The following is a 56,648-nucleotide window of genomic DNA, read 5'->3' as shown; positions in this document are numbered from 1 at the left end:
TTGTTCATAATTGATCGTGAATATAAGTCGTGATTCTTGATGAACAATAATGTATAAAAAATAATGTCTCCTTAAATGTAGTGTTTGGCACGTTAACCGTGGTAGTTTAATACCTTGCCCTCTAAATCAATTTAACACAAATTTCAACTCTTGATTTCAGAATTCACGTGAGAATGAGAGAGAACCAATTGGAAAATTCAAAGGAAAAACCAACAATAAAACGGAAATAACAAAGTCATTAGTCAACAACTTGTGCTAATTATAATATTTATTATTAATTTTTTAATCAATAATTATTATTATATTTTTTTTTTAGAGTGGAATCTCTTTTAGATGAGTTAAATTTGAAATGATTTTATAGGGTATATTTAGATAAACTTTTTTTATAAATATTTAAAATAAAAATAAAAATAAAAATAAAACAATATTCATAAATTAAAACTAGTGTATACATAAATTAAAAAGTTTTTTTTTAAAGTTAATGTAAAATAATTTCTATAAATTAATTTCAGTTTATAAGAAGTTTGTTTTATTTATTTATTTATTTTTTACTTGAAGTATTTATATGAACTTATAAATTAAGAAACTGAAAAAATTATCTCTCATAAAAAAAACTTTTTAAAATATTTAACAAAGAAGATTTGAATATAAAGCAAGCATATGCGTGAGATAAGAGAAACAAGAAATCATACAAGAAATTTTTGTTGGTTTGTTTTGCCTTGAAAAACTTCTTCTTGTACTTGATATATCAATTATTGTTTTATTATAATTTATAAAAAAGTTATAAATATTTTTTGAAATCTAAATAATATTTCATTTACCTCTCTAAGTAATTAATCACTCCAAATACTCTTTTAAACAAAAAATTTTCAAGCTTCCTACTAAAATCACACAAAAATTTGATTAAGAACATAATTTATTGAATTTTACCGTCTTGTGAACGTACACAAAAATTTTAGATTTAATTATAGAGATTTACAATATGTACAAGTTTGGTAATTAAGGATTAAAACTTAAGGAACTTAAAAGAGCAAATTGAAATTGTTAAGTTGCAACACTTCTCTTCTCTCTCTCCGTGTATATATATATATATATTGTACATGTATTTCTAGAATTTACAAGCTTCAAAGATAGTTGTTGAGATTTAAGGAGGTTTCTTTCCTGTTTCTTTCATGGTAGAAAGAAGATGTTTCTTGGGATATTAAATCATTAGATATTTTTACTAACTAATTAATCACTTTCATCAAATGTTGACTTTTAGGAAAATGATACATTTATTATTTATTTAATTTGTATTTTCGTGAAATAAAAGGAATATGTATTTTTTTTGAAAATATTTATTTTTCTTATCATTAAGTTATAAAAAAATTTTAAATATTAAAATTTTATTTATTTATAGTTATAATATTTCTAAAAAAAATAATATTATGCTTTATAATAAATGCTTTTAATATTGTGTTTTACACACACATATATATATATATATAAAGATTTAGTTATTCCAGTAAAAAAATTTATTTAAATTTAATTTACTCAATAATTTATATTTTATATCAATAATTAGATTATTGAAATCTAATGTAAAATATGTGTTATTAAATGGATAAATTTATGTAGACTTATCCTTATTCCATGGATCCTATAATTAATATATATATATATATATATATATATATATATATATAATTAAATTAACTAATTAATCCATCATTTTGCATGTTATTTAGGATATTTCGGATAGTGGAGTAGCCTTTAGTGGGATAGTTTTCTTTCCTTTCTTGTGAATATCAATTATGTTTAAAATACTGTTAAAAATATTTTCTAATAAAAAAATTGAATTTTAGTACATTTTTTTTTTGTTGACATAGGCATATCTTATATCACAGGGTGGAGTAGGATAGAATATTAGAATATGGACAAAAGTCAGAAACCGAATCGAACACGTTAAGATTGACGTGTAATCGTATATATATATATATATATATATATATATATAAAATAAAACTAGAAGGCTCCATTGTTCACAGAGCAGATACGCATAAAATAACTCATAAAACAATTTTATAATAATATTCTTTTATATGTTTTTTTCTTTATCACTAATAAATATAATAAATAATATAACAAAGAAATAAATACAAAAATTGATGTTATATAAAATATTGTACATAAAAAAAAAAGTTTGATTTAGTTATATTGTATTAGTTAATATTAGTTTGCAGTTAATGTTCATATAACTAATTAAAATTTTAGTGCAGTCAAAAAAATTTAAATTTTCGCTGCAAATCATTTTTAAAGTGATTATTCAAAAAAAAAAAAATCATATCATATATATCAATTTATAATTGGATGAAAAAGTAAAGTATAGTATGGTTACATTACACTACAAATACACCATAATTAAATTCATCAACTTACACTCGATCTAGTTAAGTAAGAAGAACAAACAAATTTAGTTGCAAAGGATTAACTTTAATTTGTTACCTTCTTGCATGTCAGCCACGTGGAAGACCAAGTACTCGAAACCTGTTGGTACTTTATGTACTAATCTTTGCTACTCCACCTCTTTACCACACTTTAATTCATCAATAGGTGTTTTCCTTTGGGACTCAAAATCACCATGGGCGCATTCAAACTTGGTCTCCTTCTTGCACTTGTCTTTGCTTTCATATTATTTTCAAATCCAGTGCTGAGTAATGGTACTTTCTTTCACATCTCCTTCTCTCATTTGCTTCATTATTATTTTCATATTCTGCACCTCTTCAAATAAAATTGTTTCAGTTACTTGAACTATCTTAATTAGTTATGCATGAAAAATTTAATCAAACTGCATTATACCTTAGGGTCCTGATTAGTGATTACCATAAATTAATTATGTTTTTCTTTGTTATAATCCTGTCATACTGTATAAACTTGTGACTTGCTTAATGAAACTCTTCGATCATGAATCTCATTACATAATGTATATAGTCCCATGACTTTGTTGTTTGATTGTATCACAGGTGCAATTAATTGTTTTGGGCTTTTGTACTAGTTTTCTGTTAATTATCAGTAGGGTTAATGATGTTATTTGTTCTTGTAAAACTGTCATAGTTTTTGCATCTAACTTTTAAAACTTGTACTTTTCATCCTTCATTTTCTAAATACCAAGACTTTCCTCTTTCATTCTAGTTTTGTTAAGTTTACTGTTCAATTATTTGGTGATTCTGTCTAACCGGCATTCTAGTCATGCATGCAACACACCAATTTTGCTTGTCTTGTTAGATAGACGCATCATTGACAAAAGTTTAGGTATTTCGATGAGAAAATTGTTATTTGTACGACAAAAAAAAAAAAAAAAAAGAAGAGAAGTTTGTAATAGGGTTGTTCATAGTTTAGATTTTTGAAAAATCCAAACTAAATCCACCCATTTAATGGATTACTTAACTGAACCATTTTTTAATATAGTGAATTGGTTTGGTTTATCAAAAAATCGATTGAAACCTATTCACTATGTAAAATGTTTTTGCAAAGTGGGTACAACAGATTAGATTTTATAATTTGGATGAATTGGTTTTGGGTCCAAATTTGGATGAATTGATTTTGGGTTGATTAGGATGAGTTTGGATTTTTTTCCCACACCCCTAGTTTGAGATGTAATAAATGTTATGATGAGAGGAGATAGGAAAAATTATTAGGTGGGCCACAACTACACGAGTTGGTTAATTTCTATACAACATGTATTTAATAGAAAATTATGTTCTATAAATTGTTATATGAATAGCACATCTCTTTGGATAAAGGAGGGAATAAAGGTAAAATAAATTTATTTATTTTTTGTCAATTTTACAAGCACCATCATCCCTTATTAATATAATGTAAGTATCACAATGTACATGGTTTGGTTTGATTAGATAAGGAGGACAGTGTATTTAAGGGAATCAATAGCTACAGACAGACAAAGAACCTGCCACCCCTGAATCGAGTTCCCAAGGCAACTTGTTTGGCTGATGAAGTTGCAGATGAAATAGAGGACATGCCCTGTCAAAATGTTAATCAATTCTACCCTTCATCTGTTCCTGGTGGGAACCTCAAGATCCCAAACTTGCAGAAGCATATAGACAAATGTGACATCAACATTAACACCACCACTGATGGGGTCATTCTCCCCGTTTGTGTCTCCAAATTGGAACCAACCATTGTGCTTTCAAATTACACTCACTCTGATCAATATGCACAGTTTCTCAACAACTCAAAGTACACTGGGGCAGGGCTTGGTTCTGAGGATGATTGGATGGTTCTTGTTCTCACCACCAACACTACCACGGGAAGTTTCACTGCTTCAACTTCTGTGCATGCTACTGTTGCTTCTGTGAAGCTTTTGTTCTTGGCTTTCATGCTTGTGCTCATCAACTACTATTGAGCACTTTGGTCTTTCTTCTATGCTTCATTGTGTGAACACTTTTATTTTGTACCTCCTTTTGTGTAAATGTAGTGTGAACTTCATTAGCAGTTAATTTGTGTGTTGTTATTTATCTAGTTTTTCTCTAGTTCCAGTAATTTCCCACATGATAATCAGCTTGTATCAATGGTTTAAGAAAATGATCGGTGAACATTTCATTTTTCTCTAGACAAGACTCCAATCGAAGACTTTGCCAAAGAAAAAACAAACATGTTCTTTGAACTAAGTACCAGTTGGCTAATCAATTAATTTTCATCCCTTCCCCTGCTTCCTCTTCTTTCCCTAATAGTAAATAATCCTGACTCCTGAGAAACATGCATGATACTTTAATGAAAAAATTCTTATAAAGTTTGCAAGAAGTCCCTTTAATTGGCTTATTACGTGTAACCCATTAGTGTATAAGCATTTTTTTTCCTCCTTGTTTCAATGCATGGATGTGTATGGTGATTTTATTCAATCCGTGAAGATGTCGTTCCCTGTGGCTTTAATGAATAGATAGTAGACAAATTTCTGAGTCGAAGAGATTCCTGAAATGAGTTTTTGTTTCTCTAAACAAAATCTTTTCTTTTGAGTTGAAGAGATTACTGAAATGTTTTTGGTTTTTCTAAATCTAGCCTTCCTTAATATGATCCATTCCGAGTTGTACTTGTCTCTATCTTTATAAAAGAATAAAAAAGTTAAAATGAGTTTTTCTTTTAAAAAACAAATAAAGTCATCTTATTCACAAGTTTAAATTAACTTTTAAAAAGTTAAATAAAAAAAACTTCTATAGAAACTAAAGTGCATTATATTATTATGAAAATTTTTATCTAAATAGATTTATATTAACTTCGATTACCGATTTTTGTAAGAATTTTTTATGCACTCTAGAATATTAGGAGTACAATTTTGCATTAAAAAAATGAGTTAATATATTACTTAACATCCATTATAATAATAAAATTATTTTTTGGCAACATTTGAAATGTTGCCTAATTTTATATATATATATATATATATATATATATATATATATATATATATATATATATATATGCGTGCGTATTAAGTTTTAATTAATTTTATAAAATAATAATTTGATTTAATATAAATATTGTTATTATTTATATTTTATAATTTTTAATCTTTTAAAGTTGAAGACATCATTAATTAGTCACTAGTTGAGTATCACATTATAATTATATATATTATTTATGTGATATTTATTTATTCAATATGAAACTTTAATTTTGATAAACAATTAGAGATTAAAAAATATATTTTTTATATGACATTTTTTTTTATTCATGTGAGACTTTAATTTTGAAAATAATAATATTAAAAAATAATGTTATAAAAAAATATTAACTAAATCTATAATAATATTTTAACAATTTTTAAGGTTAAATGTAATAGTCATCGTTGGTGAGTCTTAATTTAATTGGGTTGATCAAGCTCGTGGGTTTTTTTCTTCTTTTCCTTCGATCTGCATGTTTCTGATTCATGAAAGCTCATGATATATACACCTCTTTTATTTTTTTTAAAAAAGAAATTCTTAAAATATTCATAGTTTTTTAATTTTTTAATTTTACACCTCTAACTTTTAATTTTTTTTTTTTTTTTCACACTCCTCCTTCCTTCTCTCTTTTAATTTTCACATGCACCATTTTGTCATCTTTCAATTCCTCACTTATTTTATTGAGTAGTTTTAATTCTCTCGATTTTTATATTATTTTCTTATTTTCTCATCTCGTTCACTTTTTTACATGCACTCAGCTTGAAGAACTGGTACTCAATAACATTGTAGGTACATGCAGCTTCCTTGACAAATTTTACCGAATTAGACACATTTTTTTCTTCTAACATTTCATTTCCTTTCACCCCTCCAAAAACCTTAACATTAAGTTTAGTATTATGAAAAAGACATTTTCACTATTCTGAAGTACTATGTGAGATAGTGAAATTAATGTTTTGAAAAGAACATTTTGAAGAAGTGTTTTTCACATAATTATGAAAAGTGCCTTTCGAAATAGTAAATTTGGTGTTTTGAAAACTACTTTTCAGAAGTGTGTTATTTTACATACTTCCAAAAAATATTTTCCGAAATACTAAAGTTAATGTTCCAGAAAACATTTTTCATAATAGTAAAGTTAATGTTCTGGAAAGTACTTTCTAGAAGTATGTTATTTTACATAATTTGAAAAATACTTTTTGAAACACTAAATTTACTATTCCATAAAGTACTTTTCAAAAGTGTGTTATTTTATATAATTTCGAGGTACTTTCTAAAATAGTAAATTCAATGTTACAGAAAATACCTTCTGGAAGTATGTTAAAAACTCAATTTTGAAACTTTCTTTTGGTAAAATTATTATTCCAAAAAGTACTTTCTAAAACATTAAAATTATTTGATGTTGTGTTTTAGACATGTAAATAAGAGAAAAACTGGAAGAAAAAAATGTATATTTGACTCGATATTTTTGACAATGTCGAGAAAGTTACACTTGCCTATAATGTTGTTGAAAACTAGTTCTACATTTTAGGTGTATGTGAAAACTAAAAGGGAGGAAGTAGAAGATAATAGTGAAAAAATTGAAAGAGAAAGAAGAAGAGAGTAATGTAAAACTAAAAAAATTTAAAACTACCTATCAAAATAGGTGAGGGTGGAAGAAAGGTAAGGAGATGCGTGTGAAAACAAGGGAAAGTGTGTGGAAAAAAAAGTGTGAAATTAAATGTTGAGGTGAAAAATTAAAAAATTAAGAATATTTAAAAAAAAAATTTAAAAGAAGGAGGTGTAGCTATAAAAAAAAAGATGCATATATCATCGATCTGTATTATCTTTTCATTTAAGCTTCGTTTTATTCACTACATATTTAACGTCAACACTAGCAAAGACATAATTTGTTGTACTGGCGTCACTGATATTTTGGGCAATTCAAATTTTTAATCACTTCGATCGAGTGACTGCACTTTCATTTCATAAGAAAATTTCTTTCTTTTCTCGGCTGAACATTGTCTAAATACTGTGTGATACAAACTTGTAAATTCGTATGCTAGAATGTTTTAGAAAAGAATTGTTAAAGCCTGCAAACTATATCACACTCCTTGCTATCAAAGGAGTAAATTCTCACATATGTTCAGTAACAAAGTTAAATTGTTGTGTTTCTAGCTATACATAGCTTATGCTTTAAAACACACCCTTTACCATTGATTGCAAGTGGCTTCCGATGAAAATTAAGTCCATTACTATTAGAGCTGGGAAGTCATTAACTCCTATCCTTTAGTTTGTCAAGAATTAATGATTGCATCACTCTTGCTTAAAAAAATGCAAATCATCATCATTTCATCATTTATATATAACTATGTGTCTATTTAAATAATCATCTCCCTAAACACTTCTAAAAGAGTAAAATAAAAAATAAATAAAATTATAAGCTAAAATTAGTTTATGCATAAGTTATTTTTAGTGAAGTCTTTACTTCTTAACTTTTATAAAATTTTATTTTTAACTTATGCATAAATCAAATAGAAAAATTTATTTTAATTTTTCTTCTTATTTATCTCTCTTCTAAAAAATTTTATCGAAACATGCACATATTTTTACTGCATAAAGGATATGGTTCTTTTAACACTTGACAATAGAAACTAAAAGAATACAATTATTTAAGAGTGGTTGATTATTGAAAAAATATTAACGACAAGCAGATTATTTATGTAAGCTGTAACACTTGAAATAATACACAATGAGTACAATAGTTATATCTCAAAAAGCAAAATTGTTACTCATCCACCTACCTATTGTGCAAGGGGTCAGGAGAGGAAGGCACTACTCTATTAACTGCAGCATAAGACCCTCCATTTGTTTCATTTGTAAAGCTTTCCCTCCATGTTGAAGAAGACTTCTTGAGAACATGTTCCACTTCTTCTTTTACCAACCTAGCACCCAACACATGATGATTCAAAACTGAAATACTTAGTAGTATCAACAAGAAACACCCCATTTGAGACCTTGGAATTGACATCACTTCACTACAATTGTCAACCATCATGACCTAACAAACCCCTTATGGCTTCTATATTAAGGAAATTAAAACGAAAGATATTATTCAAGAATAGGTGTGTGGAAAGGGAAGAGAAGGGAGTGTCCTCAATACTAGTGAGAAGGGGAAGGGTTTATGAAACAAAAGTGTAATAGACACATGAAGGTTATGAGTTATGACTTGTGCCTTATTTAGTATGGTGAAGTTTGAAATGGAGGGTAGGTGTTTCCCCACCTTCGTGTGTAAAGCATAGCATTATTATTCATAGTAAAGAAAGGGACCAGGGACTGTAGAGAACAAATGGTCAAGCTCGTGCTTCAGTTGATGAGTAATATAAGTTCCAATATCGATCAAGTCAGAGTTAATAATGTTTGACCATCTTTTCATGTACATATTCAGTGTCCATGTAATTAAACCAGACCCGACATATAATATAAGGACGTTTCAGAAATCAGAACTTCCTGAGTTTGTGCATTGATGGTGAAATATGTACACTAACACTATGTCTATTGCATACCAACCAACCATTCCTTTATCAATTATTAAACATTTATGGCCAAGGATAATCGTTTAAGCAAATTAAAACCATTTGTAGATAAACTTCTTTTGTAAGTATTTCTATAAAAAAAATTATATATAAACTAATTTATAAAAGTTTTTTATATTAATTTTTCAAGAACTTATTTTTAATTTATGCATAAATGAATTATAGTATAGGTTTTTTTTTTCTCCAAAAGTGTTTATAGAGAAATTTATCAAAATATATCCTTAAAAAAATATTCATACTTCCGAATCATCTTGACTTAGTCAATCATAGAACCCTAAATTCAGGATGAGGACTTGACTCTTCGTTTAGTTTATTTTGTTATTTTTAACCTTTAAAGTCCAAAATGCGCTCAATGTCTTCATGCAAAATGCTTTTTTCTAAGACTAGTACATATGACTTTTTGCGACTTTTTCCTATGCATTTTTATTTTTTCACAGTACAAATGTCTCACAAAACTGAATTATCTGCTTGTTGAGGGAGCAAGGGATTCCAGTAAACTGTAAAAGGCATCTTTTAGCTCATGTTTTGTTTGGCTTAATGTTTCTAGAGTAATGTATTTTAATAGGTTTTGTTTCTTTCTTTGGACTAGTTTGTGGCAGCTTTTACATTCTGTTTATATAACTTTTGTGATTCGTCTTGTTTCAACCTTAACACTTGTTGTGTCAGATATTTGTCACTTTTTTAAGTTGATCAAGTGTGACTAGTAAGTCATGAACACGAGCTTCATTCAAATTAATTTATCACTTCAAAACCTGTGTCTCTTCCTTTTAGTCGGCATAATTCGCAATATCAAAGCATTGTTTATCGTCTCTAACTTTAGTTGGCACCGCCCGAAAATAAAATCAGGTCACATAGATAATTGCCAAAGTTTGGTGTAAACACTAAGTATGATGAAAGACTTCTGCAAGATTGTGTTGACTTTTTGCTATTGATTGCTATTGGGGTAAAACCTAACGGTCGCCTTAGTGCTATTGGGGTCAAATTCTGGAGGGAAAGTTATCGTGTTAATTTGATAAGCTAATGACAAATGTGATTATTGCCTCTGAAAATTATTGAAGTGAACAAGTAAAGTCATCGAGCACTTCCGTTGGCTATTTTCAGTCTAATATCTGATTCTCTGTATTTTGACTATTTTACGAGCGAAATCATGTGCCTAGCAGTGCCAAATTTGACAATGAACAAGCATAATTATATAGCCTAAATTTAATATACTTTCGTTAAATTTTTTACACCATTACTAATGCGTTGGTAGATTCCGTCTAATCTCTGTAGTTTGACTTTTTTTCAGGGCATGTCATATCCAAGCTGTGCTTAAGTTGAAAATTTGTTAATAATAATTACATGGTTCAAATTTAATCCACTTTCATATTAACTTTCTTACACTAACGTAATGTGTCGGTGGGATTCATATATTTGGTAAAAATATAAAAATTTGACCTGATTCGAGAAAACCTACACTGAAAAAAAAGTCACATAAGGGTCTTCAAATAGGATCAGAAAAATATTTTTCAATGTTTAAATAATTACATCTGTTAAAATTCTACAAAGAGCGTGAATCCTTCACAAAAAGGAAAAAATTATTGACTAAATTTTTTAATGCTCTGTAGAGATATAAACATTTTTAGCCACAATGTGAAGAGAGTTTATTTGGACAACATTTTGCAAGCCAAACAAGGCTTTAAATGAAATTTCAACGTTAGCAATGAACCATAGATAGTCCGAACTTCGACTAGTAAAACCACAATCATAGAAGCTTTAATTTACAAGCGTAACAAAAACACGTGTTATAACTTGCATTAACAACGACAAAGACAAGTGTTTGCAATTATGATAATCACAAGTTATTCACCTCTATATTGCCACAAAAGAATGAATACACCACGGTTTAATCTTTGAGTTTATATTTCAACTACAAATTGAATCCATGAAAACCTAAAATGCCAAAAAGCTATACCTTCATTTTATATATTTCATCCATGCTGTCAAGTTTTCTCTTAAACAGATACTGTGAAGAGGTAAACCTTTAGTACAACAGCTAGAGCCAGCTGCAACAGAAAAATGCCAGCAACAATCAAGAACCACCTTTCACCTGCTGACTTGATATGTGCCCGCAGGTTCAGTGCCACAAATGTTGCTGACATGAACCCTGCCACACCTGCAATCACCCATCTAAATATCTCCAGTGGCACAATGGACATACACTGCACCAAACGAAGGGTTGGATTTTTGAGGATACAACACAAAGCGAATGTCCAATTTCACACTTCTTTAAAATAAAAGGTAGAAAAATGAACAGCTATAACTTACCAGAGCCGGAATAAAGACAAACAGGGAATACCCATATAGACAGAATAGTTGCACAAGGCCCGCCGGTGCGGAGAAGTATTTAAGGATTACATAAAGGCAAAGAGGAACGATGGTAACATAGCCGTAAAACAAACCAGCAGACCAAGTCACCAGATTTATGTCATAATCCCATTCCTTGCTCTTCAGCTTGTGTGCTATGTAAGTCACAAAGGTGCCAATAGATGCCGCTACAAAGATTAAGGTAGTGCAAATCCAGAATGGACCATACCTGCATATATTTATATGAACTCAAAAAATCATGCACAAAATTCATTCCTTTTTGTGGCAAAATTATTGAAGTATCTGTTCTCCAAGAATAAAAATTGGTGAATATAGTCTTCTCCAGACACCAGTATTTAAGTAGAGAAGATATTTCCATAAACTTGCATAAGAAATGAAATAAAACAGATTAACAAACAGATAATTAAATTGAACATAATCTAGTAAAAATAAATAACACTGATCACAGAATTATGTATAAGCAAATGGTTTATTTTATTGTAATTATCATAGTGATTAATTGGGCTGTTTTACAACATATATTGTCTGTTATCAATATTACTTCAAGAATTTCCCTTTGTTAAATGTATCTATCAAGTGGATTCTAACTTCTAAGTTATCTACTGGAACAAAAAAAATGAAATTTCCTTATTCCTTTCATTCATCTATCCTGCATTAATTGGTATTAGATCCCTGTTTGTCCACCGCTGATGTGGATGGACCACTCTTTCCAACCTGACAAAGTTATGCAGAGGTTAGTCCAGCTGGGTGTGAAATATTTAATTCCCATTTAAAATAGTAGCTCTCTGCTGTCAATAGTCAAGCTTTTATGAGTCGGTTTTCTACATCACAAATAAATATTACTGACTAATTGTTAACCATTGAAATTATGTTCGATTCACCAGTTAATAGGGGATCAACTAGACAAGCCTACAGTTATTGGGAAAACATACTAGGCCATCTCCTTCGGATACAAAACATAACTAACATTCATATGTTATTGGGAAAAGAATCATAGTTTAATAAGCTTGTTTCAGATTTATTTCAAAAGTTAGTATACACGATGAGAAAATGATGCACAGAAGAAGAAAAAAAAATTTCACCCCCTCCCTCCCCCAAAATGTTGGAAACACAAACCTGAAACAAGTAAACCACTAGAATATTATAGTAGCTCTTCATTTATGTCTTATACATGACTTTAGCTCACAAGATATTAGCATATTAAAACTGGCTACAACAATTTAGATACACCTTTTCTTCATAAAAATGATATTTAACAATATACATGTCATCATTATCATAATTTGATAATGTCAGAACTCAAAAGTCAGAACCGAAAATTGGTAGTCTGCTCAGTCAATGAAACAAGAAAAAGACGAAGTCTACTCACAAATCAGGGTTGGTAGCAGTCTTTTCATTAAAAGATCCTCTAAATGGAAATAGTGAGTCCCTAATCCTCTCTACAACATCTGAAGTGTCAACATCAAAGTACGGTTTGTAAGCAGCAATTGTAAAAGTCCGAAGCCAACCACCCTGCTGGGATTCATCAGAACCAGATCCAGGTTTTGAAAATGAATCTGCATAAAATAAAATGAATGACACAATTCACAACACAGACATGTCAAACAGATATCCAAGAAAAATAATTAAACACAATAACTCCAATCATAAATTTGCCAGAAGTATAACAGAAGGCAATGTCATAAGTAATGTAATAAGCATCAATCATCCCCTAGAGTAAAAGAAATAAATGCAAGATTCAAATTAAAAGGATATGAAGGGAAAAATACTATCATTTTATGAACTAGTTTTGACTCTAAGTAAGCAGTAAAAGTCATCTTTTGCAACACAATTGTAGAAAGTATGTTAATAGGTGTCACATCAGATCCATCCAAGTTGCCTGCAAAGTTTCCTCCGTAGTTATCAATCTCAAACAGAGAAACATTGCATCCAATCCCAGATAACATAAAGCAAGGTGACTTCTATTTTGAAACTTTTTAATTATATACATTGCATAATTTATACCATATACATATAACACAAAAATTGGTTTCATTCCCTACATTAAAAAATCCTACATTTTGGTCCCTTGTATGAAAACCATTTGCAAATTAGTCTGCCATTTATCAAAGTTATAATGATATTAAATTTGGTCTCGATACTTGGCTTTTTTTGCTTAAATATTTATACAAAAATAAATAAATTTTATTTAGCTCCATCCATGTAATAAAATTACATTTGCTTAGTTACACATGATATATCATTTTTTATTTTGGTCCTTACATGGAAAATACTTTAATGCCATCATAAATTTAATAAATGATTGAGAACAATTTGTAATATTCTTTTATGAGAGATTAAAATTTATTTTATTTTTCATGTGGGTACTAAAACAAAAAATGAGACAAGAGTAAGGAACAAAATTATAATTTAACCATAAAAAAATATCAATCTCGGATTATTGGGAAGCAGAATGACCTCTATTTTAAATATTATAATATAAACTAAATAATTTATACTACACATATAAGCACTCAAAAAAAAACTCATAATAAATAATACTACTTCAGTTCTTATACATAAGAAACAAATACCTAATTCATTAAGACCAATGAAAGTAGTTAGTTTTAATTAATAATGTCATAATTTGAAATTTTATTCCAAAAATACACAGAATTAAATGTGATAGTTATATTTAATGACACTGCTCATATGCCAAGGAATAATTTTTTTAACCAATAAGCATGATTTATAGTGTTAGTAGCCCAATAAATGCATCAACTTTTATAGAAAAAGAGTAGATGACTCATCGAGAGACTCATAATAAATAGAAGGTATAAAAAAAAATTACCAATTAATACATTTAAAAGTAAACTTATGTTTCTTATAATTAGGACCAAAATAATACTTTCATTTGTTTCTTATAAATAGGAATGAAAGTAGTAACATTTTTCACACAACACAATCACTGCCAATCTAGAAGCAACCAAAACATAGTAATCAAATCAGAAAAATGAAAGATGATAGTGAAATTAATAGAAAATGAACATAAGAAATTAGATAAAAAATTATTAAAAAAAAATTGGGAGTTGGGACATTTAAAGGAATAAGAAAGAATAGAACACGGGGAAGAAAAAATAGTTCTGTAAAGTGTAAAGGCCAAAACACATTTTTTGTGGAATAGTCAAGGAAGAAATCACAATTTTACCATAAAATATGGCCCTAAATAACATTGTTTTAGGAGTAAATTTTTTTTTTGAAGCCTGTATATTATGGTAGAACCACTATGGCACGTGCAAAGCCACAATCCAAAACCACTCCACTGTCCGAATCCCATAGTGCTACAATAGTGCCCTATTGACTACTAGTCAAAATCCATGTCATGATCAAAGTTTACAATAAAACAACCATAGGTCTTAAAATAAAAGATACAAGTAAATAACAACAAAATTGAAGAAAAACGGAATTTGGTTAAGAGGCAATAAAAGAAAATAGACCAGAATTCAGACTAGAGAAAATATAAATCTAAAAGATACACATCACACTCTTCTATCATTGATATTTTTCAAGTTACTCCATTGCCATACAGTGTCAATGTCTTCACCCATAGGCTTCACCAGCACACAAGAGGAGGCTGAGGAAGCAGCATGCTTTGAAGGTCCCTGAGACAATGGTATGGCCTTTACATGGAGAAAAGAACAGAAGTCGATGAGGGCATGCATCGGAGTTCAGAACAGAGAAAGGAATTTTTGGGGGGAGGGGTGATGAAAATCTCAAGTCTCAACTTTACCCACCAGTGCCATGGCCTTTCAATGATGCATTTTAGTGCCCCCTATATGTAGAACATGTTTGGATACAAGCACAGAAAGACTTTTAAGAGCTTCTCTACTGAAAAATATTATTTATTTCTAGCAGAGAAATTTTCGAAAAGTATTTTTATACTATATCCAAACAAGCTCATAGTGTTGTGACAGGCCACTCTTTAGCCATGAATCCACGATTGCAGCCATGACAGCCACCGTGATGCAAGTTCGGTAGTTGCCCAAGGCTGTTACACTGCCATTGCGTGCTAATCGATAACTATGGTTCCGTCTCCCAAGCACATTCCCATTAGACAATGATATGTTATTTAGTATGATGTATATTACGCCCATATCAGATAAATATGCTAAAAATTATAATATAAGGATAAACAATATGAAGAAATTGTAAGCTGGATCAGGGGAATATTAGTAGAGCAAGATTTTACAACCTGCAAAATATTATCATTGCCTGTATACCCCAAGTTTGTACGGAGTCATCTACTTTATTAAGTTGTTATCTTAATCATTCAACTAAAGTCTGGCCAAATGCATCAAGGATCGAAGCAACATAAAATAAATAAAAAAATATAAATAAAAAGGAATATCGCCTATTTTAATTTAATTTAGCACATGGCAATAAAAGAGCAATCACTGGGAAGCGTTTAACCTATACATAAGAAGATATTAAAAAAAAAATGGAGCGATATTGAGATTGAGATGTGTACCATCAGCATCGCGCGGAGGGCCGGAAGCAGCGGAAATCTTGCCCTGCGTTCCAGATGGAGGAAATGTCTGAAGATTCGAATCTAAAAAGGAAAAAAAAAATGTACGAATAGATGAGTGGCTAATAACAAGAGAGTGGAATTGAGAATTGAGAATTGAGAATTGAGAATTGAGAATGCTTTAATTGGACCTGCGAAATTGACGGTGGCGGGTCCTTGATCTGGAACGGCCTGAAAGGAAGGAAAGAAGGAGAGTGAGATGCGGAAGAGTTAAGAACGATAGATTTGGATTGCGGAGAGAGAAGAAGAAGACTCACAGGAACAGATCCTTGAAGTTGCTGCGCGTCAATCGACGTGTATTTTCCGGACATCATCTTGACCAGACTCAATCTACTCTGCCTCTCCCAGATGAGATCTCTCTTCTCTTCTGTTTAGTAGTGTCTCTCACCGCAAACCTTGCCGTCTTCACCTTCTCTATTAATTTTTACCTTTTCATTATTAAATATACATTTATTTAATAAGTACCATTTTTTAAATTATTTTTTTAGTTTTTAAAAGCTTTAGTTGATATTGATGTAATGATGTGTTTATATATGATAGTTTTTTTTTATAAATATATTTTAAATTTTTTGAATTTTAGATAAATTTATTTTTAATTGTTTAATTTTTTTTAATTCCCCATGACTCTGATTTCGAATTTATTTTATTGTTAATATGATATGAATTTTTATATTAATGATGAGAGAATTTAGGATATTGAATTCTATAAAATTATCAATAATTATAAATTCGTTAAATCTCTAATATTATTATATAATGATTCTTTTAATGTATATATGATGAATAAAGATGTAATAACCTTTAATTATTTCTCCTAACTTTGATATCACAAATACATGTTATTATTATGAGATAAGTTTTTCTATTCATCATAAAAAAATTTAGAGTATATAACACTATAAAATTGTTCCTGACCCTAAGATCAGAAAAACATGTTTGTTATTGTATGATGATTCTTTTTGATGAATATAATGGACAAGAGTGTAAGAACATTCTATGATTTTCTATGATTATGATGTCAAAAATTTATTCTTGTTAATATGATATTAATTTATTATTCACCAAGAGAGAATATAGGGTATGTGAACCCTATTAAGTTGTCGTTGACCCTAAATATAAGAACCTTTTGTAATACCTTATTTTTTTTTTATTATTATTATTTATTATTAAAATGGCATTTTCGTGAATTTTATAAAGGTATAGGGGTATTATTGTAATTATTGATGGCATTTTCGCAATTTTCAAAAAGTTTGAAGGGTGTTTTGGTAACTTGGAACGGGCCGTTCCAAAAGCAAAACGGGCCGTTCCAAGCTTTAAAATTTAACTAAAAATCTTGAGTGAGAACGGGCTCAGAACGGCCGTTCCGACAAGGAGAACGGGCCGTTCTGATTGTGAAACGGGCCGTTCTAAAGGGAGAACAGGCCGTTTCAAAAGGAGTACGGGCCGTTCTGCTAGAAATTGGGAACGGGCCGTTCCGTATTTGGAACGGGCCGTTCCAGTTCAAAAATTTGCGTAGCTTTTTCGAGCCCAGAACGGGCGTTCCGCTTTTTGGAACGGCCGTACCGGGTAGAGGAGCCAGAATTGCTATAAATAGGGGCTTGGGGAGTTACGAAAATTCATACCTTGGGAAGAGAAAATCCTTAGAGAAAGAGGGAGGAAAGGAAAGGAGGAGAAAGAGGAAGAGGAATCCGGTAGAGGTGGTTCTGTCAGAATAAAGAAAAGAGGAGAAAGAGGAGGAGGTTCTGCTCAAATTTCGGTTCAGGATTATCCAAGTAAGGGAAGTTAGTTTTTGAAATTATTAATTGTTTGATGATTAATAATAAATGAATATTTTTGAACTGTGTCAAATTTTGTTGTTGAGTCGAGCTGAATTATATGTTGATTTTTAACAGTATTGTACTATATAATGCTGAGCTGTATGCTGATTATAGCCACTAGAGTGGTGCTGTTGTTGCCGCTAAGTCGGTGTTGTTATAGCCACTAGAGTGGTGCTGTTGTTGCCGCTAAGTCGGTGTTGTTATAGCCACTAGAGTGGTGCTGTTGTTGCCGCTAAGTCGGTGTTGTTATAGCCACTAGAGTGGTGCTGTTGTTGCCGCTAAGTCGGTGTTGTTATAGCCACTAGAGTGGTGTTGTTGTTGCCGCTAAGTCGGTGCCGTTATAGCCACTAGAGTGGTGCTGTTGCTGCTACTAAGCAGTGTTGATATAACCGCATTACGGTGCTGATGTTGTTGAGCAATATAAGCTGTGCAGATGTGTTGATAATTATAACGATGAATTTATTTACATTGCTAATCCTTTACTAGTATGTTTTGATTTTTAAAGAATACTAGCTTACCCTTGCATGTTTTCCATGTGGTTGGAACTGCGATGATCATACTATGTATGGGAGCAGAGCAGAAATAGGTGGGCGTCTTGGGATGAGTCTCCGGCGGACTTTGGAGCTAATTTGCTTGTGTGGATATTTTGCTTGTAGCTACTTGGGATAGTAGCATTTGGTTGTAATTTTCCTTGGTACACTTTAACTCTAGTCAGACTGGAATCTTGTATATTTATATATTCTAGATCCTATATTTATATACTTGTTCTATCTGTCTGGTGTTTTAGTGTGCTATACCGTGTGTAGTGACCAGCCGGGTCGTTACACTTAATGGTATCAGAGCAGTTAGAATCTAGTGGACACTCTTTGGGGGTAGTTCCTTTAGGCTTTTTGCTGTGTTAGCTCTGTGCTGTGTTGTTTTGCTGTGATGTCTGCTGTACTGAAATTGTTGTGGTGATTTGTTGTGCTATTGATTTTGTGTGGCTTAGTTACTGTTTACTAAAGAAGTTGTTATCTTTGTAGAAGATGACTAGGACAAATGAGCAGATAGCCCGTGCCCTCGAGATGTTGGCCATGGCTATGCAACAACAAAATACCTATTTTGCTAGGATGGAGGTTGAGAGAGCTGCAGTTAGTGCAGCAAGACCTGCAGGGTCACAGGAGAGCCGGGATCTTGCTGAGTTCCGAAAGTGTAACCCTCCGCAGTTTACTGGAGATGGGGATTCAGAGGTAGCTGACCGCTGGATCCGTGAATTAGAGAAGATCTTTACCGTACTGGGATGTCCTCCAGAGAAGAGGTTAGCATATGCTGTGTACATGCTTGTGGGAGAGGCTGAGCATTGGTGGAGAGGCACCTATCAGATGCTTGTTGCTAGAGGAGTTACCGTTGACTGGGAGTGTTTCAGGACAGTGTTCATGGAGAAATACTTTCCTGACAGTGTAAGGCACGCCAAGGAGGTTGAATTTATGCGACTGCATCAGGGTGGGATGACAGTTTCTGAGTATGCGATAAAATTCGAGCACCTGGCCCGTTTTTATTCGCAGGTTATGCCTGAGGCTTGGAAATGCAGGAAATTTGCAGATGGATTGAGATATGAGCTGAAGAGGATGGTGGTGCCTATGGCCATCACGGAGTTCCCAGCCTTAGTGGAGAAGGCGAAGGTGGTTGAACAGTTGGAAGGTGGCAACCGTACTGTAAGGACTATTGGGGGACCATATGGGTCCAAGAAGGGTGAGAGTCAGAGGAAACCATATGACAGGCCCCAACCACAGCGAGGGGGTTCTGTTTATAGGCAATCTTTCAGTGCTGCTAGTGGAGATAGACAGAGTGGAGGTGCCACTCTGAGATGTTTCAGGTGTGCTGGGCCCCACTTTATCAGGGACTGTCCGCACACGGAGAACCGTTGCTTCAGATGTCATCAGATGGGCCACGAATCGGCAAATTGTCCTACGGGGGATAGACCAGAGAGGAGCACTCAGAGGAGTAATGTACAGAGGGCTGATACTCAGAGGAGTGGTGCACAGAGAGCTGATACACAGAGGGGTGACAGACCTACTACTGCTGGTAGGGTATTTGCTTTGACGGGTGCTGAGGCTTCGACTTCTTCTGATCTTGTGAAGGGGAAGGGCAAGGCCGCTGGTAAGGATGTGATGATTCTATTTGACTCTGGTGCTACGCATTCATTTATATCATATGCATGTGCTGCTTTGTTGGGTGTGCCTGTGTGTGAGTTGGGGTTGAGACTACTTGTGTCGACGCCCGCTTCTACTTCTGTGATTGCTTCTGAATTGTGCGTGGGTTGTCCAGTTGTGGTGGATGAGAAGAAGTACAAGGTGAACTTGATTTGTTTACCTTTGGTGGATATTGACATAATCTTAGGGATGGATTGGTTGTCTGCCAATCGCATCCTTATAGACTGTGCCAATAGGCGGTTAATCTTCCCTCAAGAGGAGGATGAGCTGTTGATCTCAGCTATTCAAGCTGAGTCCTTGCTGAGGGATGGGGCAGAGTGCTGTCTTCTGCTTGCTACCACGAGTGTGGAGACCGAGAGGATCTTAGCTGGTATCGATGTGGTGAAGGAGTATGCCGAGGTGTTCCCTGACGAGGTGCCTGGGTTGCCTCCTGTTAGGGAGATGGAGTTCAGCATTGACCTGGTTCCAAGTACGGGACCAGTGTCAGTAGCTCCCTATAGGATGGCTCCTGCTGAGCTGGCTGAGCTGAAAGATCAGTTGGAGGACTTATTGGAAAAGCAGTTGGTGCGACCGAGTGTTTCGCCGTGGGGTGCTCCTGTGTTGTTGGTAAAGAAGAAGGATGGGGGTAGTCGACTGTGTGTTGATTACAGGCAGCTGAACAAATTGACCATTAAGAACAAATATCCACTTCCCCGGATAGATGACTTAATGGATCAATTGAGGGGCGCGACGGTGTTTTCTAAGATTGACTTGAGGTCAGGATATCACCAGATTAGGGTGAAGGAGGGTGACATACCGAAGACTGCTTTCAGGACTAGGTATGGTCACTATGAATATGTTGTGATGCCGTTCGGTGTGACCAACGCCCCCGCTGTGTTCATGGACTACATGAACAGGATCTTCCGGCCGTTCTTGGATAAATTCGTGGTAGTGTTTATTGATGATATCTTAGTTTATTCAAGGACCCCGGAGGAACATGGAGAGCACTTGAGGACAGTGTTGGAGATTTTGAAAGCGAAGCAATTGTATGCTAAGCTTTCAAAATGTGAGTTCTGGTTGGATGAGGTGAAGTTCTTGGGCCACGTGATTTCAGCTAAAGGGATTGCTGTTGATCCGGCTAAGGTGGAGTCGGTATTGCAGTGGGAACGCCCGAGGACTGTCACGGATATACGGAGCTTTGTGGGCTTAGCGGGTTACTATCGGAGGTTCATTGAAGGGTTCTCTAGGATAGTAGCGCCTCTGACCCAGTTGACGAGGAAGGAGCAGCCGTTTATTTGGACAGATGCCTGTGAACGGAGCTTTGAGGAGTTGAAGAGAAGGTTGACTACTTCTCCTGTGTTGGTGTTACCGAATTCTGGTGAGCCTTTTGATGTGTACTGTGATGCTTCTCATCAGGGTCTGGGGTGTGTGTTGATGCAAAACGGGAAAGTGGTGGCGTATGCTTCAAGGCAACTGAAGACTCATGAGAGGAACTATCCCACTCATGATCTGGAGTTAGCAGCTGTGGTGTTTGCCTTAAAGACTTGGAGGCATTACTTGTATGGAGCTCGATTCAGTGTCTTCAGTGATCACAAAAGTCTGAAGTATCTATTTGATCAGAAGGAGCTGAACATGAGACAGAGGCGGTGGATGGAGTTTCTGAAGGATTTTGATTTTCAGTTGATGTATCATCCAGGCAAGGCCAATGTGGTGGCAGATGCGCTGAGTAGGAAATCCATCCACATGACAAGTATGATGATTAGAGAGCTGGAATTGGTTGAGAAGTTCAGAGATTTGAATCTCTGTGTGGAGTTAGCTCAGGATCACATTAGTTGTGGGGCAGTTACCATAACTAATGAGTTCTTGAGGCAAGTTGGACTTAAGCAGTTGCAAGACACCGAACTGCTGAAGCTTCTTGGGATGTTGGGTACCGATAAAGCTGTAGGCTTTGAGCTGGGAGAGGATGGGATCTTAAGGTTCAGAGGCAGGATTTGCCTACCTCAGGATGCTGAGCTAAGGAGAGTTGTGCTAGAGGAAGGTCACAAGAGCAAACTTAGCATACATCCAGGTATGACTAAGATGTACCAAGACCTCAAGAAGACTTTCTGGTGGTCTGGTATGAAGAGAGAGATAGCTGAGTATGTGGCGGTCTGTTTAACCTGTCAGAAGGCAAAGGTTGAACATCAAAAGCCTAGTGGGTTAATGCAACAGATTGAGACTCCCGAGTGGAAATGGGATAGCATTACTATGGATTTCATCGTGGGGTTGCCTAGGTCATCTAGGAATAGTGATGCTATCTGGGTGATTGTTGATCGGTTGACCAAGTGTGCGCATTTCTTGCCTGTCAACATCAAGTGGTCCTTAGAGAAGCTGACGCAGTTGTATATAAGGGAGATAGTTCGGTTGCACGGGGTGCCTTCCAGTATTATTTCCGACCGAGATCCGAGGTTCACTTCCAGATTCTGGCAGAGTCTACACCGAGCTTTAGGCACAAAGCTGAAGCTGAGTTCTGCTTATCATCCACAGACGGATGGTCAGTCAGAGAGGACAATCCAGTCCTTGGAGGATCTGCTGAGGGCTTGTATGTTAGATCACTTGGGTAGTTGGGAGGAAGTATTACCGCTTGTGGAGTTTACTTACAACAACAGTTTCCATGCTAGTATTGGGATGGCGCCGTTTGAAGCCTTATATGGCAGGAGATGTAGGACTCCTCTGTGCTGGTATCAGGATGGTGAGTCAGTGGTTGTGGGACCGGAGTTGATCCTACAGACTACTGAAAAGGTGAAGATGATTCAGGAGAAAATGAGGACTGCCCAGAGTAGGCAGAAATCATATGCTGACAAAAGGCGTAAGCCTTTAGAGTTTGCTGAGGGGGAACATGTGTTTCTGAAGGTGACTCCGACTTCTGGTGTGGGTAGAACGCTGAAGACTCGGAAGTTAACACCAAGATTCGTGGGTCCCTATCAGATAATACAGCGTGTGGGTCCGGTTGCTTATCGGTTGGCTTTGCCACCGCCTCTTTCAAACCTACACGATGTATTTCATGTGTCCCAGCTGAGGAAGTATGTTCATGACCCGAGTCATGTGGTGGAGATGGATGAGGTGCAGGTGAAGGAGAATCTGACTTATGAAAAGAAACCGGTAGCTATAATTGATCATAAGTTGAAGGAGCTTCGTGGCAAGTCCATAAAATTGGTGAAAATTCTTTGGGATACAACTACGGGTGAGGCAACTTGGGAAGTAGAAAGTCAGTTCAGTGAACAGTACCCATATCTCTTCTAAGTAAGTGAATTTTCGAGGACGAAAATTTTTGTTGTTGGGGAGAATTGTAATACCTTATTTTTTTTTTATTATTATTATTATTTATTATTAAAATGGCATTTTCGTGAATTTTATAAAGGTATAGGGGTATTATTGTAATTATTGATGGCATTTTCGCAATTTTCAAAAAGTTTGAAGGGTGTTTTGGTAACTTGGAACGGGCCGTTCCAAAAGCAAAACGGGCCGTTCCAAGCTTTAAAATTTAACTAAAAATCTTGAGTGAGAACGGGCTCAGAACGGCCGTTCCGACAAGGAGAACGGGCCGTTCTGATTGTGAAACGGGCCGTTCTAAAGGGAGAACAGGCCGTTTCAAAAGGAGTACGGGCCGTTCTGCTAGAAATTGGGAACGGGCCGTTCCGTATTTGGAACGGGCCGTTCCAGTTCAAAAATTTGCGTAGCTTTTTCGAGCCCAGAACGGGCGTTCCGCTTTTTGGAACGGCCGTACCGGGTAGAGGAGCCAGAATTGCTATAAATAGGGGCTTGGGGAGTTACGAAAATTCATACCTTGGGAAGAGAAAATCCTTAGAGAAAGAGGGAGGAAAGGAAAGGAGGAGAAAGAGGAAGAGGAATCCGGTAGAGGTGGTTCTGTCAGAATAAAGAAAAGAGGAGAAAGAGGAGGAGGTTCTGCTCAAATTTCGGTTCAGGATTATCCAAGTAAGGGAAGTTAGTTTTTGAAATTATTAATTGTTTGATGATTAATAATAAATGAATATTTTTGAACTGTGTCAAATTTTGTTGTTGAGTCGAGCTGAATTATATGTTGATTTTTAACAGTATTGTACTATATAATGCTGAGCTGTATGCTGATTATAGCCACTAGAGTGGTGCTGTTGTTGCCGCTAAGTCGGTGTTGTTATAGCCACTAGAGTGGTGTTGTTGTTGCCGCTAAGTCGGTGTTGTTATAGCCACTAGAGTGGTGCTGTTGTTGCCGCTAAGTCGGTGTTGTTATAGCCACTAGAGTGGTGCTGTTGTTGCCGCTAAGTCGGTGTTGTTATAGCCACTAGAGTGGTGTTGTTGTTGCCGCTAAGTCGGTGCCGTTATAGCCACTAGAGTGGTGCTGTTGCTGCTACTAAGCAGTGTTGATATAACCGCATTACGGTGCTGATGTTGTTGAGCAATATAAGCTGTGCAGATGTGTTGATAATTATAACGATGAATTTATTTACATTGCTAATCCTTTACTAGTATGTTTTGATTTTTAAAGAATACTAGCTTACCCTTGCATGTTTTCCATGTGGTTGGAACTGCGATGATCATACTATGTATGGGAGCAGAGCAGAAATAGGTGGGCGTCTTGGGATGAGTCTCCGGCGGACTTTGGAGCTAATTTGCTTGTGTGGATATTTTGCTTGTAGCTACTTGGGATAGTAGCATTTGGTTGTAATTTTCCTTGGTACACTTTAACTCTAGTCAGACTGGAATCTTGTATATTTATATATTCTAGATCCTATATTTATATACTTGTTCTATCTGTCTGGTGTTTTAGTGTGCTATACCGTGTGTAGTGACCAGCCGGGTCGTTACACTTAATGGTATCAGAGCAGTTAGAGTCTAGTGGACACTCTTTGGGGGTAGTTCCTTTAGGCTTTTTGCTGTGTTAGCTCTGTGCTGTGTTGTTTTGCTGTGATGTCTGCTGTACTGAAATTGTTGTGGTGATTTGTTGTGCTATTGATTTTGTGTGGCTTAGTTACTGTTTACTAAAGAAGTTGTTATCTTTGTAGAAGATGACTAGGACAAATGAGCAGATAGCCCGTGCCCTCGAGATGTTGGCCATGGCTATGCAACAACAAAATACCTATTTTGCTAGGATGGAGGTTGAGAGAGCTGCAGTTAGTGCAGCAAGACCTGCAGGGTCACAGGAGAGCCGGGATCTTGCTGAGTTCCGAAAGTGTAACCCTCCGCAGTTTACTGGAGATGGGGATTCAGAGGTAGCTGACCGCTGGATCCGTGAATTAGAGAAGATCTTTACCGTACTGGGATGTCCTCCAGAGAAGAGGTTAGCATATGCTGTGTACATGCTTGTGGGAGAGGCTGAGCATTGGTGGAGAGGCACCTATCAGATGCTTGTTGCTAGAGGAGTTACCGTTGACTGGGAGTGTTTCAGGACAGTGTTCATGGAGAAATACTTTCCTGACAGTGTAAGGCACGCCAAGGAGGTTGAATTTATGCGACTGCATCAGGGTGGGATGACAGTTTCTGAGTATGCGATAAAATTCGAGCACCTGGCCCGTTTTTATTCGCAGGTTATGCCTGAGGCTTGGAAATGCAGGAAATTTGCAGATGGATTGAGATATGAGCTGAAGAGGATGGTGGTGCCTATGGCCATCACGGAGTTCCCAGCCTTAGTGGAGAAGGCGAAGGTGGTTGAACAGTTGGAAGGTGGCAACCGTACTGTAAGGACTATTGGGGGACCATATGGGTCCAAGAAGGGTGAGAGTCAGAGGAAACCATATGACAGGCCCCAACCACAGCGAGGGGGTTCTGTTTATAGGCAATCTTTCAGTGCTGCTAGTGGAGATAGACAGAGTGGAGGTGCCACTCTGAGATGTTTCAGGTGTGCTGGGCCCCACTTTATCAGGGACTGTCCGCACACGGAGAACCGTTGCTTCAGATGTCATCAGATGGGCCACGAATCGGCAAATTGTCCTACGGGGGATAGACCAGAGAGGAGCACTCAGAGGAGTAATGTACAGAGGGCTGATACTCAGAGGAGTGGTGCACAGAGAGCTGATACACAGAGGGGTGACAGACCTACTACTGCTGGTAGGGTATTTGCTTTGACGGGTGCTGAGGCTTCGACTTCTTCTGATCTTGTGAAGGGGAAGGGCAAGGCCGCTGGTAAGGATGTGATGATTCTATTTGACTCTGGTGCTACGCATTCATTTATATCATATGCATGTGCTGCTTTGTTGGGTGTGCCTGTGTGTGAGTTGGGGTTGAGACTACTTGTGTCGACGCCCGCTTCTACTTCTGTGATTGCTTCTGAATTGTGCGTGGGTTGTCCAGTTGTGGTGGATGAGAAGAAGTACAAGGTGAACTTGATTTGTTTACCTTTGGTGGATATTGACATAATCTTAGGGATGGATTGGTTGTCTGCCAATCGCATCCTTATAGACTGTGCCAATAGGCGGTTAATCTTCCCTCAAGAGGAGGATGAGCTGTTGATCTCAGCTATTCAAGCTGAGTCCTTGCTGAGGGATGGGGCAGAGTGCTGTCTTCTGCTTGCTACCACGAGTGTGGAGACCGAGAGGATCTTAGCTGGTATCGATGTGGTGAAGGAGTATGCCGAGGTGTTCCCTGACGAGGTGCCTGGGTTGCCTCCTGTTAGGGAGATGGAGTTCAGCATTGACCTGGTTCCAAGTACGGGACCAGTGTCAGTAGCTCCCTATAGGATGGCTCCTGCTGAGCTGGCTGAGCCCTATAAAGTCATTGACCTAAAACTTAAAAAAAAAATAGTTTCTATTATATGATGCATTTTTTAAATGACATATGATGAACATCGATGTTAGAACCATTTATGGTTGTCCTTTAACTTTAATGTCACAAATACTTAGTTGTTACTATGATAGGAATTTCCATTATTATATACCGGATTTATATATATATATATATTGGATTGTGTAAACAAGTTTTGCACTTTCTATTGATCAGTAATTATAATTATTATAAATTATAATTTTGTTTTTTTATGGGAAATTATAAATTTATTTACCCTTGTGATAACTATTTTTTTCATAACTTGTAATAACTATTTAAAAAGTTATATCAAGAATAGTTTTTAATTAATTGACGTTTTTTTTTTCAGCTTATAATAGCTATTTAAAAAGTTATATTAATAATAGTTTTAATTAATTGACTATATAAAATATTTTATACTATTTAAGTTATTATATTTCTATGATATATAAAATTTAGAAGAAATAACACCGTAGCTTTACCTAAGAAAAGACTCTAATTCTTTTATCTCTTTTTTTTATAAAAAAATAAAATACTCTAAAAAAAACACTTATTTATATTTTCATTTGCCTCATCTTTTTATATTACCTCAAAGAGACAAGTGAAAGTCAGGATCTTATTTTACTCCACACAATAAGCCCTTGGAGATTAAGTTATTATTATTTGTTATTCTCAATTTTTTAATATTCATTAATGGCGAATATGATATTCTTCAACAGCTCAACAGCCAGATAAAGCTTCTCACGATATTTCAAGAACAACTCTGTTGTCATGAAAGAGTCTAATTTCAAGTTTACAAAAATTAGAGCCATCTCCATCCCACGGGGTAATCTCCGTCCTTATGATAATTACTGTCGAAATAAGGCATTTAAACCCCTGACCCCATAGAATGATATAAGTTGCAAAACTTTCTAATAATCTCTAAACCTTTTAGCAATATTACCAAACTGCAAGTCTCAAAATCACCGAGCCTCTAGTGTAACCAAGTGGATCATTAGTTAATGACTAATGAGACCATTAGGATTCGATGTTCTGAAATCTTAGGTCAAGTAATTTCAATGGGAAAAGTAGATTATGATATGAAATTCGACTTAAAATTTTAAACGAATCCAAGAATCTAGCACTTCTTCCAAAGCATTTGCACATTTCTCACAAAATCGTGAAAAATATATATTCATGATAAAACTGGTACATCTTTGTAGCAGCCTTGAGATTCAACGATACTCAACAATTGGCCACTCAGATAGCAGATGGATACTACAAAGTTCATTCAATTTCTTCTAGGCTTGATCAGAAGCCCATTGGAAATTAGTGTATCCTGTAAAACTTCATACAGTAAGGTGACATCCTTTCTAGTTCTTGAACCAGGGGGTTTTGCTGGCAAAATATTTCATAATTTTGAAACAATCTTCTATCCAAAACAATCCAGCATAGATTGGTGCATGTGAAAAACATTCAATTTTGCTCGTGGAAGGATCAAATGGCATCTGAAACATAATTATACCAGCTACTTCGAGTGTACTCTGTATAACGCCACACACTATCTAATTAGCACTTACCAGTTGCATAACTTATGGGCAGCTTGAGTAATAGAAAATGATTTCTCAATACAGTAGGGCAATATATTGATCAAGAGATTTTGTCATCTCAAATCTCAATCATACAAACTTACTGCATAGCAACATTACACGGTGAATATCATGATCAAAGCTGACGGTGAAACCATAGTACAGGAGATAAGCCATTGCAACATGAGTGGAAGAGAGAACCACAACATATGGTACATTATTTTTTTTTAATCGTTATTATTAACCTAAACAAACAATTAGTTTAGATGAGAGAGGAGGAAGCTTTGAACACAAATTAATGGATTCTAAATTCCTAATTCACGATCATTCAATCATAACTCAAGACAGGAGAATACCCAAGCATCATTCAAATTCAAGCACAAAATGTAGAAATAGACTTGGAAAACAACACTTGGAATGAAATTGAAGCAGGTAACGCAAAATAACTTTGAACTTACAAATCCATTAATAATAGTTTTAAAAGGAAAACCCTAGAAGTAGAAGTAGTTAGAGAGGCCTGACAAGGAAGAGCGTTGAGCACATTTCTATTCAAAGACGCTAATAAATGATCTTTGAAACTACATATGAGAATATTTCAACTTTGACTATGCTTGGATATTTTCCTAGCTTTCAATTGAATATCTGATTTTCTTGTAGATCAAAAATAGAAGGGGAAAAAACGAAAAAAGTCCAACAACTGGAGAGAAAATGTTACTCAGTGTATACATACACAATTGGTGACACATACCAAATTTTAGCCAATCGCTAGTCCATTCATTTTTAACCCGTTGAAGAGAATAAAAATAGGGATATAAATTTCTAATATTTTAAATCCCATACAGCCATTGATTCATTAATCATATAATATTAGTACACCATAGATGGCAAAATGTATGGGTAAAATATTCCTATACCAATAACAACTATAACAATATTCAAAAACTGACAGATTGTCCCACCATAAAAATCTAAATGCTGCTTGCTTCAAGTTTTAAGTTACTAATCTTCATCTGAACTACTATCTTCGGCAGTCTTTCCAATGTCCTCTGCTACATTTTTATCCTGCAGACATGCAAAATGATGAGTGCAACTGTTCAAGGTAGCTGAGTAGCATAAAGGTAACCTGCCACAACTTCAAACTTCAAAGAATACTTACAGGCATTTTGTCCCAATCCATTAGTCTTGAACTTGTCAACATATAGTTATCTCTTAATGGAGCCCAAGCAGGCTGATCATCTTCTACCGTGCCAGTGCTTTCCTTGGCCTGCATATTTAAACCAAAACAGTTTGATAATTTAGCAATGGATGAAGCTACCACATTAAGATACATTTGTTATAGTTTATTGAAAGAAAAAAAATAAAAAATGTATATGGTAGCTAAACATGGTGGTGTAGATCTAAAACATCTATCTTATTCTTCTAATAAAAAACTTGAAAGCATCGGCTTAAAAACATCAAATCAAATTCAACATAGTATAAGAAACCAGATAAAATATAGAAGTTCAAAATGGAAGGCCAAATAATAATATATTTAACATTACTTGTTAAATCCACTCCAAAATAGTATGACTAGAACTTTTCCACATCCAACATAAAACTTGCACTAAAAGTGAGTGAATGGCAGTAACAAATCACCTTTGCAAGGGTGCCAACTACAGGCAATGATGGTTTCCCTAACTCTGAAAAGAAGGCTTCTTTGGCCCGCTTTCGTATCTCTGGCAGACACACATAAGATAGTTAGAATTGTGCGGACGTTACCAAGATTGAATATGTTATGATCCATGGAAATAGACAGATAAGAATGAACAAAAGAATAGAGTGAATTAATAATATATGGATTGTAGTACTATAATAATAATAAAAATAAAAATAAAAAGTATTCAGAATATTTCTAGGAATTACAGCATTAAACATCTTACCTTTTGCATCCCTATTCCTTGAGGGGTTCAACCCTTTCTGAGCAGTTTGTGCCTTATTGACCTGCAACAGGTGTGAACAAAATCTCTGGTTCAATAATGATAGAGATACAAAGCAGGAAAGAGACAAGGGTAGAAAATCTAGGAAGAAACCAAAATTTAGTTAAATGTTAAGTGAAAACTTACAGCATTGAACAACTTGACCACTGGAAGTAACCCAATTCAATGCATAGTCACAAAATAGTCCAAATCAGTAACAGGAAAATGCAAGTTATCCAAAAGAAAAAAAGGTCATGGACTTTCATATAAAAGAAAATCCAACTCATTTACCTCCTTTTGTAGCAACACTTATTAGAAACTTTTCATGTGAATCCAAGTATGTAGCAGGTTTAACATGTCCCTTTTCTGCTAACTGTAACAAGCAATAAGATTACTATCCATGGACCATGACTGGTTCCCTGGCAGGGAAACTTTAGAATGACAATAGTTGATGATACAAATAAATTATCAAAACTACTTTTGAGTTTGGACAACATTAAAATCAGTCAACTTGGAATTTAAAATTACCATCTGCTTTTCCTTTTTAGCCTCCCCTATGACCTTGCGTTCTGCCTCCTCTTCTGCAAGTTTGTCTATAACAAGTTTTTTGTGCCCTGACAATATTGGACCCTACAAAGTTATCCAAGTCTTAAAAAACAGTTTCCTAATGCTTTGTATAACTATAAAGATAATCTTCTCGTATGAGTTATGACACCTAACTTACCAACATGTCGTCAGAAACACTCTTCTTCATAATATTCTTAAAGGCCATCTTGAATGCTCTACATCCTTCAGTAAATTTTGTAATTCCCGGCTGAATTTCATCATCACCTTCTCCTTCATCTTCAGAACTGTGATTATTCTTCATATTAGTAGCATTCTTATTCCACGTTTTTTGTTGTCCGGCTGCACCTTCATCTTCAGACAGATCATCACTTTCTATATCATCGCCCTCACTTTTTTTATTGGTGATAGATGCCACACTTCTAACCACTGAGGTAGCAGGGACAGTGGCCTCGTCTTCTTCATCATCAGAATTATACTCACGTGCTCGCTTGCGGAAAAGTTTCTTCATTTTTTTGTCTATTTTAACTTTCTTCTGTCCATGTGGTGGTGGCATCACTTTAGCTTTCTTACTTGACTTTTTACGGCCTTGATTTTTAACAAATTTCCTCTTAGCTCTTCCAGGTTCTAGCATTGTCATTTCTTCAGCCATGACCTGTTTTATAATTAAACTTCAACCTACATATTACAAGACAGCAGCATTCAGCATCCACCCAAAAATAAAGGGTGCAGCACAGGCACGTCACAACGAATTTGACATTAGTCATTAAAAAAAGTGGGAAAAAAAAAAAAACAAATAAAGCATCCATAACTACACAATGTCATTCCCAAACCAGCTAAAGCTAGTCACTCAAATTGTTCATTGTATCAATGCTTTAAGATAAGATATCAGTTCAAACTTCAAACATTGTGGATTCTTTGCAGCCACAGAAGTAACTGCAAGAAACCCTAGCCATTAAAACAAATTATATACATTAAATAATTATAATAATAAAAAATAACTCAAAATTTTTTGGACTGTTGGATGGTAACTGCAGGGAATCCTGATCATAGTTGACCAAAGTAACACCTCACAAGCAGAATCAAAAGATAAGTCACATATTGACAATGAAGCAAACACTGACGAAGGTTTAGGGTTTAGCACTTTATGAAACATTTAACGTAAAGAGGAGTGGGAGTGTTAACAACGAGTAATGAAGGAACATGAAGAATAGATAGAAATTGAAATTGCAAGAAGCAAATAATGAATTACCGAATAGATAGATGGCTCTTACGTCGAAGGAAGGAATTGACGAGCTCTGTAACCGAGAGGGAAGAAGGGTTTAGCGGTGGCAGAATGCGAAGTAAGCGATTATGAAACGATGGACGGGTCAGAATTATGGGTCGGGTAGGGTGGTGGATCCTAATTTATTTCGCTTTTCTTTTTCTTCTGTCAAAATTCAGAATTGAGTTGGACTGAAAAAACAGAGAGTAAAATAAAGTATATGATTTATATATTTTTTTAAAAATTATTATAAATTCTACCTACATAAAAGTAAATATTTATGTTGTCGATTATATTACTATAAACTAAAATATTATTTATTTTTAAACTTTATCTTAAATCTTAATTTTCTTAAATTATTATTTTTTTTTTTCAAATCTCGATTATTATATTCGTAAACTGATTCCTTTTATTTTCTTTTAAAAAAAATTACTCTGTTTTGCTCTCTTAAAATTTAACTATTTAAAATTATTTTATTTAAATTTACTATTCATATATTTCATTCTATATCGAGGTGTTTTTTTTTTTTTTTCTCTTCAATTCATTTCCTTTGGGAGGAGGTTTTCATTGTCGAGAGTTTTGGAGTAGGCAGATACTTTTGTTTCTGAATTTAGAAAACGTCGTGATATTAGTCTTTTAAATAAAAAGAAATTTAAAAAACTTGAAAATAAAAATCGATACTTATGTTAGTCTAAAATTTTAAAATAAATATGATTAAAATAATAATATTAATGTATATCTTTAGAGACAAAAGTGATTGTTTATTAGAGATTTCATTCACTCAATTAGAAATATTTTATAAATTGGTAATTAATTAGAAATTATGATAATTAAATTTTTTAAGATAATTATAGTAAAAACTAACAAATGGACCATACATGATAATATATTATAATGGGATAAAAATATAAAATCATTTTATATTATTAATGACTATTTTCCCAAAATGTATTGTTTAATTTATTTTTTGTTCGGTCAATAACCCAGGCTGTATCATCACATAATTAAAATGTTATTAACTCATTGAGCATGAACTATATGCCGTAAAATAATGTTACATTTGGATGCAAAATAAATTTACATAGTTTACCTAAGAATTTTGTAGGAATATAAGGGTTTTTTTTTTTTTTTTAAGTATATCCGGAACCAGCATTATAGCATTTATCTTCTATGCTATCCAACAGAGGTTTTTGATTTGGGAGCTGAAGCTCCTTTTGTCCATGAAAAACACATAATCACACACTTAGAACTACAACCTGCACCTATGATAGGTGAATTTACTTCTTCAACAACTCAACCGTTTTATCAAGCTTCTCACAATATTTCATGAACAACTCTGTTGTCACAAAGAGTCTAAATTCCAAATTAAACAAAAACTCTATCTCCATCCTATTCATCTCTTCTGTACTAACTCCTCCTATTTTAGCATAGTAAGCATTGCTGTAGTACCTACAAATTTTGCAAAAATTTAATTCTGACATTCAATTCCACGATTGAAAGATAGTATATCCTAAGCAATTCAATTTACTAATCAATACATCATCATTCGTCTTCATGTTAAAACATGCAGAATTAATGCTAGTTTCTTTGAAGTAAGAAATTATATTCAAATTTTGTAAATTGAAAGAATATAATTAGAAGAGAAGATCCTATTAAAAATAATTAACCAAATTTTTTTTGATAAGTCATTAATAAAATAATACCAATAACATGATTATAAAAACATATTGCTTCAATTTTGGCAAACACTTACTTGTCATCAAGAAATTTTGTAGCCAGCATAACGCTTGTGATCAAGAGACGATGAGCATTGAAGGAAGTGAGAGATCCACCCCTCTTCTGAAAAAACCTGTCAATGTAAATCTGTGCAATCACAAAACATGAAGGGCTGCAGCGAGAGTACTTCAAAATGCGTTCCATGTACTGTGTAATGCTCATTTTTGGTGCTTTTGACCCATGAAAGATGGTAACTGGATCACTATTTCTGGTTGTGACCAACAATTTCTCATTCTTCAAAATGGATCTCTCCCAATTGGAAGACAAGTTGAGCAGAGCTAGGGGTGTCCCTAAGGCATGAGCATGATCCTTAGATGCACCCAATTCTAATGATTTATAAGCCTCTGATCTTATGGCCATGCCTTAATTAAAATGCTGTTTCTGTCTCTATATATACATGCAAATACTACACCATGATTTTGCCTTAATTTTTCGCGATAAAGACAAATCAAGAAATAATTACTTCTAATTTTCTTAGGATCTTATCATGGTTTTGAGATGTATGTTGCAATTTGTTCTAGAATGGTAGAGAACTTTGGTGGTGTTTGCTTTTATTTCTTTCTGGAAGAATATTAAGAAAAGTGTATTCTTTCCTTTCGGTTGGAGATACGACACCCTAAGAATATTGTGCAAATGTTTGATATAAAATGGAAGCAATTCCATATGGTTGGGCACAACACTATATATATAGTTCAAACAAAGTTTAATTAGTAAAGCTTTTATTTTCTTAAAGCATCTGTTGATTCCAATCCAAGTGGGTATTGTGCCTCAGGTATAAAGTATAAACCAAGTAAGATACTCGTGGAGGATAATATGCGAAAGCAATGTGAGTGCGTGTGTAATGAGCTTTTTGTTTATTTTTTTTTCTTTTCAGAAAATTAAGTTTCCCAAAAATAGTGGCTATCATTGTTAGTGAAATCACTCATGTGCTGCTTAATTTTAATGTTTCTTTATAAATATCTTAACACGAAATGAAGTAAATAAAATATATAATATTTTTGTAATTTATCAATACAAATTAAATTAAAATTAAAGATATTTTATATCAATTAAATTAGTTTTTAAAACTTTAAATTAAAATTTTAAAGATCTATCTATATAAATATTTCATATTTAAATTTAATTTTTATCATCTAAAAAAAATACTAATTTATTAATTGACTTATTTTTTAAAAATATTTCTAAATATACATTTAATAACATTCGCAAGAGTTAATCACTAATACAACTTTTCAATCTTATGCGCCAAGTGCATAGGTTAAGGTTTTCACTAGAAAAAGAAGAAATAACTATCTCCACGTCCATCTCAGATAATTATTCCTAATTACTTTGAACTCTTCACAACTCACTATTGTTATATTATTATAAATCAATACTTGAAAGTCTTATTTTGATTAAGTGCATGTTTGTATTGGAGTTCAAACGTGAAAAATCACGTTCAATTGAAAGCAACAAATAATAACTTTCACGTAAAATTATTGTTCGACGTGGAGAGAGAAGACAAAATTGATTTACAAAATGGAAACCAATCATGCACTAAGTATCCTAACTTCCGGTTCCGGAAGAAAATAGCATCATCATGTCAAGGGAATGATGAAAGTGGCTTAAGTTATTAATTTAATATTATAAACTAGTTATAATATAAATATTTATTTATACATATTTATATTACAATTCACAATAAATAAGTATTTTGAAATTTATAAATTATATTATAATTAAAATTTTAGATTAAATATATATAAATGATATTTTGAATTTGTATTATGATATAAGATTATTTTTAAATTTAAATGGGTAAGTTGTTAAAAAGAACTTATAAGAATTTATAAGAGAAGGAAATAAAAAAAATTATTTTATTTAAAAGTTAAAATTATGTCATTTATAAGTTCTCTTTTATCATAGTATCTTTAAATTTTATTTAAGATTCAAATCTTAATCTTAGATATATATAGAATAAATTATGTTAGGAGAAGAATATTTACTTTATGTGTAATCATATTTTCAACACAGATTAATCCTTGTTTTCGATAGTGAATATTTCATACTAATATCATCGTTATCAAAAATAAATCTCTCAATTCACATATGACTATATATGACTATCACTAATCTAATGAATTCACACACAACAAAATCAAAAATTAATTATTTATTAAATAAATTATTCTCACAATGTAAGATATTTAATCACTATGTCAACCTATATGGTGTTAGTTCATGCATAAATTATATCATAAAAGTTCTCTTATATTAACTTATTAAAAGAAATATTCACACATTTATTAATTATTGGATACTGTCTAATTAAAATTTTCCAAATAATTATTATCAAGTGCGATAAGTAATCAACAAAAATTAATAACATTAAATACTTTGATTATTAATTATTAATAAACTTGATTATAATCATGAAAATATTAATTTGAATTTAATTAATTATGAGTAAAAAAAATTCATTTAAAAGAAACATATTTACTACATGCATAAGAATGTGTGTATATTTTTTGACTTAATCAAAAGTACTCAGAAGAATATGTTTAATGCTCTTTCCCCCCTTCAATTCAATATGTCATACAAATTAATAATCAATTAATATAAAATCCTTAAAAAACTTATTGCAGACTTTTTTAGACGAATTCAGAATATGTCTTAACTGAAAATAAAAAAAAAAACAATCCATCAATAGAGCAAAGTTTTTTGGACATTCAAGCTTATTATTTATCTTGTCGCTGTCTCATCAACCGTTTATAGTAACATTTTGAAGCGTGCAAATATATATTTTTTTCCACATTTAAAGAGTTTGACTCTGAAATGAAACAAAGACTTGTCTACACACACTTGAAAATGTAGTTATTAGTATATGTGTTTCGTCTAGGAGTTGGGCCCGAAGCATGTCGTCATGCAAAACCGTCATGTAAAACTTTTTGACTATAACTATGCGTGTTTCTGGGCGAGGCTTCTCACGTCAGTTTTAGTGATAAAGCAAAGGCAGCACAACCACGAAACAAAAAAATGCCTTCTAATAAATCCTCTCCTCGATCTCATTCAAGGCGAAATCGTTTCCTCACTTGTCTCCTACTCTTGTCCCTACCCTTCATTTTCTTTTCGCTCTACGCGAAACACAAAAGAGAATACCCCAAGCCAAGGCCCCATTGGGTTGATGTCATAGCAAAAGCTACCAACAACAAGAACAAAATTAAGGTAGGCCTCGTTAACATGGATGGTAACGTGTACGATGAGGAAGTAAGTGCAATTGAGAATGAATTATTGGTGGAGACAGTGTCCATTGAATTTGAGCATGTTGACGAGAATTTGAAGTGGGAGGAGATTTTTCCCGAGTGGATCGACGAGAATGGGGAGTGGGGTCCGGCGAAGTGCCCGCACGTGCCAGTGGCGGGGTTGGGGAGTCACGTGGATCTGAACGTTGTGGTGGCGAGGGTTCCGTGTGGGGTTAGGGACGTGTTTGGTTTGCAGGTGAATTTGGTGGTGGCTAATTTGGCTGTGAAGAGTGAGCATAGGAACGTTTATGTTGTGTTTGTTGGGTCGTGTGGTCCCATGGTGGAGATTTTCAGGTGTGACGATCTTCTGATGCATGGGGAACAATATTGGCTCTACAAGCCTGACTTAAGGAGGCTCAAGCACAAAACGCTTATGCCTCTGGGTTCCTGCCAGATTGCACAAACAGGTACACGTTAATTCATTAATCACAATTATTTTTTTTTATATTTTAAAGAGTATAATAATCTACTAAAAGTAAAAATCAAATAAATAATTATAAAAGATATTTTTTTATAATAGGTATAGATATTATTATTTAATGTTTTACACTTGCTTTGTGTGGGGGAAAAATAAAATAAAAACTATGGTCCCTATGATATAAGGAAGGTTGGTATTGAATATTCTTAATTTCCAAATCTGCACGTTTTTTTTTTTTTTTTTCCCGAATTCTGATTAAGATATACTCATTCTCTGCGTCTCAGTTCTGACATGCGATGCTGGACTAGGTTTTGAAACTCTCTGGTATTCAATATTGTATAGAACAAATTAAAGGAAGTATATGTAATTGAGATTTAAAAAAAAATTATCATAAAAAAGCTTTATGATATGTGATTGATTTTTTTAATATAAAAAGTTTTATATGATATTTAATTATGATAATCAAGATTTTTTTTAAGTATATTAAAATTTGATGATATTTAATTAAAATAATTAATATTTTTTTAAGTATTTTAAAATCTAGTGATATTTAATTAAAACAATTAATATTTAATTATATTTTTATTATTAAATATTATATATTTTAATTTTTAATTATTAAAATTTAACAAATGTTTGTTTTTAATTGAATTTAATATTGAAATATCAAATTTTAAAACATATATTCAAAATATATTTTGAAAATTTCACCAATTAATGAATATCATAAATTTAAAAATATACTTAAAAATTGTATATAGATAAATGTTACTTAAGAGAACATAAAATTAAAATTAATTGTTTATTAAAAGATTAAAAAAAATTATTATTTTATTTTCTTTTATCAAACTTTATCATTCATGTTATTTTCTTATTAATTTTTTTTTAAAAATCTATATTATTCTTCTTTGAAATCTAATATATATTTTTTAATATTTATAAATTCTAATGATACAAATTTATTAAAATTTATATTACAAAATATTGATTAAAAAGGTTTTTTTTTTAAATCTTAAAAGTCATTATAATTTTATAAAATCTTTTAAAAAAATCCTAAAAATCATTAAATTTTTACAAAGTTTTTTAAAATTCATAAAAATTATATTAAAAAGGTCTTATAAAATCTTAATCTAATACACTCATAACCATCTAAATTGAAGTATCTGAATGCTTTGAATTAAATATAGTTTGAAAAGATAAAACATTAAAAAAAAGGCGACACAAAACGTGTTCATTAAAATATATTCGAAACTATTTTTACTACATTTTATTTTGTTGATTTCAAGGTATGTAAAAACCATGAGAAATTGTTTCATATGTCTTGTTTTAAGTTCTAAAACCACATGTCATTCTTGGTGACTATGTAAATATCACACTTATTATTATTATTATTACGAAAATAAACTTTTTAATATTATTAAAATTATTTTTTTTATCGTTCTTTAATCAAAATTTAAAATATAGGTTAACATATAATTTAGTCTTTATAATTTTTATACATGTTGCAAAATCTCAATTTAATTCATATATAAAATAACTCATTAAATTGGTTCATATTATTTGGTCATATTATTAATTTATTCTTTATACATGTAATGAATTCTTAATTTAACCTTTATATCTATAAGGATATTCAAAGTAAGAAAACAATATATTATATAAATAACAAATTAAGAATAGATAGATAACAAAAGTAATTAATGGCGGGAGGGACTAAATTCATATATAGCATTTAAATGTAAATATTTTACATTTATGGATCAAATTCAGAATTTATAACACACATGGTTCGTAAAATGTTATTGTTGTTATTAGAAATGACAAAATAGACTAGGATGACAAATATACACGTACCTGTCCCGACTTTGACGGGAAATACCCGATTTGATCGGGTACGGGTACGGGTATGTACACCCGTATGTACTCACCCGTCTCGTACTCGTACCCGTCCCCGTTTTCATTTTTAATTTAATACTCACTTTCAATTTAATTATATTAAAAAAATTAATATTTTTTTATATGTAATTATTTATTATAATATGAGATAGAAAAATAACTTAATTATAATTATAATATAAAAAAAAAATTTAAATTTTTCATTTTTTTACAAAAAAAAAGAAAAAATTTGACGAGTACGAGTACGGGTACGGGTATACCCGATACCTGACGGGGACGGGGATAGGGATAAAAATCACATACCCGACAGGTACGGGGACGGGAATGAGTTTAACTCGCGGGAACGAGGACGGGTATCATGAAACTCGTACCTGACCCGCCCCGTTGCCATCCCTAAAATAGACATAGTTGGCGCAATAAAAATAATGCTTGTACTTTAAATTTTCAACTCAAATTAAATATGGTTGGTATTATATCATAACTTGACGTGTTCTTAGCACACAAAAACCTGCCAAAAAAAATCAAGCTTTTATATGGCTTGAACTTTGTTTTAGTGAAACCCAACCCACCACATTGAATAAAGTATTTTATTTTTGGTTCGTCCCTGGAGTATCTGCCGTCGATAACAGTGACTAATCTACTCGTTACGTTGGAGGCACCTCAAAGAATGGGATAGCTGACCCCAAGATTTAACGCGACTGCATACACAAGGCAAGATTCAAGCCCTTGACCTTGCTTAAGCGTAGATCAACCCCTACTGCTGAACTACATGCTTGAGGTTCGAAAAATGATTAGATTGACAATAACTTCTTAAAACTTTATCTAAAAAAATTTAAACTTAAAAAAAACTGAAACTAAAGTTTTAAAACTAAAAATTAATTTTAATTTTTAAAAATTTAATACTAAAATCTAGCTCGAACGCGACTTAAAATTTCAAAACTAACAACTGAAACTGACAGTAGTTTTTAACAAATTTAAAACTTTAAATTGAAAATTTAATATTAATATTAAATTATTTTTAATCACTTGGTATTGAAATAGAGTTCAACTCACGTGAATAATAAGAAAAAGTTGTGTCATTAATCATCGTTTCCACCTTTAACCAAATTAAAACGCATATTGATTTTACAAGAATAATAATTTTGATACTATACTTTTAAACACTCTCCATCACGTTATTTCTCTATGTGTACATAATAAAACTCTCATCTTACCTAATCATATATATAATACTTAATTAAGTGGTGATTTTACGAGAATAATGATTTTGATATCTATAATTTTAAACACTCCATCACGTTATTTCTCTCTATATATAGAATAATGATTGTGAAAAATGTGTTACATGGTTTGCAGGTAAAGAGGTATGGAGAGAATTCATGGCAGAAACACCAAAGCTAGCCTACGTAACCGTCCTTCACTCTTCGGAAGACTACGTTTGTGGTGCAATAGCCCTCGCCCAAAGCATCCTCCAAACCAAAACCAAAACCACGTCCCAAACCATCGACCTAATCCTCCTAGCCGACAAATCCATCGGTCCCAAATCCACAGAGGGTCTCGAATCCGCAGGTTGGAAGATCCAACGCATCCAACGCATCCAAAGCCCCTTCGCAAAAAAGGGCGCGTACAACGAGTGGAACTACAGCAAACTCCGCATATGGCAACTCACCTCGTACGACAAGATAATCTTCATTGACTCCGACCTCCTCGTCCTCAAAAGCATCGAACACCTATTCTCCTACCCTCAGCTATCCGCAGCAGGCAACGACCTTACACTCTTCAACTCGGGTTTGATGGTGGTGGAGCCCTCCCAGTGCATGTTCCTGCACATGATGGACAAAACTTCCGAGGTTCGTTCCTACAACGGGGGGGACCAGGGGTTTCTGAACGAGATCTTCGCCTGGTGGCACCGCTTGTCGAAGAAGGTGAACCACATGAAGACTTTCGTGGGGAGGAACGAGAGTGGTGGCCGTGCGGTGCCCGCTGACGTCTACGCGGTGCATTACTTGGGGTTGAAGCCGTGGACGTGTTACAGGGACTATGATTGCAACTGGGACACGTCGGATCGGAGGATTTTCGCCAGTGATGAGGCGCATGAGAGTTGGTGGAAGGTGCACGATGCCATGCCGAAGGAGTTGCAGCCTTATTGTGGACTCACCCAGAAGATGAATGAGAGGATTATCAAGTGGCGGAGGAAAGCCAGGAATGCTAGCTTTTCTGATGGACATTGGAACATTCAAGTCAAGGATCCTAGGAGACACAATTTTTCTTCGGATTAGAGTTTAGATTATGGCTTTGGTCATATATATAAATACATATCTCATAGCTACATATAGGCAAAAAAAAAAAATTCCTTTTTAAGTTTATTAGACACCAAAAGTAAGTTCAATTTAATATGGATTTTTGATATATATAAATTATTCAGACATTACATTTTCTTCTATGAGTGCAACACTAATGATCGAATATCATAGTTACATGATTTATTACTTATTTGGTATAAAAAATTAGCTATTTATTATAAATGATTGATGTTTTTTTTAATTATAGTGTAAAATTACTTTACACGGATAATACATCATCAATCACTTATATTCTTTTTGTTTTAAATTATTTTTTTTAGCAACGGATGGGATTAAACCCCATTCATGAATATGGAATTTTTAAAGTAATTAATGACACACTTGTTGATTTCATGAATTTTACCATTTAAATTTTGAGTTTTCATTTTTTTATTAAAATTTTAAAATTTGTATATTTTACTATTTAATTAATTCAGTAATTTGTGTTGTTAATTGATCATTAACATAATATTCCAATCATTGATATGAATTAATAAGATGTTATCAAAGTTATCTACATTCATCTTAAATGGATCGTCCAATACACGTAACAAGCCTAATAGTATTGATTGTGAGGAAATATATTAAAAAAAAAACTCAAACATTACTTATCGTATATCATTAATAAGTCAGGAACAACTTTCACCCTTCTAAGTTGATTTTATAGGAATAAATTAAGTCTAAACTCACTATTATATATAACATAAACAAAAAAATATTTGTTTAAAAATTAAATATAGTGTAAAAAAATGGAATGAAAAAATTTGATATTTCATACTACAATTATTGTTAAATATTTATAATTAAATTATTTTTTGTATATTTTTAAGACAAAAATTAATAATGTTTTGACCATCCTGTTTTAATTTAGTTCAATGTAGTTTTCTAACTCTTTTTTTATATTAGTTATCCGTGACCTTTCATTTGTATCAAATTTATTTATTATTTATTTATACTTTGATCAACTTTCTTTTTGAAGGTATTAAATTTTGTTGTTAGTTTGTCAAATCTGCTGTTAAAGTTCACGTGTTCTTCTCTCATCATAATTAAATTGAATTTCTACACCATTCATTCTTTCTTCCTCTTCTTTCTTTCCATCTCCATCAACGTTACACAATTCCATCAAACTTTGCGGATGATTTATTTATTATTATTATTATATAATATAACTTTAACTCAAATGTAGATAACATAACATGCACGCTTTTAATTATCTTGTAAATTGTTTATAAGCAATATCCTATGTCACATTAATTCTAATTTACTTTATGGATTTTTTAAATTTTAGCAAAATGTTATTTATAGAATTAACTCAACTCATAAAATAAATCAGAACTGATATAGCAGTGATAGCAGTGACTGATGTGACGCGGGGAGTTATTTAGAAGTAACTCATGTTCTGAAAACAAATTTCAGGTTGGCACATGCGTGGCATGGCCAAATTCCACGTGTGTTACGTAAGATAAAACGAGTAGAGTATACCTCTTTCTTTTCTAAGATTTTGTGTGCGTTTGTAAGTAAGAAGCCTCTCCGGCGATCTGAGTTTTCCGATGGCGGAGCAACGCCGCAAGACCACGCTTGATTCGGGGTGGGTCGCAGCTAGATCCAGTGAGGTCCACTTCACCGGAACCCAGCTCACCACCACTCATCCTCCCACTGCCTCCACTTCCCCATGGATGGAAGCTCTCGTTCCCGGAACGTAATTTTCATCACACCTTTTCCATTTCCTAATTTTACTACAATTTTCATTAATTATGGTTCTCTTTAATTTGTTGACTTCATCTCACGTTATATTGCAGTGTTCTGGGGACCTTGGTGAAGAACAAAGTCGTGCCCGATCCTTTTTATGGACTGCAAAATGAACACATCATTGACATTGCTGATTCCGGAAGAGACCATTACACCTTCTGGTTCTTTACCACCTTTCACTGCAAGCTTGTAATTGTTCTTTCACACATTGTATAATAATTTCAACTGTCACCACTTGTTTTTATGCTTTGGACCATGTGAAATTAGTTTTTGAAACACGGAGACAGATATCCTGTATCCTAGGTCTTAAATTGTCGTTGTGGTTGATGAAATTGTAGCTTTGTCACGATCCTGATGATAATTGCAAACAAATGTGGCTGCAATTGTGGTCCAAATCCATAAACCTTGATGTTGTGGCCGTAGTCACTAAATAGTAATCTTATTTTGAAAATACTTTGGTGATTTTCTTATTTTGATGGTAGAGAACTAAGGGAAGGGACATTTCTAATTAGTTGACCCCTTTGCATTTGCAGTCAAGCAATGAGTACTGTGATCTAAACTTCCGTGGAATCAATTACTCTGCTGATGTGTATTTGAATGGCCATGAAATCGTCCTACCAAAAGGGATGTTTCGGAGGCATTCTCTTGATGTCACCGATATTCTTCATCCTGATGGTACAAACCTGCTTGCTGTTCTTGTTCATCCTCCGGATCATCCTGGGAGAATTCCTCCTGAGGGGGGACAAGGCGGTGATCATGAGGTTGGAGATTAACTTCATTTCATACATCTGATCCTTTAATTTTATCCTTTCAACTACTTAACATTTCCGTACGTGAAAGCTTCGAATATCTGTTTCAAGTGTTTCATTATTTCTGGAATCAGTTAAGACTACGATGAAAGAAGAAGAGAAGCGATGCTTGCGGTTGCAGGATATCTAATTCGTTTTCTCTTGTTATTTTGTAGATAGGAAAGGATGTGGCCACACAATATGTTGAAGGTTGGGATTGGATGGCTCCTATAAGGTGACATTACTAATACTTGCAATGATGTGTGGTGATTGGCTTTCTGTTCCAAAAATAATTTTTTTATTTTTTCTTTATTCATTGAAATAAAATCCTGTATTATTTTTATAGAGCATTTTGGGAATTACAGGATGACTGATTGAATTTTGAATAGAATTGGAACTACAAAGAAGCCAAAATGTATCAATGACTAATGCCAGTGTTAAATTTGATTGCAGAGATAGAAATACAGGAATATGGGATGAGGTTTCTATTTCTGTTACTGGGGTGAGTTGCATTAATTGCTTTAGAACTTCCAAAGTCTTTACTATTATTTTTTTAATCACTTAAGGATTTGCCACTGGGCAAATTATTGAGGCCTTTCACTTCTCCTCCTCATCCTGCTCTGTTTAATGCATTGTTGGTCCTAATACTTCTGTTGTTCATGCGTAAATATTGGTGAACTTCAAATCCAATCATGTGTTGGCCTTATCTTTATGATATGTTGTCTAGGAGTCATTGAGATGTCAGTAAAACAAAATCAGGATATTGCAGAGGCATGGGCTAGACATCCGAATTGCCATGTTAATTTTAGCATTTAATGCAGTCCATAGTCCATACATTCAACAAGTCTGATCAAACATTTGGTAGTGTTGATTTTCTTTTTTTTTATAGACTATGGTTCTTCCAGCTGTTCCTTGGTGGGATGACTTCAGTCTCTGTGTTTGGTGCAGCCAGTAAAAATAATTGATCCACACTTGGTTTCAACATTTTCTGATGATTATAAGACAGCATATCTACATACAACAACTGAGTTGGAAAATAGGAGCTCCTCGACTGCTGAGTGTTCTTTGAGAGTCCAAGTGACAACAGAAATTGAGGATAGCATTTGCTTAGTAGAGCATCTTCAAACTCAAAATCTCTCAATTCCTGCAAAATCAAGGGTGCAATATACTTTTCCTGAGGTCAGTGACTGCATTCATTATGCTTATGAGAAAGTTTAGTCCATTGTGCTTTGACCTTTAACCCATTTGAAGAACTTAATTATTAATCCAAGACATCTTGATCGACAAATTTGGCAATTTAAGAAATTTGTTAAATTTACACCGTATTATCTTGGTAAATGTTCGTGGACAGCTGTTGTGCAGGTTTGTATATATGGCTTACATCATGTGTTTGTATTATATAGGTTTGTCTAGATTTTAGATAAATCTAATTTACTGTAATTATAATTAAAGATTTAAAAATTAACTATCATATCTTGAGCCTTACTGTAATCAGACAATCTTTAATACACTGGTGATTGTTTTAGGTTCAGAATACCCTAAATAATAATGGACCTTTTACATTTCCATACTTATCAAAGGAACAAATGTTCAGATATGGTTGGAGAAATTTGATGAAGATATATTAGCAATTATCAAGGCGATGGTATCCATAATTTGTTAATTATTACTTATTGTCTTTCTTTACTGTTTATGCTGATATGTATGATCCAAAGAAATAAAACTGACAGCAAAACATTTAAAGGAGCCAAGTTATCATAGGGACACTCCCCCATATTTACATTGAACATAGTTAATCCTAGATAAACAAAGCATATAAAAAAAATTTAAAGCAACCCAAGTGATCATAGGTACAGTCCTTTTTTTTTTTTTTTACATTGCAAAAATGCAATCTTGAGTAGATAACATTTTCTAGCATCCTTTTACTACTGATCCTGTTTACTTGCATGTATTGGGGGTTTAAGTTTCAATTGCCAATGATCTGAATTAACAGCTTCTCTTCTCCAAACCCAATTTATGGTGGCCCAATGGAATGGGAAAGCAATCTTTGTACAATGTTGTTATTAGCATTGATATTAAAGGATTTGGAGAATCTGATTCATGGAGCCATCACTTCGGTTTCCGTAAAATTGAGAGCCATATTGATGATGCTACTGGGGGAAGGTATGGTGATTTCTCATATTTCTTCCTTTTTATTTTTCTTCCTTAGTAGAATTTATTCAATTTTTAAACTGTTTCTGCATATGTTTTGTGGCATACATCTTATTTTGTAGGTTGTTTAAAGTCAATGGAGAACCAATTTTTATTCGAGGGGGTAACTGGATATTGTCTGATGGACTACTGCGGCTTTCAAAGAACCGGTATAATACAGATATCAAGTTTCATGCAGATATGAATTTTAACATGATTCGATGCTGGGGTGGTGGGCTGGCTGAAAGGCCTGAATTTTATCATTACTGTGATTATTATGGCGTTCTGGTAAGCTGCAACTGCTACCAGACCCTTACTTTTCCTTATTATTGCATGTCAACATGTTAGGATCCAATTGCTTGGCATGGGACTTTGGTCCCCCTTTAGAAATATGGATTTTTGTAGTCAGGATTATAAAGTCTTCGGCTCTCCAACTACAATAGCTAGTTTTTGTTGTATGGCTTTCCCAAGGTTTTTATCGTCATATTTTTCCTTTGCTATATTTTTTAATGAATTTATTGCATTAATGCTGCTCTGCTGTGTGCTAGATGGTTTGTTATGTTCTCTCATTTCTTGTACTTTTGTGTGCATGTATGGTTTTATGCAGTTCATCCTCATTATTGAATATTATTCCTTTATTTTTTGGTCCTATGTTGGGCTGGCTGGGATTTGATTCTAAACTTCTTTATTTGAAACCCATTATTTTGTTTGAGGTTTCTTGAGAGTGATTTTAATTGAATGGTTGCTTTGAATTATGAGATGTGGTACTTATGATGCTGGGATGTCCAGATCCCACGTTTCTGAAAAAGTAGCTTTTAAGTGCTACTCCTGCTACAGCTAGACCAGATGATCACTGAAGATTTAACTGGTTTGAAGCTTAGACAGCTTTACCAGATAATCCTTGGTCCCATCCAATATCTTAGGTTCTTTATGTTTATATTACATCGGCGGTGACAGTATTGGTTTTGAAAATTGATCTAGTTTGCTGGCTTAAATTTTGTAGGTATGGCAAGAGTTTTGGATTACTGGGGATGTTGATGGACGTGGTGACCCAGTGTCTAATCCAAATGGTCCACTGGACCATGACCTTTTCTTGTTTTGTGCAAGAGACACAGTCAAGCTTCTAAGAAATCATCCTAGCCTTGCTCTATGGGTGGGGGGAAATGAACAAATTCCACCAGATGATATAAATACTGCTCTGAAAAATGATCTGAGGCTTCATCCTTATTTTGAGAGCGTGGGTGAAAATAGGAAACCTGTAGGAGACTTGTCCCCAATGTCGGGAGATCCTAGTCAGTATCTTGATGGCACACGTATTTATATACAAGGTTCAATGTGGGATGGTTTTGCTGATGGGATGGGGAACTTCACTGATGGTCCTTATGAAATTCAAAATCCTGAAGATTTCTTCAAGGATTCCTTTTATAATTATGGATTCAATCCAGAGGTTGGTTCTGTGGGAATGCCAGTTGCAGCTACCATAAGAGCAACAATGCCTTCAGAAGGATGGCAGATACCAGTGTTTAAGAAACGTCCAGATGGTTATGTAGAGGAAGTTCCAAATCCCATATGGGAATACCATAAATATATTCCTTATTCCAAACCAACCAAGGTTCATGATCAGATTCAACTTTATGGTGCTGCTAAAGATCTTGATGATTTTTGTTTGAAGGTAAGAGAGAGTAGAAGCCTCCTGTTGGCCATTCAAGATGCATTTTTCTTCGTCCTATTTTGTTGATCTTTTGCTGAAGTTAATTTCTAATTTTGATGCTATAATCTTATCAGGCTCAACTTGTTAACTATATACAATATAGAGCTCTTCTGGAGGGATGGACTTCTCGCATGTGGAGTAAATATACAGGCGTATTGATATGGAAGACACAAAATCCTTGGACTGGTCTGAGAGGTCAATTTTATGATCATCTACTTGATCAAACAGCAGGTTTCTATGGTTGTCGATGTGCTGCAGAACCAATTCATATACAGCTTAATCTGGATTCATATTTGATCGAGGTTAGTGTCTAAATGAAGTTCTAGTTTTATGAGTAGATGATGAAAAAATTTAGATGTCATTTTACTGATATGATAACTGTAGTATTTTTTTACTCAATCTACGAAGTTAAAATTGAGATAAGGGAGACAATAGTGGCAAGTTAAAAGGATTCAAAGGGTAACAAACTTGTGAAATTTTAAAATTGTATGATTCACAAATTTCTTTGTAATTTAAGCATGGTCCACTTATGAAAGAGTAGTTCATGAAAGGTTCTGTATCTTTTTATGTTCCTTCCTGAAACAGGTTGTTAATACTACTTCAGAAGAATTGTCTAATGTCGCTATTGAAGCTTCAGTGTGGGATCTTGAAGGAACACGTGCATACTACACAGTTCATGAAAATATCTCTTTGCTGCCGAAAAAAGTAGCACCTATTGCTGAGATGAAGTATCCGAAGTCAAAAAATCCTAAACCAGTCTACTTTCTTCTTCTCAAACTCTATAACATGTCAGATTATAGGACTATATCCAGAAACTTCTATTGGTTGCATCTTTCTGGTGCAGATTACAAGTTGTTGGAGCCATACAGGGAGAAGAAAATACCTCTCGAGATAACATCGAAGGTTGTCATGGATAAATTCAGTTATAATATTCAAATGCATGTGACAAACAAATCTAAAGGACCAGCCTCTAGGAGTTCAACATTTGAGCCCAATTCAACAGCTAGGCTAAGTGATGGCTTTTATGGCACACACTCACTGGAAACTCTGCATTTTGGGGTTGGAATACAACAAGAAACTGGTTGGTTTAATAGGATACATAGATGTTTTGCTGGAAAAAGTGATGGTTTGAAAGTTACTGAAATAAAAGGGTCTGATGTAGGTGTTGCTTTCTTTCTTCATTTTTCTGTTCATACTTCAAAGAATCACTTATACGAGGAAGGGGAAGACACAAGAATTCTGCCGGTTCATTACTCAGATAACTATTTTTCACTAGTCCCAGGAGAGACCATGCCTATAAATATATCTTTTGAGGTCCCTCAGGGTGTCACTCCTCGAGTTATTCTGAATGGCTGGAATTACGATGGGGGTCAAATCATTTATGAAGTTGTATGATATTAATAATCGCCCGCAACCTTGTGAAATGATGAAGTGTTGTGTGTATTTTGCTATTAGTAAATGCATCACAAGAAGAGACCTTCATGATTTTCAATTTTATTTGTTGGTTCACTATACCTTAAAAAGCTAATATTTGAATAGGTTTAATACATCATTTGTCCATGAACTTTTTTTTTTCTTTCAAATTTTTAATTAGATCTCTAAAATAATTTTTTTAATTAAATTCTTCATCTTTTACATTTTTGTAATTTAATTTATATGGTTGGAAAAAAATGTCACATAATTTTCATGCTCCTTTTGGTCCGATTGTTTGTTAGACTTATTTTCAAATAATTTTGTAAGTGTGTTTTTCATATGTTTTTCTGAGCATAAGTTCAATTCTTTTCAATAATTTTCATGTGACTAAATTTAATGAACCAAGTTTCATATCTTATATTAATCATAAAAAAAAATTAAAATTGAAATGGTCATTATTTTAAAAGAATTAAATAACTCAGATTTTAAAGAAAAAGATCAAAATAAATTTTTGAAAAATTAAAGACTAAAATAAATAAAAAAAAGTATAATTTGAATGGAGATATATACTGGACTAGTTTGTTCAAATTTAACAAAAGAAAATATTACTTCCTCTATTCTTTATTAAAAGAAAAAAAATAATTTGATATATTAAGGAAATTAGTTATTTATATTCAATTTTGGTAATTTCATAACATTCTTTCTCAATTGTTCTTGTTATAAATTATGAAAGAAGTAATGCAATTAAAGGAGAAATATTTTAAGAGAGTATTATTAAATAAGATAAAGATAGTTAATATTTGTTTATATTTAAAAATAAAGATGTGTATAGAGAGTATAATTTTAGTCTCATTATACATGTTAAACTTTTATTATATATAAATAAAATTTATAATAAATTATACATATAAATAATATTATATATTTGAACATAAAAATTATATTTCATATTTATGAATAAAAATTTATATTGAGATACAAATTATTTTTAATTATTTATAATTTATTTTAAAATTATTAAATTTAAATTAAAAATATATATGATAAATACAAATTAAAATATATAAAAAAGTTTAAAAAAAATCTTTTAAAATTCCTCATCATAAAAAGTATATATAAAAAATTCTCTTTGGAGAAAAATTTTAAAAAATATATAATAGAGAATAAATATTCATGTTTAATATATACTTTTTTTTAAAAAAAAATAATTTTTAAGAAGTAGATAAAAATCTTTTTTAAAAAAACTTTTTCTTTAAAATAAGTTTAAACATGTGTCATTGCTTATCTAGGGTTTTAGAATTTGTCTGTGAAAGAGCGTCCTTCATCAACCACCCCGTTTTCCCTTTCATGGATGAAATCGAGATGGAAATTCGATGCCCATCTCCCTTCATGGATGAATTCTCTGAACATTCCCTTCAACGGGAAGCCAACACCTTCTCAAAACCCATTTCCTGCAACCTCAAAATACTTCCTGAACCATGCAGACTTGAGCTCTGTTCTCTCTGTTTGCGGCAGAAATGGAAACCTCAATCTTGGTTCTTCCATCCATGCCCATATCATCAAGAAGCCTCCATCTATCGATTCTGATAGCTCCCTCCGCAATGCCCTTTTTGTTTGGAACTCTCTCCTCTCAATGTATTCCAAATGTGGTCAACTGCAGGATGCCGTTAAGATGTTTGATCATATGCCTGTTAAAGATACCGTGTCATGGAACACGATGATTTCTGGGTTTTTAAGGAGAAGGGATTTTGACGCGGGTTTTAGGTTCTTTAAGCAAATGGGTGGGTCAAAGGCAGTGTGTTGTCGGTTTGACAAAGCAACACTGACTACAATGTTGTCAGCTTGTGATGGACTGGAATTCTCTGATGTGACCAAAATGATTCATGGTTTGGTGTTTGTTGGTGGCTTTGAGAGGGAAATTACAGTGGGGAACGCTCTTGTGACATCGTATTTTAAATGTGGGTGTTTTAGTCAAGGTAGGCAGGTTTTTTATGAGATGCTTGAGAGGAATGTTGTGACTTGGACGGCAGTGATTTCTGGCCTCGCGCAAAATGAGTTTTATGAGGATGGTTTGAGATTGTTCCATCAAATGCGTTGCGGGTCGGTGAGTCCTAATTCTTTGACATATTTGAGTGCACTCATGGCTTGTTCTGGTTTACAAGCGTTATTGGAAGGCAGTAAAATTCATGGCTTGCTATGGAAATTGGGAATGCAGTCGGATTTATGCATTGAAAGTGCTTTGATGGATTTGTATTCGAAGTGTGGAAGTTTAGAAGCAGCATGGCAGATTTTTGAGTCCGCTGAGGAACTTGATGAGGTTTCCTTAACTGTTATACTTGTAGCTTTTACTCAAAATGGACTTGAGGAGGAAGCTATAGAGATATTTATGAGAATGGTAAAATTGGGGATTGAAGTTGACCCTAACATGCTTTCTGCCATTCTTGGGGTATTTGGCGTTGGCACTTCTTTGACTCTTGGTAAGCAGATTCACTCTTTAATTATAAAGAAGAACTTCTCTCAGAATCCTTTTGTTAGTAATGGACTCGTAAACATGTACTCCAAGTGTGGAGATTTGTATGACTCATTGCAAGTCTTCAATGACATGACTCAAAAGAATTCAGTTTCATGGAACTCTGTGATTGCAGCTTATGCTCGCCACGGGGATGGTTTCAGAGCACTTCAATTTTATGAAGAGATGAGAAGGGAGGGTGTAGCACCAACGGATGTTACATTTCTGTCACTGCTTCATGCTTGCAGTCATGCAGGCTTAGTTGAGAAGGGCATGGAGTTTCTGGAATCTATGACTAGAGATCACGGGTTAAGTCCGCGGTCTGAACATTATGCTTGTGTTGTTGACATGTTGGGGAGGGCAGGACTTCTTAAGGAAGCTAAAAAATTTATTGAGGGATTGCCCGAGAATCCTGGTGTACTGGTTTGGCAAGCATTGCTTGGGGCTTGTGGCATACATGGTGATTCTGAGATGGGTAAATATGCTGCTGATCAACTATTTTTGGCTGCACCAGATAGCCCTGCTCCTTATGTTTTGATGGCGAACATATATTCCAGTGAAGGGAAATGGAAAGAGAGAGCACGTGCCATTAAGAGAATGAGAGAGATGGGCGTAGCAAAGGAAGTGGGTATAAGTTGGATTGAGATCGAAAGGAAAGTCCATAGTTTCGTAGTAGGGGATCAAATGCATCCGCAAGCTGATGTTATATTCTGGCTCTTGTCCGGGTTATTGAAACACCTGAAAGATGAAGGCTATGTTCCTGATAAAAGGTGTATTCTCTATTACTTGGATCAAGATAAAAAGGATTAGTCTCTCTGCATTTGTTCGGACGGTTCGTTTTCTAGTGAGAACACTATTGATTTATTTATTTTTCTTTTCCAGAAAACTAGCCAACCTAGAGCTTTGTTTGGATCGTGGATCATAGGCATGAGTTCATTTCATCATTAAAATGATAGTACGGTAATTGTTTTCATATGAACCATACATGAACGATTAAGATTGATTTTATGAGCATGTATATATATGGTTGCATTATCACATTCTCAATTGATATGTTTCTTCTCCTTTATTCAAGCACCCTGAAATGTTATACTAGGAAAGAGATATTTACTAGAAGATTGGTTGCTAAATTTTGATAGCAACTGTAATAATGAGAATACGTTTCACTAACCCGTTTCCAAAATGATGGTGCCATGATTCCGTTCTTTCAGTGTGTGGTCATGAAACGTCAAATCGCGTCACGTTTCTATTGAATGTCATGTTTGCGATTTATATTCACTGCGTAATTAAATCCAAATTTAATCACCGACTATTTGAAGCATATTTGGAAACAATTAATTTTTTTGACCGCCGGAAACAATTATTTTTAGATAAATATTCATTTTTCATTTTTAGTAACCTTTTTGGGGACACCTGTTTAAAAAAAACAGCAACACAACAGGGACAAAGAAATCTATGAATCAAAACAAAAAAAAACGACAAAGAAATCCTATTTACACTTGATTTGATTTATTTTGAAATTAAGGGTTCAAGTGGCAGTTGGGCATCCAGTGTCCACAAAATTTAATTTTAATAATAATAATAATTAATAAATAAAAGGAAAAAGAAAAAGCTTAGTGTAATAAGCACCATTGTTGTGACCACAAAAATAGTAGAGAGAACGAGCATGATGAGCTTACTAACGACGCCTACGATTCTCCCCTTCGGAAGTCGCAGTTTTCCGCCGTTTGCGACGAAGAAGCTAAGAGCGAGTTGCAGTCTGAGAGACGAGGGTCCTCTGTCCACCGCTGCGGCTTACGCCGTGCTTGGAGTGGACCCTCACTGCTCCGCCGCCGACATGAAAGCTGCTTTTCGAGCCAAAGTACCAAAGCCAACATGAATACTCAATTCATTCATTCCAATTCCGCTATTAATTCATGTTTGTTTCTCTTCCTCCCCAAGGTGAAGCAGTTCCATCCAGACCTCAACAACACAACACCTTCCGATGCCATGATTCGCCGTGTAATTGAAGCCTACCGGGTACTCTACTTACTCCTCTATCCTTCTATTCGCTGCCACGTAGGCATTGCCTTGTTTGTACTCATCAATTTTCCCCCCTTTGCTCGCTACAGATACTATCCAACTGCACCCCATCGCAATTAATTGAAAGGTAAATGTAAATCCTGTCTTTCACATTTCACTTTTGAAATTTGGAATCGCTCTTCTTTTCTATTTTTCATTCGGAGTTGCGTTTGTAGGGAATGCTTAGATCCCTTTGACACGCCCGAGTCTGAAGCTTTTGACCTTTTTGTTAACCAGCTCTTTTGTGTCGGCAAAGGTACCATTTCCTTGTTGATACAACGGAGAAATATTAGTTTATAAAATATAAATACTCTAATGGATGATAAAACTTTTGGATAATGACCAAAAATAAAAATTATGAGAACTTAAATTTAAAATAAATAATATCTTATTATTGTAAAATTGTGTGTGAATTACAACATTTTCTTGATATAAACATATGCCCTCACATAAATACAGACAAAGAATAATCCTAACATGCCTAACAGTTTCTCATTGTCAATTCTTGGAAACTATGAATTGATCAATATATATTTACTTTCCAATACATATACAAATTTAAATGTTCTGCAGCCTGTTCAAGTTCCTGTGTGAAAAGAGCTCCTCATGCTTTCACGTATGACGCTTCAACGGGAACAGCACGTGCATCTTCTCAAGGTTGTCTCATCTGTAATTCAGTTTCATGATTTTGGGCAAGGCATATGCGTGAAGAATGACATATTTCACCTAGTTTTAGAATGTGTAGTGCAAATATCATTCTTTCATAATTTTACAAACATTGCTATCATCAATGACTATTTAAGGTCACGGGGACGATTACCAAGTTCAATGTGCTGTTGGACAATGCCCTAGAAGTTGCATTCATTACGTGACCCCATCACAAAGAATTCTCTTGGAGGAGCTACTTGACAGGTAACCTTAATTCCCATTAATCTTCTATAACATTAAAAAAAATGCTACAATTCCTGTTGTAATTTCGTTCAAATGCTATAGAGCATCTTGAGTTTATTATATACATTCCATTAATTTATTGTTTCCATTTGGTTGATGTTGCAGTATACTAGAAGCACCCTATGATACATCAGCTGAAGCAGACTTGCTCTATTCACTTATAACCAAAGCCAAGTTTGAGAATAACCGATATCAAAAACCAAAGAAGCAACCCAAAGCTTCAAGCCAGCATGTCGATTGGTTTTAACTTTTGGATAGCAACTCTGCCCATATATTCAGTCCCCAACCTATAGCTCTGACATTGGTGGGTCATGGTTTACAATACACTACCAGTTGCTAGATATCAGAAGTTCATAGGAGCCTTATACCTCATTTCTCTGAAACATACGCGATGTATTTAAGTTACATACAATTTCTGATCTATCTATATATATATATATGAATTCATTTTATCTCATATCTTTTGTGATTTCAGTATGGATGGGGAATGGGTAGGGGTGTCATTTCATGAAAAGGTACACAAGGTTATGTAATGCGACATGCCTGTTTTCCATGTGTAAACAAGTTTATCTAACCAATGACAAGTTAGAAGTCTCAGTATGATTTCTGCTGTATTTTTTTCTGGCTTTTTTTGTTCTCGTTTTAAATGCATGCGTTTGGACTTTGGAAACAAATATCTGGCTAAACAACATGTAATATCAGTTGATATTTATTCAACATTCTTTTTTCTGTCAAGAGAATGGTGAAAAACGATTGTTCAGGATGAAAAAAATGTTATGCTTAAGATTTGGTGAATAATCAGAATAATCAAAATAATCAAAATGACATTCAAAAGTTTATATCAATAAGGAAAAGGAATTTGAATTTGAATTTGATGTCATATCTGGCTTACCTATAGTTACTATAGTTATAATTGTGATTTTTTTACCATAAATTTTTATTTTTGATTAAATTATATTTTTAGTCTCTTTATTTATTTTTAAGATTTAAATTAGTACTATTATTTTTAAAATGTCTAATTTGATTTTTTTAATTTTTAAAATATGTTAAATATTGTCTTTTTGTCCAAATTGACATAATGTTATTAATGAAATTAGATAAAAGATAATATTGAATACATTTTGAAAATAAGAATATCAAATTGAGCATTTTAAAAATAATAAGATTAAATTGAATAAAATTTTATCTAGCATTTTTTTTTGTTTAAATAAATTTTAATTTTCTTTTATTTACATAAATGTTAACGAATTGAGTACTTGAAATTAAAAAATAATCACAAAATGAAAGAGTTTTCTAATAAAAATATATTATTAAATAGATTAAAAAAATCAATTTATTTATACAAAAAATGTTGATATAAATTTTTATTCAATTTATTATCTCTATTTATGACATGTTAGTATCAATTTAGACAAAAGGATAATATTGAATATTTTTTAAAAATTAAATGACCAAATTAAATTTTTTGAAAATAGTAGAACTAACTTGAATCTTAAAAGTAAATAGATA

At 33.5% G+C, this 56,648-nt stretch overlaps 9 protein-coding genes across 13 annotated transcripts; 6 read left to right on the top strand and 3 right to left on the bottom strand.

Annotated features, from left to right (window-relative positions):
• Nucleotides 1–2,551: 2,551 nt before the first annotated feature.
• Nucleotides 2,552–4,514, top strand: LOC109797158 (putative GPI-anchored protein At3g06035). Its single transcript, XM_020357097.2, has 2 exons — nucleotides 2,552–2,699; nucleotides 3,894–4,514. The coding sequence occupies exons 1-2, from the start codon at nucleotides 2,621–2,623 to the stop codon at nucleotides 4,400–4,402; spliced, it is 588 nt and encodes a 195-aa protein (XP_020212686.1). The 5' UTR covers nucleotides 2,552–2,620; the 3' UTR covers nucleotides 4,403–4,514.
• A 6,324-nt stretch (nucleotides 4,515–10,838) lies between these two features.
• Nucleotides 10,839–16,355, bottom strand: LOC109797851 (uncharacterized). The gene is made up of 6 exons (XM_020358002.3): nucleotides 16,196–16,355; nucleotides 16,070–16,109; nucleotides 15,882–15,962; nucleotides 12,744–12,930; nucleotides 11,315–11,582; nucleotides 10,839–11,208 (listed from the first exon to the last, which is right to left on the bottom strand). The coding sequence occupies exons 1-6, from the start codon at nucleotides 16,250–16,252 to the stop codon at nucleotides 11,002–11,004; spliced, it is 840 nt and encodes a 279-aa protein (XP_020213591.1). The 5' UTR covers nucleotides 16,253–16,355; the 3' UTR covers nucleotides 10,839–11,001.
• A 557-nt stretch (nucleotides 16,356–16,912) lies between these two features.
• LOC145958793 (uncharacterized) lies at nucleotides 16,913–23,208 on the top strand. The gene is made up of 3 exons (XM_083076338.1): nucleotides 16,913–17,710; nucleotides 18,778–20,511; nucleotides 23,035–23,208. The coding sequence occupies exons 2-3, from the start codon at nucleotides 18,781–18,783 to the stop codon at nucleotides 23,206–23,208; spliced, it is 1,905 nt and encodes a 634-aa protein (XP_082932464.1). The 5' UTR covers nucleotides 16,913–17,710; nucleotides 18,778–18,780.
• A 79-nt stretch (nucleotides 23,209–23,287) lies between these two features.
• LOC145958792 (uncharacterized) lies at nucleotides 23,288–26,717 on the top strand. Its single transcript, XM_083076337.1, has 2 exons — nucleotides 23,288–23,901; nucleotides 24,969–26,717. Exon 2 carries the CDS (start codon nucleotides 24,972–24,974, stop codon nucleotides 26,715–26,717), a length of 1,746 nt encoding a protein of 581 aa, XP_082932463.1. The 5' UTR covers nucleotides 23,288–23,901; nucleotides 24,969–24,971.
• A 2,370-nt stretch (nucleotides 26,718–29,087) lies between these two features.
• On the bottom strand, nucleotides 29,088–33,946 carry LOC109797592 (Rrp15p protein). 3 transcript variants are annotated; one of them, XM_020357681.3, is made up of 10 exons: nucleotides 33,808–33,930; nucleotides 32,065–32,245; nucleotides 30,951–31,468; nucleotides 30,755–30,856; nucleotides 30,518–30,599; nucleotides 30,374–30,393; nucleotides 30,191–30,251; nucleotides 29,907–29,986; nucleotides 29,428–29,535; nucleotides 29,088–29,333 (listed from the first exon to the last, which is right to left on the bottom strand). In XM_020357681.3, the coding sequence occupies exons 3-10, from the start codon at nucleotides 31,440–31,442 to the stop codon at nucleotides 29,271–29,273; spliced, it is 1,008 nt and encodes a 335-aa protein (XP_020213270.1). In that variant the 5' UTR covers nucleotides 31,443–31,468; nucleotides 32,065–32,245; nucleotides 33,808–33,930; the 3' UTR covers nucleotides 29,088–29,270. The 3 variants fall into 3 exon arrangements, with proteins under 3 accessions (XP_020213270.1, XP_020213268.1, XP_020213267.1); XM_020357679.3 differs by having other exon boundaries at nucleotides 32,043–32,245; nucleotides 33,808–33,929; XM_020357678.2 differs by lacking the exon at nucleotides 32,065–32,245 and having other exon boundaries at nucleotides 33,808–33,946.
• Nucleotides 33,332–34,190, bottom strand: LOC109797593 (cyclin-P3-1). Its single transcript, XM_020357682.3, has 2 exons — nucleotides 33,808–34,190; nucleotides 33,332–33,503 (listed from the first exon to the last, which is right to left on the bottom strand). The coding sequence occupies exons 1-2, from the start codon at nucleotides 34,188–34,190 to the stop codon at nucleotides 33,332–33,334; spliced, it is 555 nt and encodes a 184-aa protein (XP_020213271.1).
• A 2,463-nt stretch (nucleotides 34,191–36,653) lies between these two features.
• On the top strand, nucleotides 36,654–41,863 carry LOC109797591 (putative UDP-glucuronate:xylan alpha-glucuronosyltransferase 4). Its single transcript, XM_020357677.3, has 2 exons — nucleotides 36,654–37,518; nucleotides 40,782–41,863. The coding sequence occupies exons 1-2, from the start codon at nucleotides 36,846–36,848 to the stop codon at nucleotides 41,702–41,704; spliced, it is 1,596 nt and encodes a 531-aa protein (XP_020213266.1). The 5' UTR covers nucleotides 36,654–36,845; the 3' UTR covers nucleotides 41,705–41,863.
• Nucleotides 41,864–43,220: 1,357 nt separating this feature from the next.
• LOC109796169 (mannosylglycoprotein endo-beta-mannosidase) lies at nucleotides 43,221–49,752 on the top strand. 3 transcript variants are annotated; one of them, XM_020355830.3, is made up of 12 exons: nucleotides 43,221–43,466; nucleotides 43,567–43,705; nucleotides 44,050–44,277; nucleotides 44,481–44,539; nucleotides 44,758–44,806; nucleotides 45,253–45,483; nucleotides 46,298–46,467; nucleotides 46,578–46,782; nucleotides 47,498–48,166; nucleotides 48,280–48,507; nucleotides 48,791–49,286; nucleotides 49,368–49,752. In XM_020355830.3, the coding sequence occupies exons 1-12, from the start codon at nucleotides 43,318–43,320 to the stop codon at nucleotides 49,598–49,600; spliced, it is 2,856 nt and encodes a 951-aa protein (XP_020211419.1). In that variant the 5' UTR covers nucleotides 43,221–43,317; the 3' UTR covers nucleotides 49,601–49,752. The 3 variants fall into 3 exon arrangements, with proteins under 3 accessions (XP_020211419.1, XP_020211418.1, XP_082915258.1); XM_020355829.3 differs by having other exon boundaries at nucleotides 43,224–43,466; nucleotides 48,791–49,752; XM_083059132.1 differs by lacking the exon at nucleotides 43,221–43,466 and having other exon boundaries at nucleotides 43,567–43,677; nucleotides 48,791–49,752.
• Nucleotides 49,753–50,904: 1,152 nt separating this feature from the next.
• Nucleotides 50,905–55,596, top strand: LOC109797462 (Tetratricopeptide repeat (TPR)-like superfamily protein). The gene is made up of 8 exons (XM_020357510.3): nucleotides 50,905–52,936; nucleotides 53,802–53,988; nucleotides 54,069–54,146; nucleotides 54,239–54,276; nucleotides 54,365–54,444; nucleotides 54,762–54,845; nucleotides 54,992–55,100; nucleotides 55,245–55,596. The coding sequence occupies exons 1-8, from the start codon at nucleotides 50,970–50,972 to the stop codon at nucleotides 55,384–55,386; spliced, it is 2,685 nt and encodes an 894-aa protein (XP_020213099.3). The 5' UTR covers nucleotides 50,905–50,969; the 3' UTR covers nucleotides 55,387–55,596.
• Nucleotides 55,597–56,648: the final 1,052 nt, after the last annotated feature.

The sequence above is a fragment of the Cajanus cajan genome, chromosome 6 (assembly GCF_000230855.2).
Source record: "Cajanus cajan strain Asha chromosome 6, NIPB_CcT2T_4, whole genome shotgun sequence".
Lineage (NCBI taxonomy): Eukaryota > Viridiplantae > Streptophyta > Magnoliopsida > Fabales > Fabaceae > Cajanus > Cajanus cajan.
The sequence above is the reverse complement of the archived record's forward strand: the minus strand, read 5'-3'. Positions and strand labels throughout refer to the sequence as shown.

What these genes read in the sequence shown, in the direction of transcription:
- LOC109797158 (XM_020357097.2), top strand. Translation starts at nt 2,621, where the DNA reads ATGGGCGCATTCAAACTTGGTCTCCTTCTTGCACTTGTCTTTGCTTTC. An exon ending in AAATCCAGTGCTGAGTAATG is followed by an intron (nt 2,700 to 3,893) that starts GTACTTTCTTTC and finishes TGGTTTGATTAG; the next exon opens with ATAAGGAGGACAGTGTATTT.
- LOC109797851 (XM_020358002.3), bottom strand. Translation starts at nt 16,252, where the DNA reads ATGATGTCCGGAAAATACACGTCGATTGACGCGCAGCAACTTCAAGGA. An exon ending in CGCCACCGTCAATTTCGCAG is followed by an intron (nt 15,963 to 16,069) that starts GTCCAATTAAAG and finishes TTTCCTTTTTAG; the next exon opens with ATTCGAATCTTCAGACATTT. An exon ending in CCCTCCGCGCGATGCTGATG is followed by an intron (nt 12,931 to 15,881) that starts GTACACATCTCA and finishes TATTTTATGCAG; the next exon opens with ATTCATTTTCAAAACCTGGA.
- LOC145958793 (XM_083076338.1), top strand. Translation starts at nt 18,781, where the DNA reads ATGACTAGGACAAATGAGCAGATAGCCCGTGCCCTCGAGATGTTGGCC. An exon ending in ACTTATTGGAAAAGCAGTTG is followed by an intron (nt 20,512 to 23,034) that starts GTGCGACCGAGT and finishes GATGAGGTGCAG; the next exon opens with GTGAAGGAGAATCTGACTTA.
- LOC145958792 (XM_083076337.1), top strand. Translation starts at nt 24,972, where the DNA reads ATGACTAGGACAAATGAGCAGATAGCCCGTGCCCTCGAGATGTTGGCC.
- LOC109797592 (XM_020357678.2), bottom strand. Translation starts at nt 31,442, where the DNA reads ATGGCTGAAGAAATGACAATGCTAGAACCTGGAAGAGCTAAGAGGAAA. An exon ending in AAGTGTTGCTACAAAAGGAG is followed by an intron (nt 30,394 to 30,517) that starts GTAAATGAGTTG and finishes GGTTACTTCCAG; the next exon opens with TGGTCAAGTTGTTCAATGCT. An exon ending in AAGGAATAGGGATGCAAAAG is followed by an intron (nt 29,987 to 30,190) that starts GTAAGATGTTTA and finishes TGTGTCTGCCAG; the next exon opens with AGATACGAAAGCGGGCCAAA.
- LOC109797593 (XM_020357682.3), bottom strand. Translation starts at nt 34,190, where the DNA reads ATGGCCATAAGATCAGAGGCTTATAAATCATTAGAATTGGGTGCATCT. An exon ending in ACAAAATTTCTTGATGACAA is followed by an intron (nt 33,504 to 33,807) that starts GTAAGTGTTTGC and finishes CAAAATTTGTAG; the next exon opens with GTACTACAGCAATGCTTACT.
- LOC109797591 (XM_020357677.3), top strand. Translation starts at nt 36,846, where the DNA reads ATGCCTTCTAATAAATCCTCTCCTCGATCTCATTCAAGGCGAAATCGT. An exon ending in CTGCCAGATTGCACAAACAG is followed by an intron (nt 37,519 to 40,781) that starts GTACACGTTAAT and finishes CATGGTTTGCAG; the next exon opens with GTAAAGAGGTATGGAGAGAA.
- LOC109796169 (XM_020355829.3), top strand. Translation starts at nt 43,318, where the DNA reads ATGGCGGAGCAACGCCGCAAGACCACGCTTGATTCGGGGTGGGTCGCA. An exon ending in GATTGGATGGCTCCTATAAG is followed by an intron (nt 44,540 to 44,757) that starts GTGACATTACTA and finishes ATTTGATTGCAG; the next exon opens with AGATAGAAATACAGGAATAT. An exon ending in TTTCTATTTCTGTTACTGGG is followed by an intron (nt 44,807 to 45,252) that starts GTGAGTTGCATT and finishes TGTTTGGTGCAG; the next exon opens with CCAGTAAAAATAATTGATCC.
- LOC109797462 (XM_020357510.3), top strand. Translation starts at nt 50,970, where the DNA reads ATGAAATCGAGATGGAAATTCGATGCCCATCTCCCTTCATGGATGAAT. An exon ending in GATCAAGATAAAAAGGATTA is followed by an intron (nt 52,937 to 53,801) that starts GTCTCTCTGCAT and finishes GAGCATGATGAG; the next exon opens with CTTACTAACGACGCCTACGA. An exon ending in TTGGAGGAGCTACTTGACAG is followed by an intron (nt 55,101 to 55,244) that starts GTAACCTTAATT and finishes TTGATGTTGCAG; the next exon opens with TATACTAGAAGCACCCTATG.